A 72,089-nucleotide genomic window follows, 5' to 3' on the forward strand; every position below is an offset into this window, starting at 1 on the left:
ACTGTTTTACTGGTCTGCAAATGTACATACAGCAAGCTTGCACCAGGTCCTCAGCAGATGTAACGGGGGATGCCCATTGCCTGCAGGCAGGATGTTTTTTCAGGTGGTCTTTCTGTAAGGAAAGGCATCTCCTGTGTGCTGAGATGCTGAAAATGGCAGCATTGAGCTTGACTTTGACTTTGCCAGGTTGCCATGAGGCTGTGTTCCTGTTAGTGAGTGCTGTGGCAGGAGCAGGAGGAGGCTCTGTGGCCACTCCGGCTGCCTCCGTGGTGTGTTTCATCTCCAAAGCAGGAGACGGCAGCTGTGAGCAGAGCTATTATCACTTACTCCTAATTTATAGCCAAGGGCTGATCCCTAAATTCCTAAAAGCAAGGGGTTAAGATGATTTATTCACTGGAAACATTCACAGGCTTGCGCTGAGAGCTTTTATCATAATTACAGGTGTAAAATGTCAGTGTCCATAATTTTTCAAAGAAATTGCACAGATTACGTTTCTCTTCAAAACACGCCAAGCATTTTATGTGTGAATTTAGTACTTTAAAAATGGAGCTGACTGACAGCCCTGCAAGCCTGAATTTTCTCCGTATCCCCCCAAAAAAGCACACTTACCCAGCCTGGCCAGACCACTTGCAAGGAAGGAGTTTTTTTTTTTGCTGTGATTCCTGAACGACTCCATCTGGCTCTCCCCAAACAGCGCCCACCAGCCCCAGAGATTCTTCCATTGGGAACAGCCGTGAAGCAGATCAGGAACCCAAGTACCACCTGACAGTGAGGGAACAGCTATGGGACATCCACAAAGTGGAGCTTCATCACCAAGAAATAAAGCATCCATCACCAAAAAATAATGCATCCTTATAGACTCTCAGGGGGTCTATACGGAGTCCTTTGGAGTAGACTTATGAGACAGGATTTTCTGGAAGGGGCTTAAAAACTGCATCAGAAGAAAGGGTCATGGAACAACTGCTGAATGCAGGAAAAGGATAATGGAGAGGAGAGGAGCAGTATGTCAGGTTTCTTCCAGGTGTCATGGAATCTGGGAAATCGATGAGGTGGAGTGATGGTGAGGACTTAATTCTCCACCAGGGAATGGTGGTCTCTACTGCCAGAGCCATCCTAAAATCCACAGTGAGACTAGAGTAATGTGCATGTAGAAATTAAAAACAAACAAATAAAAAAACATCCACCCCCACAAAAAACTAGAGTGACAATTACCAGTGGGCTTTTGCCAATATTGAGCTCAATGCTTGCTAAGTGCCCCCTGACACAGTTGTAGAACCCCATATTACACCTTAATACACCTTTCTGCTCTTCAGGCCACCTCAATATCTCTAAAAATCCCTGTAGTCATCTCTTTTATTCAGTCTATTCAATAAATGGAGTAGACCTTTGCACTATCAGGAACTCTGTCCCACCAGTTTGTCTAACTCAACTCTGCAAAGACACATTTGGGAGAGCTTTGTGTCCTCCAGTTTGATCCAGTGATATGTTCACCCACGTATCTCATTAGCACAGCCTAACAGGCTGAAAATTTCCCTAAGAACCAACCTGCATTTTCCTGCTCCAACCCATCCTTCCTCTGTCCCTGTTTCTCCTTATCTCCATCCTGTGAAACTCTAAGAAGGAAACAGTCAAAAAAAGCAAAAATCAGAGTCCTTGTAAAAGAAGCCTGGAAGACTCTCTGCTAAGGCAGAGGCCAGGCTTGAACACAGAGGGGTTGGTACAGAGTTGCATTTGAAGGAGTCCTTTTCCAAGCTGTAGCAAGGATTTTATATAGCCACTGAAAATCTTAGATGCTACCAGCTCCAAAATGACATAATACTGGAGCTGTTGGCCACCAGACCATGTGGAGTTTTGGGTAATGTCTTGGGTGAGAGATGCTATGGAAGGCCAAGGAAATTGGTTTTACTGTTTGTGCTCATGTGGGAAGATTTCAGAGCTCATGGTTTACTTGGATTTTGGATATTCCTGTTCGCTGCAACACAGCAGCTCCTTTGCTGTAGTGCTGTTCACCATGCCAATTAATTTTCCCATGTTTCATCTCACCCGCTATCTGAGAAAACAGGGCAGAAATAACAAACCACTTCAAGGGATCTGATTAATTTGTCCCAGTTTGCAAAAGGCTTTGAAATCCTCAGGAGTGGGTGGTTTAAAGATGTGATGTTAAATGAGAGATGATTTTCATCACAAGTTTCCTCTGGGAAAATGGTGAAGTTCCTTATCCTCTTGTGCTACTGTTTCCTTTTGAAAGAGGGTATTTCTCTACCTCACAGGGTAAATATGAGAAGAACTTTGACATTCTGGAGTTGAGGACCAAGTCTATGCTCGCAGAAGACAGCTATTGCACTCCTGGATCTGTTGGCAAGGATTACAGCCTCATTTGAAGCAGTGCTGAAGTCATATAAAACCTCATAAAATAAAAATGTTAAAAGCCCCAAACAAAGCTCTTTATTTATTGTTTGTGTGCAATTAGAGCCCTGGCAGGGAAAAAAGCATTACTCCTCAGGAAATTACCTTCTTAAATTCAGGTTAAAACCGGACATCTTGCTGAGAGCTTGTGAATGGACAGTTTCCAAATTCCATCTTCCATACCACAGTATTTCATTCCTGACGTGTGAGAGAGCAGTCTGCTTGATGGAGCTGAGGGTGGGGAGGAGATATCCATCGATCAATATTATAACACCGGTGCATTATCTCAGTGACTGCAGAGGCCCCCGGAGTGATAAACAGTGATTTATGGATTACCAAGGGACGTTTCCATTAAAGTGCTGTTAGGTCCCGAATAGGAAACCTGTAAAAATGACATTGTGGCCATGCATAGTTGTCCTCCCTGGGTGACTTTTATGGGAACGTGCAAATATGGAGAGGGAGTTTGTGCCGTCCCACACCACTAGCGTGGTCTGAGATCAGCCAGGTCCTATCATCATTGCCACTAACACAGCTTTGTGCAAGTGGTTCCAGGGAGGGCAGCAGGTAATGCATGAGCTGGAGCAGAAGACAGTTCATTTGCCCAGAGAAGTGCTCATGAGTTCAGGTCCTTCCATGAGAACTGGGAAAGCCCTGAGGGTTTGTTAAATAACTGTGTGCACAGCCTAGTTTTAAATGGCAATTCTCTTTTTTAGGTTCTTTGAGGCTTCATGAAGGATTAATTATAATCTTTCCCATTAGTTGAGGCAGCAAGTTATCTTTGCTGGCATCTACTGCTGATTTTCTGGAATCTTATAGAAAACAGCACACTCTGGAGAGAAGTGAAAATGTTAGATGAGTTTGGATGAGGAATGTATTAGAAATCTTTGAGGAAGACAGTGCCATCCACATACACATAACAGTAAAATCATATAAGCTCTGAATCCCTGTAAGACTAAGCTAAAAGATTTTGGACCCATTAGATCCTATTATGAACATTTCAGGCTGAATCTGACCTCTTCCTAATCTTTCAACCTTTCTTTCCCACCCGTTTAAACAATTTTTCCATCCTGATGTTCTTAGTGCATGTATCACTTGTCAAATTAAGTGTTCCTCCCAGACTGATGCCATTGCACCAATTTAAAGAAGCCAGTTACTCTTACGTAATCCACTTTTGCTTTCTCATACCATTTCCATTATTTCTCCATAAAGACACTGTCTACTTTAACCAATCTTTAACTGTTTTTGATATCTCTTCACTGAAATCCTTGACGCAATGTACTGTTCTTACTAAGAACCAGGTACCAACCTCCTCAGATGGCACCAGGGCACACGGGAGCCTGGGGAGTTGATGTTGGGAAGGTCTTGGGTGGTCCATGGGTGGATGAAGGTGACAGATCCCAGCAGTCCCAGTTTGGTACTGGGGGATGGAAGTGGATGGTGCTGGGACACCACTGGTCCAGGTTAGTCCCACAGGGCTGGCCTTGGCAGTGACGGGACCAGCCAGGGATGCAGCAAACTCTTGTGTCTGCACAGCATTGCTCCATCCAGCTGACCACATCTGGGCCATCCAAGGAAGAACAGAAACACCAGCTGCACTGGCTGGATGCTGTGGCCTAGACAGCATCAGCACCACCTGGTTTTTGTGGCAAAGGCAATCTGCTGTCTATTCAGCCTGGAGGAGGACTGGATACAACTGCAGAGATGTGGTTTGTTCTGTTTTCTTCCAAGCTACTGTGTGACCTTGGGTTTGTTTTTCTACTTTACATGTGCCGCCAGCTTTCAGTCCTGTCGTGGCAGATGTGAGCAAAGATGATCCCTGAAACCTGCAGAATTTCAGGCTCTGACTCCCAGATAGCGACTGATACATTTAAATATACTAATTTAAATATACTGCAGCTACTTATGTAAATACCCTCAGGATTTACAGTAGCTATGTTATGTTGCTTTAGTTATTAGACTTTGGATTACAGCAGTAGTTAGACATTCTTGGAATAAAAATCAGTTCAGCTGCCTGGTCTTGCATAATTACAGTATTTTGTTAATAGCCTGTTATTTAGATTTATTAAAAAACAGAAATAGATTAAAAAACAAGCAAAACAAAACCCTTGTTCAATATTTTTCTTTTACAAGTGCAGCCAGTATTCCAAGGCAGATATTTCTCAGAATTTATTTAATCAAGTGACTTTCAACTGTTTCCGTTTTGGAAAGCCATGCTGTAAAATGAAAGAGGAAAAAAAAAAAAATAGAAAAGAGAGAAAAGAGAGAAAAGAGAAAGAGAGGGTGGGGGGGAGAAAGAGAGAGAGACAGAGAGAAAGAGAGAGAGAGAGAGAGAGAGAAAGAAAGAAAGAGAGAAAGAAAGAGAGAGAGAGAGAGAGAGAGAAAGAAAGAAAGAAAGAAAGAAAGAAAGAAAGAAAGAAAGAAAGAAAGAAAGAAAGAAAGAAAGAAAGAAAGAAAGAAAGAAAGAAAAGAAAGAAAGGAAAGAAAGAAAGAAATCTAAAATGTTTGGGAATCTTTATCCATCAGCATTATGAAATCCTGTTTCTATCTTCCACTAAACAAAACTACAGCTGGCTGGAAAATGTTTGGGTCTTTTCTTTGCCCTTGTATAATCTTGTTTGTTTGTTTGTTTGTTTATTAAAGACCTGTCAAAAGTTGAGAACAAAACTTTTTTCTTTTTTCATTTTTTCCTCCAAAACTTATTCTGTTTTTCCTACAAACAGAGACAACGCAGCCCAGAAACTGCCCAATTTATTTAGAGAAACCATTATATGAACCAAGTAGCATATCTAATGGGAAATTTGACCAAGTTAATATTTCTCCCAAAACATATTTAATATGTTTAGTGAGTCTATGCACCCATGGTTGAGAACTTGTGATCAAATATAATCTAGGATCCCACTGTGGAAACAGATACTCTCCAAATTATCGTTTGTAAAAGAAGAGCCCTTGGGAGCAGGAGTAGAAAATAAGGCAGCTGGTGTTCTTTAATTATACTCAAGCTGAGTGGAAAATGCCTTCCTTTCCTACAAATGCTTTTAAGACTTCCCTCACTGGGACGAAACCAAGATGTGGAAGTGCATATCATTAATACTGGAAAAGGACTCCCATCACCATTATGCCCCAGTGTAACTGATTTGTGACTAAGAGCCCAAGAAATTGGGCAGAAAATTACTCCTGTTCCAGAGAGCATCCTTGAAAAACTTCTTTAGGACAAACCTGCTTCCTTTCTCCATGCTCCAGGTCACATCAGGTCCTGCTGAGGCATGACACATCATCTGTCCATGACCACAGGGGCTTTTCGTGATGGACATGCAGCCAAGGCTGCAGAATGTCATCGCTGATCGGAGCTGATAAGGAGCAGGATGAAGAATGCAAAATCACAAGTGATGTGGAGGAAGGTATCTAGAAACTATTTCCTGGTAGTAAGGCACAAAGTGGCAGTGAATAAAAGGAAAGGGGAAGAAAATGCCTTGCATTAAATAGCATATAATTGTTCTACACAACTCAGAGTGAATGCTTGTCCCAGGGATGGAGAGCAGTATAGAGATTCAGAGCAAGATAGGACAGGTGTTCACATGAGCAAAAAGAAACCCAGTGCTCTGGAAGGGCCAAGTTCCTTTAGAAATGAGGCCAAACAACACTCTGTGTGATGGAGGGCAGGTAACAAGTCCCAGCCCTCCATCTGTTCAGACAAGATGAGAACTCCCTATTGCATTTCCCAATACTTGACCTACCTCAAGGCTCCAGATTTCTAAAAGAACCAAAAGAGGCCAAAAGTGAAGGCCATGATGAGTAACTCCTCACATCCAGGGAGCTTTCGAATGTAATGGGACTATAATCTGTTTCCATAAACACACCAATGACCTTTTTACTCTTTTCAGAACTAAGAAATTCTTTGTCCCTCCCTTGCCTGAGCCGTCCACATCCCTGGAACATTCTTGTTTAGTCTCCTGAAATGTTATTAACATCCCCAGCAACAGAGAACCATAAATCCCTGCATCCCCCTGAACTTTACTGCACTCCGAACTGTTTGGATATTCAGTATCAACAAATCATCCCGATAAATATGATTTCTTTGATGGCATTTCATCAAAATAGTTTATGACTCTGACATTTTGAGCATGGATTTACAGCAGCTGCAGCTTGTGCAAGACTGGCGGTCACCTTATTGAAATTCACCTAAGGAAAAAAAAAAAAAAAAGAAAAAAAAAACACAACCCATACAGCAGCTCCTACCATGCTAAGTTTAAATAGACTCTTCTTTTTACTTCCCACACTTTCTTGGAAAAGGCAGGAGTTTGGGGATCCGCAAGACAAACATTGGCTTTGGCTCATCCTAATCATGATGATGGTGGGATCAGGCCTCCAACTCCAAGTTCTCAAGCACATGCAGGAAGAGGTTTCCAGATTTACTTAGCTTTACCCTACTCTAACTCAACGACGGCAAGAGGAGGCTTACCACTTGCTTTAGTGGGGAAATACTCATCTAGTTTGTATATATCTGTTGTTGTACTCAGTTGCTCAACACCGGGAAAATTTCAAAACTTTTAAGATATAAGAGGAAAATTTTGCATTCGAAGACCTGTTTCTGCTAGAGAGAGGGATTTAGGGCTACTGAAAAGGGCACTGGTGGCATGTCTAGAATATATGGGTTATCTTGGTCGCTGGTGTTCAAAACCAGCTCTGAGCTGAGTAAAGGGAAAGGCTAAATGTAAACTGGGATGTGGAGATCTGGAAATCCACAAAAGAAGAGAAGAAGGTGCTTTTGTTTAAATTTTCAAGCAAGGCCCAGGAAGGAAGATAATCTATACATGAGTGCTGAGAGCAATCTCAGGAAGAGAACAGCAATTAAACTCAAAAACAAGAAGATTTGTGTAGACTGACCATGAAAAAATCTGTCTGGGAGCTAGAAGCAAGCTGCTGAAACACCACAGCAGTGAAACGGTGAAATAACCTCTCATAAGGAAAGAAAAGGGCAATAAAAGGACACCTGCCTGTTTGTGAAGGGTTGGATGTGGCCAGCATTTTCAAACAGACAGTGACTGGACTTTATGACCTGGGTAGTCTCTTTCAAGTTTTGCAGTGTTCAGTTTTAAAAGAATTGTATACGGCTCTTCATGCCCAGGTGAGAAGAAACTGAGACACAGTGATCCACATCTTCAAAGACAGAAAAACTCTTATTTCAGATACTTTTGGGTAGTTAGGTTTACATTGTGTGACCAAGGCCTTGTAGGCAATCCACAGCATCAGACAGAATTCAGGTATCGGGAACTCTCAGAAATGTGCTGAGACCCAGAAAACTATCCTCCTACTCAGAACAAACCCAGCAGAACTAAATCTAAATCTGACCATAGACCTGCTCCCATGTTCCCATGAAATACAAACACTCTCCACAGAGTCAGAGGGGTGACTTTGTCCATTAGCAGGATTCTGGCCTTGTGCATTATGTGAATACCTGAAAAATTTCCAGGCTGCATTGCCACAGAAAGGAGCTTTGCTTGGATCAGGTCCTGGTGGGGCCAGGGACTGGCTGTGCAGCACACCACCCCTTAGCATCACCTACAACCACCAGGAGCCTTTTTGGTTTCCTCTCCTCTCATAGCCCTTCACTAGGACATGAAATGTATGCTTGAGCCAAAAAGTATTTCTTTCCCCATTGTCTAATTCTTGATCCTGATCTCTGAGACTTACATCAGAGCTTGACCCTTAGGAAACACAACTTCTTGGAAAAGGTCAGTTTAGAAGACATAGTTATTTGTAAGTTGCCTTTTAGAAATGCACTTGAGTAACACATAGCAAAGGTAGTTTTCAGGATGTCCGTCAGATTTTTGACCTAGATCATGACGATAGCCTCTGTTAGAGTATCTTGGATTTAGCACAGCCTTACAGCTAGTGCTGTTTAACTTCTCTGTCTACATGAAATAAATCTCTGTCTCTTTAGGCAATAGCAGTGTGATGCTCAGAGTCCTCCACTTAGTTATTCCCAACTGGTTTGTGCAACAAATGTTTTCAAGACAGCCACATCGCAGAGAAGTGAACATGGGGATAGGGAAACTCATTCAAAGGCTTCAGTATTCAGTGTCCTAAATTTTCTTTATCCTTCAGCTATTACCTTGTAAATTTTGTTAATTTTCCCTTCACTCCCATGTGGTCTCCTTGCATGTTAGAACCATGTTTAAAAGAAGGAATGCGAGAAAAAAAAACAATCAGTGAACCCCATAGCAAAATTAAGCAGCTCACATTGTAATGAAAGAAAAAGGAGGAGACACTTTCTGTGTCCTGATGAAGCTGGTGGTTCACTTCCTAACAGGGGCTGAAACTGCTGCAGGCAGGACTTGGCCACATCCCTGAACGGAGGGGATTAGGATGCAGCTGTGCTCTCAGGCAGCCGCACTGCAGAGTTCAACCCAAGGCAAAGTCTGGTGCTTGTCTGCGTTGATCTGCCTCCAGGTTCAGTCAGGGAGGAGGCTTGGGGGTGAGGACAGGGGACGAGGCACAGAATTCCTATCAGAATGCAGGATGTGGCTGATGCTGTCACAGAACTGTGTCTCGACAGTGTCTCGACTGTGTGGATGTGACTTCTGGGCCATTAAGGCCATAAACTAGGCTAAGCCAGGTATGTGTAACATCATTAAACTAATACAGCTCACAGAGAAAATGAAAGAAAAGCAGCTGTGCAATTCAGTCATGGTAAAAGTGCCCCATTGCTGTAATAGTGGTGGTTGTTGTTTTTTTTTTTGAGAGAGAGAGACTACTTTGGCAAACAAACCCTGTTTCGTTCTGGTATGAACAAATAAGTTTGGCCAATAGCAGTGCAGACATAATGTACTTGGATGGCTGAAGGTATTCAACTTAGAATTGCATTTTTAGAATCATAGAATCACAGAATATCCCAAGTTGGAAGGGACCCACAAGGATCATTGAGTCCAGCTCCTGGCACCACATAGGTCTACCCAAAAATTTAGACCATATGACTGAGAGCATAGTCCAAATGCTTCTTAAACTCTGAACTTTTTGTTCTTATTAAAATAATTAGATCAATAATGGCATACTGGTGGTGTGAAGAACAAAACAACTGGCACGTCTCAGGGTACACAGTAAAAAAAGTTTCTCACACTTTTCACTAGAAAATCATTGTGGGGCGAAGAAGTTTTGTATGAATTTTTGTAGTGACCTAGCCCCAGTAATGCTCAACATTTTTAATGCTGATTTAGAAATACACCTGTAATCCTGGAAAAGTTACAGGGAAAGTTTCATAGCATCAAATAATGAATAGGTCTGGGCTATCACATAGGGCTTATCTGAGTTAATAAAATGCATTTTCTTTCTATGTAAAGTCACACATAGGGATAAAGAAGACAGGAGGGTTAGAACCAGGGAATGGCAGACTGAGAAAACAGCAACTCTTTAAAGGATTTAAGGGTCAGAGAGGACTGGCAGCTCAACGTGAGCTCCCATTGCAAAGATTAATGGGATCCTTAAAAGCACCAGCCATGGAGCAATGACTCAGAGCAGAGAAGGGAGCTTGGTGCTGGGGAGACAGACACTGGGATTAAGGGACAAACAAACAGAGGCAGCGCCGAAAGCAGAGTTTTGGTTGGAAAAATATCTTTAAGTGAATTTGGGATTCACCTCATAACTTCTGACACCTAAAGCTAACATGAGGTGAATCCTGCCTGAAGGGGGTTAGAGAGCCAAAGGCTGTATAGCTGAGAAGGCGTTTGGATGGCATCAGGCTGTCAGTGCTGTGTTTCCAAAGTGTTTGGGTGGTGACAGACACTGCCAACCACAGAGATGAGCCTGTCAAGGAGCAGCAGAAGCCAAAAAATGCAAAGAAGAAATCCAACACTTTTTTTTTTTTTTTTTTCTTCTCTTTTCTCAGAGAGAGTAAAGATGCTTGGATTAAACTCCAAGTGATGACACGAGAGAATGACAAAGTTTGATCAATGGCACGTTAGTGAGCCTTGTGCCAAGAGAAATGGGGCAACTTTGTGCAATGCAGGAGAGCAAACTATGTGATCCCACAGTCCCTGTCATATTTCCACACAGCCTGCAGCTGTTTGGCTGTTAAATGAACTGTCTCTTTCCTTCAATTAAAACCTGGTTGCCAGACCTGAAGGTCCATTGGATACACCTGTGCTTCTACACAAAACTCCACATATATTGTGAGCAAGGAGGAAATTACCCTTCCCTCCACAAACTGTTTGCTAAGTCAGAAGAGGGTGTGGTAATGAGAGCAATAAAACATGGGCTCTCATCTGTACACCTGCTGCAATCTCCCCTCTCTCTGCTAGTACAGGAAGCCTGATTTAAGGGCTTGATTTATGTCACCTTTCTGCACTGTGGACTGCTTGTGCACTCTCCTTGAAGCAATCTGAGCAGAATGTTATATGAAAAAGGAGAGACTGCATCGTATTTCTGCCATGCTGCTTGTCAGACAGATCCAAAAAGCAAACTCTGGTGAGTTAAGTTTCCTTTCTTTTTAATCCCAGAAGAGTTTTGGTTTTAAAGTGCTTTTCTGTAACTCTCTCAAGTGAGGGTGAGGGGCAGTGAGTTTATGGAAGCAAGGAATGGGTATACAATCTGTGCAATGACTTTTGCTAAAGCCAAGGAATGGGCTTTTGAACATTTCATTTAGTAATATAAATGTAACAAACACAGTATAGATACAGCCATGGTTTGCCTCTCTCCATTTCATATTTCTGTCTTAAAAAAAGAAGGAAAATCAGAGTTCAATTCTGATTAGAAAATCAAGACAGACTTTTATTGATCATAATGGATTCAGGTACTACCCAACACTAGATCCTGCAGTCCTTAGACCTTTGTCCTCATTTTGCCTTGCCTCTGAGGACATGTGGGCACACTGGTGCTGGACTGGTGAACGTGATAATGCCAATGACCTCTTACTTGCACCCATTTTGGAGCAGGTTCTCAGGCACTGCTAAAGGACATATGCTCCTAGTGAGCAGCTGGTTGTGTTCTCTCCCTCCTCTTGGCCATACTGTATATAGAAATGGCAGAATCCTGCTAGCTATTTTGCCAAAGCAGCATTGCTGCCTTTGGGTAGTCAGGAAGGAAAAAGTGGGTAGAAGTTTTAGAAAATCTCAACCAGAAAATCTTTCTTGTAAGCAGAAAAATTTACCTCTGTTTTTGCCCAATCTAATTTGAGATAGTGTCTTTGAGATGGTGCCAGTTTCTCAGGAAGAGAGCATAAATGGGAATATCAAATGCTACACATACTCAGGGCTCAAAATAATCATTCTGTGATCACCGCAGCACAGAATGAAGCTGATAACTCATTTGGCAAGAATATGTAGGCAATTAATGTTAACTTCACTTGACAATTGTAACCCGGTGTCTGACTGAAACACTATAATCTGTGCAAAGGAAATAGTTTTCATAGCTGCTTAATTAATGATAAACAGAGCTTTTGTTGTTACTTTTTTTTTTTTTTTCTTAAATGAAAGAAAAAGGAAAAAAAGAGGAAAAAAAAAAAAGAAATCAGTGTAGATTTTCCTCACCATATGTGCAAATGCTTTCTGGAGGGCCAGTGCTAGCAAACTTCGGTGGCAAAACACATGCCCATTGCTTCATCCTTTCATTCCAATGGCATGATCTTGTCGTGGGAGCCTGGGAAGCATCCAGCCCACCAGAAGCTGCTCCAAATGGACTGGGAGAGAACACCAGGCCGGCCTTGCGTGCCTCTGCCCGCGGTTGCAGAGAAGTGCCGACATCGCCTGGAAGCTCTTGACACAGATCATTGTTCTGGCTTTCTGCTGCTTCATCATATGTTTCCTGTATTGTGCTTCTTCATCATTATTTTTGACCAAGGACATGTGTCTGTAAAGAGCTCTAACAACACTGTCTCTTGCTCTTTTTCTAGACTTGCAAGTACATACGCCCTGATTCCTCTCCCAGTGGTGATGCAGCCTTTAGACTTGTCTCCCACCTCAGTGGGACAATATCTGAGTATTCCCCGAACCTATTTCATCACTTCCCTATCATCTGTATAGGTACTTAAGATGACAGCACATGTCATGGGGTCTCTCTATGGCAAGGGCCAGAGTCATCTTCTGTCCTACATCACACCAGCAGCTTTGACAGAATATCTCAGGGAAGGGCTCAGTGAGGAAGGAGGCATAAAGGAGGTCCACTGGGAACCTCACCTCACCTTAAAGCCATCTTTAAGAGTGCTACATCAGATACAGAAGCATTGATAATTAATGAAAATGGCCTTGAAACTCGTTTAGAGGCTATTTATTAAAGTAAAGGGTAAATAGGACTCTTTGGACCATCCATTATGTCCTGGCACCTCCTTTAACTTCAATATCCCAAAGCAGCTTTCACCACCCACGCAACACATGTTAGGTTTGAAACAATCCTTATTCTTGCTTCCCTGACTGGAAAAGTATTATTTGGCACTCAAAGTGGCCACCAGGGAAGGGAAGGGACACGATCTGGCAGATGTGTGGCACTGGGAGGCCAGGTCTGCATTGAGGTGGGTCCCCAACCAAGGCAGCCCTGCTGCAAGGCTGAACTCTGGTTCCCTTCCCATCTGTGTCAGGCAGTCTTCTCCATGGTGTATCCTTACAGCTGCTTGGGATGGACTGAGAATTTCCTTTTTGGTGCAGGTCTGGGTCAGTGGACAACTGCTCACTTGCTGGGTTGCCCTAAAGGTTGGCCAAAGACTGTATCCCCAGGATGATGGGTAGCCCAGATTTGCTGCTGGCATGATGCAGGGGGCTGTTCATGAATATAATCTGGTACAGAAAACTCTTTAAGTGCAATTAATTTCTTATTAGTGTTTATACCCCTAGGAAAACAAAACAGAACAGATGACTTTAGAAATAGAGCTATTTCTAAGTGGTCTTGGTGGCCTTATGCTTCACCAGGTGAAGAGCAATTTCTTTTGCAGACCTGAATACCATGGAACAGAAGTTGTGGGCTACCAGCTGATAATAGTGGGTGACTTTGGGCAGTGCTGAGCAGTCTTTAAAGGTCATAATTAGGGAGTGGAGAAGTTCATCCATAACTTCTCATGGAAGGAAAGCTGTGGACTCTGCAGTCTCTTCCTGGATTCATGTATAGCCTGATGACTTCTCTTTCCTATGGCTCATTTCCCTCACTGTGAAATGCAAATGATGATGTCTGCCTGTATTTGGAGATGACTAGAAATAAAGTGCTGGAGCATCCATGGGTTTAATTTGATTTCCCTTGCTATGACAGAATGAGACAACCTGTTGTGGATCCACAGGTTAAGCATGGGGTAGATCCTGATTAGTAGTTTATTCATTAAAAAAATAATAAATTTCAGTGAGAGGGGAATAAAACTTGTCAATAGAAAAGGTAAGCACTGGACTAGCTCTGCTAAGAAGGTCATGGTACCTCTATTTCAGGAAGTCATTAAGCAGACAAACACCTTTGCAAGACAGGTTAGATCTGATTCTGAGTTGGGATCTAGTTTGAGATTCTTTCCAGACTTTTTCTCCATGCAAGACTTTCTTCATCTTCTTTTGGGACATTTCCCTCCACCTTCTCCACCATGTTCAGCAGCTGTTTCTGCAGTAAACAGCATTTGTTTGTTTGCCTTGTGGAGATTTATTAGTGGAGTTACTGGGTACTAATCTGAAACCACTTACACCACGGCTGCAAATTGTGTCTTGGATCCCACAATGCAAGGGCTGTCATATTCTCTGCCACAAAAACAGAGGAAAAACCTTGTCATCTCAAGGGCCGCGAGAGATTTGTTTGCCACCTCCTTGCAGATGTGCATGGCTTTGTAGCACCCAGAGCTCAACACAAAATGGAGGAGAGCTCACAGACAGCACAAGCATACAGAGCCTCATTTCTGGGCAAAACAACAGGTACTTAATGGATAAGGAGGTGCATGTGTTGGAGGGGCATTGGGATAAATCATAAAATCTCAAGATAGAACCACAGAATGGCTTGGGTTGGAAGGAACGTTAAAGATCATCTAGTTCCAAGCTTCCTGCTATGGACAGGGATGCCTTTTTTTATTTTTATTTTTTTTTCTTTTTCCTGTGATCATTCCATAACTCCAAAAAGTGGGCTCATGTGGAGGAGTAGAAAAGACAGAGGCCATCTGTACTGTTAAAGCCAGCTCCAACAAATCCCCTAGCCCCTGTTTTTTTTTTTTTTTTTTTTTGTTGTTTTTGTCCCATGGGAGGTGGCTGCAGGGCACTCTCTCTAGGAGAGGAGAGCACAAGGGGCCTTGTGGGTTGAATCCCACCATGCTGCTCCACTGGCCAGCAGGAAAAGCTTTGCTTTCCTTTCATCTGAGCCACCGCGGCTGAGATCTGCGAGTCTGAACCCCCCTCTTTCCTCTTTTCAGACTGCAGCAGGAAAAAAAAAAACATATACTGACAACAGAAACCCTCCATTCACAAGGGTTTCTGCTGACCTCACTCATGTTTTCTCAACACCAATGCGGCTGAGTGAACAGGGGCGTGATTTGGAGCTACTGCAAGCCAGCCTGCGAGCCATGATGATTAAGTCCATTGGCTGTGGCCCAAATCTAACATGAAAACCCTTCTCCCCATGCTCACCTTCCACCATCAATTATGCCTTTATCAGGTAGGCAGTTAGGAACTTGCCTCTTGCTCTGACCACTCCAAAAATCCTCCAGGGCCCTGCGAGGGGAAGAAGAATACCCCATCTCCATTGAGACCTCGGTGCTCCCTCTTAACTCCTCGGGTTTCTTGCTGAAGTCCTGGCTGCCTTTTGTGCTGCTTCAAAAAGGAATCATTATCGTCTCTTTGCCTATATCCCTACTTGCTCCATCTCTATTCAGGCATAATGGGGTTTCTCTGAGAAGAGAGGCGATAATATCACTTCTCAGGCAGTGAGGCTTAGCTCTCACCTCGGCGGGCTGGCAAGGAGGTTTGGCAGCCCTGCAGTGCTTCCCCTGGAAGGCATCCTCTGCGAGGAGAAACACTCTGCAAAAAGCCACCAGAACACACTGAGCAGACAAACGGGGGCAAAGCTATTAAAGCTCGGAGAGCTCTGCTTACAGGTATCACTTTCCCCCCCCCCCCCAAATGCGTAAGAACAAAGAGTTCCATGGAATTTGGATTATTTAACATAGTAAACATTAAGCAACCTGTGGTTGATATAAATGCTTCCTTAATAGGCTGGTGAAATTCCTTGGGACTGGTCCAAGTTTATGTATAACCTCCAGCCCTGCTCTTACAGACTGTGTCTCCTTCCTCCCCATAGATGCTTTTTTAATGCCACAGTAGCAGACAAACATAATTTGCAGCAGAACAGATTTCTCCCTGTGTACTGCATGGGGAACCCAGATGCCTAGCCTGGGACTTGGTCTCCTGTTCTTTGGGATAGCATAACTCTCATATGCCTGGGTCCCCATCCTTTCAGCAATGAATGCTGAAATACTTTATTCAAAGTGAAATAGATTAACAGGAGATATTGTCATGAAAGCCTGGTCCAGAATAACTTAAAGGTCAATGGTTGGGTTATTCTGGTGGTGGTGGCGATTCAAACTAATTTGTGCTATAACTGCAGGCTTTGTAACTATAAAGGAATTGGGAGGGTTTTTGTGGTTAGGGCACGTGCAAAAGCCCATGTAGGTGTGCTTGGAACACGTTGTGAACAGGAGGTTTTATGAAATGGCTGAGCTGATCCAGTAGCTCACAGCAACTGAGGGTCTCCTGGCCACATGGTTCTGCTCCTTCTCTTCAGTTGAGTTTGGCTTTTTCTGAACCTCTCTTTTGGCATACTTAACAGGCAGAGAAAAAAAAAAAAAAAACAAAAAACAGAAAAGTTTCTAGTTTTCTGAGCATTTAGTGAACTGTCATAGGTGAGTGCTAGATTTCCCCTAAGAGCATAGATGGGACCAGAAAGAACTGCACTTTTTTTTTTTTTTTTTTTTTTTTTTTTTTTTTTTTTTTAAATTAAGCTATTAGAACATCTTAACTTTCCTCTGAAGCCTCACAAAAATTCATCTCAGACCTTAATCTGAGAATCCCACCTATGCTTTCTTGGGAGTTAGTGTTTTCAGGAGCTGTACAAGGATTTTAGTGTGTTAGGAGCCATACAAGGACTTAAGTGGTGGGGTGTATATCCACCAACAGAAACTTAGGTCCTTAGTGGGACTTCATGTGCCACTAACAACAGGCAGGATCTGAAAGGTGGAGGGTTTTCTGATGAAAATGGAAATTTCAGGTTTAGGCAGACCATGATTTTCAGATGATGATTTTCAGACCCTGAAGGTAATGGGTTGGAGAAGTGTTCCTGAAGGTAGCATTACAAGTGAGAATGGGAAGAAAAGACTTTGCTTAGTGCTATGGTAGTTTCTTAGGCACCAAGGGGTTTAAATGCAAATTTTACTTGGTGAATGAACACTAGAGTGAGCCATATGTGAAAGGCAATTTTAAATTTAGGATCTTCCAACAACAACTGAGCCTGATTTCATACTTTCAAATTATGAAAAAATTCTGCCCCAAATCAAAGTTTCCTCAACTTTCAATTTTGCAGAAATTTTAGCTAAAATAATTCTATTTTATCTTTTTTTATTATTATTGAGATAAACATTTTCTAAATAAAGCAGGAATTTTACACAAACTTTTTTTTTTAACCAAATAATCAGTTTCAGTTGAAAAAAAAAAAAGCTGAAATGGGAAATGTCCAATCCCATCCAACCTTTGTAGCTGGAGCTGACTGTAACCCCCTGGTCCTGAATATCCCCATGTCATTCTTTCTTTTCTCAGCTGTAATAGACTCTTGAAATCTAAGAGGTACCTGCACATCACTGCTCTTTTCCTCCCTGCCTGGAGGTATGTGCAAGCGCGGACTGAAGACAGCATGTTTTATAGCACATGTTGACTGGGGTTTGCAGAACCTTTTTGGTCTGCTAGCCATGCGCTGCGATGCATTCAGTTCCTGCTGTTTAACTCTCTCTGTCCTTCCATAAATCAATAGCCTCCCCAAGCACAGCTCACACACAGACTTTCAGCTCTGTCTCTTTCAGCTCCTTAGATGTCTTCAGGCTCCTTGGTGCAAACTGTCCAGACTTGGGTGTAATGAGCTGCTGTCTTGAAAGCTTTTTTTTTTTTTTTTTTTTTTTTAAAAAAAAAACACAACTCCCTGTTGAAAGATGCATCTCAGCACCAAATTCACATATTCTTTCTTTCAAGAATGACTGTGAATGTTAACACAGCCTGTGTGGTAGCTTCTGACGGCCTGGTGTTTGGTAAAGAAGCGCTCTTGTGGTCCCTGGGGAGGAGCATCCCCTCCTCGTGGCATGTCTCTCCAAGCTTGTTTGCTTCTTTTTTTCTCTCCTCCCACCTCTTCTGGATGTCTGCTGAGCAGTAGGGACACAAAGTGCTTGTTATGCCACATGAGCCTGGGTGTGCACCAGCCTGCCTGGCCATTCAGGCTCTCACAAAGCTCGCTCTGCCCTGGGAGTAGGAGTTTCATTCCCATGAAAAGTGGGTGCTGACTGAATCCCAGAGCCAACCTTGTTTGAATCCATGTTGCCATTACACCTCACTTCCCTCCCTTCCAGCCTGCAGCAGGAGGAAGATCAGCTCATCTTGCAACTCTGTCCTGTATTTCCTTATAAGTTACCTCCTCCTCTTTTCCTTGTGTCTTTGAACTTAAAGCCACCTCCATCAGGATAATCTGCAAATCTCATCTTAGCTGCAGAGGTGCTAGGTTGGATTCAGTTGCTGATGAGTTTGGCCTCTGGACCCCAAAATGATGAAGGTAGCTCCAGCTGGCTTGCCCCAAAGTGACTGAATAGACACTGGAATGGACAAAGAGACCTTACGTTCTTCTAGTAAAATGAATCTTTTACCTTTTAAAGTAGAATTTTGAGTGGATTGCATACCTACAAAGAGGCCTTGGCACAAATTCAAGTCATGACTTCAGAGCTAAATATGAGAGATTTAGGGACCAAGGGACACAGGCTGGCTGACACACATGTTGCTAAGGTCTAGCCCCCTCTAAGGAAGGTTGGCCACATCCATGTCGTGTGGCAGCTGGACCTGCTTCTTCTCAGCTCCACGTGTCTGAAATAGTGAGGACTCTACTGCAATACCTCAAACAGAGGCAGGCAGAGCATGAAGCTGTTCCACGAGCCTGTTTGAGGGTGCAGAGCCTCCTAGGCTAGGTTTGGAGCTGTGAACAAGGTGACCAGAGCCCAGCTGGGTGCAATCTTCCCCAGGGTGGGGTCCCAGGACTGCATTATCCCCATCACTACGTCTCAGAGGGAGCAAGTTGGGGTGGTCCGAAACTGAGCCAGGAAGCCAGGCGTGAGTGAAGCGGTGTGGACAGGGGGGGCCCAAGGCTGGGGCAGCCTCCCTGGCCTCCCTCGCTCAGCAGTGTCCGTGAATCCAAAGTTTCCACTTTGGGGAACATTCCACAGTTTTAATGTATTACTTTTTTTAAAGACTAAAACCCAAAGAGCACAGTCATTCGCCAAGAGGTGACATCTGGCTAAATAAATAACAATCATTGGCTGGTCCAACACATGTTTTGTTTCGACTGAATCTTTGTTTCTAATAAGTAAAACACAGAATATAAATGCGACTGTCGCATATTCAAACACATGCACACACATACAATTTTTTGTGTTTGGAAGGAAGGGTAAATTCCACATGAAAGAAAATAAAACAGAACTTTTATCCATGTGCTTCAATTACCGAGATCTAAATAAAAATGATGAGGTTGTCATCCCACATATTTTTAGTTATTTTGATTGCAGTGAAAATAACACTGAAAAGAACATTTCACTAAAGTACTCCTGATCATGTCTTGCCCTGCAGATGACAATTTATTTGCAGTCATGACTATGTGCCCTCTATGTATGGTACGTACAAGTTGTATCAGTCACATAAAGGAAGATGAATAAACAGAGCAGATAGTGTGAGCAGAGATGAAATGTGGTGGGGTGGCTTTCCCCACATCACGCTGTGGCCAAGGCCCTGGAAACACATTTTGGTTTAAAGTGCTCTCCAGAAGACTCCAGATCTTCTCCAGCACAGTGCATCTTCCACATGCATCACTCATGTAAGCAAAAGAAGGTTTGAAGGCAGAGGTGACTCCTGTTGCTGGAACTGCTGCTCAGACACAGAGGAGCTTGCAGGATCCTGAGTGATCCCCCTCCAGTGTGGAACAGGACCAGTAAACCTCAAAGACAAATGCAAGCTGAGAACATCTGCTCTGAGATTAAGTACAAATGGCACAGAGAAGGAAGAGGGTTGGTTCTTGCATATCAGAAGGTGCATTAGTACAGGGAGATATGGTAAAATTTTAGCATGGAAGGAGAGACAAGTAACTCAATGTGAACCAAACTTTCAGAGATATTGCAAGAGAAAAATTATAATATTCTGTAAAACAGATATCTCCACGGTGTTCTGCAGTTGTGCTTCATGATAAAGAGACATGCAGGATCAGATTTTGAAGGAGCTTTTATTTTATGCCTGGGCCTCGCAAAATTAAAACCACAGTAGGGAGTTCAGGTTCATCACAAGGCCCTTGGGCATGATCCAGGAGGCATGAGGGACCTGTCAGTAGTGGGGAAGAAACCGTGTTGAACGAGCCTCTAAAAAGACCTAGCACTGAGAGTGCAGTGGGACAAGAGTTTTTGATTCACATAAAGTGTTTGGGGTTATAGTGCCCATCACACAGGACAGGAATAACATTGAAAATAAACCCTGGGATGAGGTTTACGTATCTGAAGGGAGATAAGAGCAGTCTTTAGGATCCTTTGGGTCTGAGGAAGAAAAAAGTAACATTGAGGTAGTGATTCATCTTTTCCTAGAGACAAATGTTTAAATGCACAAGGTGTCTAGTGGTGTTTCAGGTGCTCTGAAGTATCTGACGGATTTGCATGGAACCAACATACGTGATGTGTAGGAGCTCTGACCACTTCTGGTGTGACATCTCTGTTTGGGCAACTCAATCCACTATTACGATGAAATGAACCTGAAAAATCTCTCTTTTTTCATTCAGCACATGATCCTCAGCTCCCTCATGCTCTCCTGGTGGCCAGGGCACTGAGTGCAAAATCAAGAGTGCAAAATAAAAACTGCTGTTTTCTCTTTTCTTCTGCGTTTTCAGAAGCTGCTTTAGCAAATTGGACACTGCTGCTCATGGGAGATCCAAAGGCACCCAGGAAATGGCTGAATATTGTTAACAGCTTAATAAACACTGCAACAAGCCCACAGTCAGCTTTACTCGACTTGTGCTGTCCAGGGGGAGTGAGTGCATGCACACCAGTGTGCTAAATGGGTAACCAGACACTGAGGGGAAGAATAGCCAGAGCTGCAAAGGGCAGATAAAAACTGTCTGCACTCAGTAAAAAGATCTGCCTTTGCCCAAGTGAACTGTGTTTAATTAGTCCGAGACAATGCCACGCTATTATTCCCTTCATCCTTTCCTTCCTCTACCTCAAGTGCTTGGTAAGAATCAGAAGTTTTTTTTCCCAGCCCTTTCTCCCCAGCATCTGCCTGGTTCTCCTTCGTGCTGTCTGCCCCAGTCTGTAGGGGAGAGATTTCCCTTTGGTTAGCAATGTGGTGCAATTCTGCATGGCGCTGGCACAGCTCACGTCATTGACCCCAGGACAAGGAGAGGTGCTGCATGCCACTGCTCATATCTGTTGATGCTTTGCAAGGGCATCACAGGCAGCACGAGGCACAGGTGGTGTTCTTGTGAGACCAGCACTCTGTTGGTCAGGTAGGTCTGTCATTTCTGACAGAGCACAAAGTGGAGGCAAAGAGAAAGGGAAAATCACGCAGAGACATACAAATGGGGTGAGGAACATAAGCAGAGTTCCCTGTCATTCCCCAACACAGCTTCCTGGGGAGATAAGTGCATCAGATATTGGAAGAACTGGGTGAAAGTTGGGTTTACAAGCCCAAATATGAGGCACAAATACTTGGGGATATTTAGAAAATATTGCAGGAAAAAGTAGTCTGAGGGGTGAACAGGGTCAGAGCCTGTCATCTGCCTGGCAGATCTCCTGGGATGAGGTTGGCACCTCATCTGTGGATGTTGTGGATGTTGGGACAAGATTCAGCCTGAGCCTGGCCAGTGAAGCCCGGCAAGGAACTGCTTCACCTGTGGCCGACAGGCAGGGACAGGACTGCAGAGCACCAGGGAGCAGTCAACAGAAAAGAAGGCAAGAAATCCTCTTTCACATTGCTGTGAAGATGGCAGACATGTCCAGGGTCCAGATCCCAGCCACTGCCTCTGCTGAAGTATACCATTAGTAGTTAAAATAGCAGAAGCCACAAATTTATAATGCTATAAAGTGTTCCTGTCTGGCAAGCTAAGAACTTAATCTGCCATCTCTTCCTCCCCTAGCCATCAGGTAGTAGTGTAAAACACAGAGACATTCAATAAAATACAGAGACATTCAATAAAATACGTAAATAATCTTAATAAGAGTAAGAAACTCTACCTCTGTGAACAAGGAGACAATATATATGTATATATCTGTGCTTCATAAGAAACTGTGTGCTTTTGGACTGTGTTGTTTCTGTTTAGACTGTATATTTAGACTTTTCCAAGCAGCATCCATCTGCTCCTAGCCGTGTGGAGCCAGCACTGAGCACAGTCCCTGTGCACCACGCTGTAGTACTGGTGACATCTTCATGGGGACAGCTAGAGCCATGTAGCAGCTGGTTGCCCCAGCTGGTGGGAATAGCTCATTCCCTTCCAAATTTCTGCTCTAAGTGGGCTGAAAGGGAAGATTTTACTCATCTCAGTGGATCAGAGCACCCCTTGAAGGTCAGGAAAGGGGTCATCATCGCTTCTACAAATGGGGAAACTGAGGTGTGGGGTGGTGAGGAGGGAAGGGCTGGCCCAGAGTGCAGGGACAGGAATGTTCCTGTGAATGATCCGGGCAAAGAGCTCCAAGCCTGTACCAATGAGGGCTGGGTGCAGCCTATTTCAGATACAGTCTGGATCTGCATGGGGATGGTGGAGGTTTGGAAGTATTTGGGGTCAGCCCGCAACAGAACCCCTCAGGAGGGAGTGAGGGTGGAAAGGGTGAGAGATGGGGACCCCTTTGAACCATGCAGGAGCTGAAAAGGAGAAAATGTCAGAGGGCTGGAGGGAGGGACAGGTGACAGGAGAATGAGGGGAAAACCTTTGTCTCTGAGATCAATTCTTCCAGCTTCTCCTCTTTCATTAGCAGCCTGGGCCATTTGGGGCTGTGGAGGCACAAAACCCAGCCACGACAGTGCTGCCCATTTATCCGCAGCCCGCGAGTGGACAAGAGGACTTATTCTCCAGGCCTTGAGAATTAAATCTTCCCAGGGTAGGAGGCCGAGCCCAGGGCTTTGGGGAAAAAAAACACCCTTTTCACTGCGAGTCATTAGGAAGAGATAAAGGTCTGCCTCGCTATTTGGCTTGTCCTGCCAGCGCACCTTCTCAGCCCTGGGACAACAGTAGGGCCATTTTAAAAGGCCCTCTAATTATCTATTTCCTCCCATTGCTACTGCTTGCAGAGGGAGCTACGGAAAGAAAGAAAAGATTAAAAAAAAAAAAAAAAAAGGGCTTATTTCAACAGGCCTTATCTGATAGCGCATTCAAGATGGGTTTCTCTCACTCCCCCCCTCTCCCAGCCCTCCCTCCACTTTCTTTTCTTGCCTTGCTCTCCTTCCAACGCGGAGGGACCAGGTTTTGTTGTCTGGGCCTCGAGGAACACGGCTGAGCGGGGTGGGTGGAGGAGTGGTGACAGGGTTAACAAAGGAGGCCTCACTCTGCGGATAATGACTGGCCCCACTGCCCTTTCAGGCAGGACACCCAAGCTCCCCGGTACCAGGATGTCTTTCAGGCTTGTCCTAATTCAGAGCCATTGTCCTGGGCTTTTCTAAAGGAGGATGACAGCTGACATCAGCTCTCTATCTGCAGCAGGTTTTGTCCTTTTCTTCCAGCTCAAGCCATAGATTTCCCCGGTTTGTTATGCAAAAAAACAGCAGAGGCTTTTATTGATTTGTTTTTTCTTCTTTCTGTAAAAGTGTGGTCCTGATAAATGCTGCTAGATACAGACCTTCACTGAGTGCATTTCAATCCTTTTTTTTTTTTTTTTTTTTTTTCCTGTGTCTGTGCATAGGGTACTACTAAGCTAGAGCTGAATTAGGGTGCAGATGCACAGCGTGCCAGCTACCACAGAGACTGCCTGTGAAGACATGCTGATCACACAGTACCTTTCTTTTAGAAAACCATCCCAAGCTTGCTGTAACCCCCACAAAGTCCCCAAGGCATGTTCAGATTTTTGTGCAAACCCTTCCTACACCCCATCCTTGGGCAGAGCCAGAGGCAGGGAACAGTGCTAGAGGGATGGCTGCTCTCACCCAGCCATGCTGCTCTTGTGTCTTCAGCCCATTTTTGTAATAAATGCACTCCAAGGCATGTTCCCAGCCATGATTTTCCTACAACCTCTGCATTGTCTGAATCCCCCAGCCTCAATTTTGGGTGGCATAGAAAGGCCATCAGAATGGTCATCCTAATTCTTTAGGGAGAGATAAATAAATCCCTCCACAGGAGGAGAGGAGAGTTGGTCAACAGGCTGTCAGTAAGCACAATTAAACACACCTTTTCCTGCTGCCATAACTGCTGCAAGAGTCAAGGATGTGTTTGAATCCTTTGGGCTCTGGCTAGTTTATGTGTTGGGTTCAGGCATCTCTACAATACAGCAGTTTGCATTCTCCCAGTGCCATGTACAGACTAAAAATCTTATAAGGTCAGAATGATCAATTTGCTCACTTAAACAGACCTTCATTTTCAGAAGGTCTCGATTTCACCCCAATACCCCTTCATCAGTCTTTATACCTCATGCACAGCTGAAGCCTCTTGCAAAGAGGTATCCAGATTCAATGAGCAGTCCCTAAGTAAAAGACTCTGTCCCTGCCCTGCAGCAAAGTGCTCCCACAGCAAACTGTTTTCCCTTTTCACCCAAGTTTTCCCAGCCCAGCTGCCCTATTTTGCCTCTCCTCCTACTTTTTCCTTCCAGGTTACAGAATAATTTCACATGTGTATTTTCCTCAAATGATGTTGTTTGTGTGACTTCCCTCCCCACCTTCCTTTTGATACACAGAGCACGAGCTGTCTGTGTCTCTGCCTTTGAAGGCATTTGATTTTGAAACTGAATTGCTTTCATGGTGTTTTTAGCATGATCCCTCATTTTCTCACTTTTCTGAAATATCACTACAACTGCATCAAGATTTCTACATCAGGGTGATCGCTGCTTTGCACTGAGGTAAAGCACTATCTCTCTCTTTGCTGCATCTGTAATTATATATATCCATTGGTCTCAGGAAACCTTTTTTCTTTCTCCTTTAGTAAGCAGAATCACTGCATGAACTTCTATGTAGAAGTCACTACTAAAACAGTTAATAAAAATCTAGCTGAATGTAGAGCAAACGCAAGTCCCAAACTTCCTTGAATGAGTGTCTTTCAGGGTCACCTATGTTCAACTACACTATGTGTAGTGTCCTTTAAGTTGCAGTATAGCACTAAAAAGGTGATTTCCACCGTACAGAAGACACTTAATCACAACATTCATATCCAATTCCCCTGTTTTTTTAAGGTTAGCAGGAATCTGATACCAAAACTGATTAAGTGATAGCAGAGCTCAAGCTCTCCAGTCTGATCTGAACCAGCAAATAGACACTAATTCCCAAGGTGCAAACGCAAACCAGACAGCCCAGAAATAAGTAACAAACCACAGCTGCTTAAGATGTTGCGGAGTCAAAACGCTCACGCTCTGCTCGTTTGGCTGTTTAGAAATGTGGCAGGCAGCAGATCCCCCCACACATGGGCTACAGCTACACTCGTAAACAGAATGGGTTGGGGTGCTGGTTGACGTCATGGCCAGCTAGGAGCCATCCTGTGCATTTTTTTGTGCTGCCTGTCCTGAGCTTGGGCCAGCATCTCCCCATCAACGCCTGGCTGTGTCTCGGGGGACAGCATGGGGCAGGACCAGCAGCTCATCAGGCCTGGTTCTCATGGTTAGCCTGGGTGCCCATCCCCGTTTTTTTGTTGGTTATGGTCTTATCCCCACAGCAGTCAACAGGAATATTTTAATGTTCCCCTAGGTGTAGATCAAAAGCTTACACCTTCAAGATAGATAATTTTCATTAAATGAATGAAACGAGTTATTAAGGTTCAAGGGGAGAAGCATCTTACTTTGTGAGGTGCGTCTCTTAACCTGACATCTACCTTTAGAAAATTATGAAAATTTAGAAAATTATGGCTGTATCTTTGTCTTGTTTTCCAGAACTTCTGACAGTCCTTGTACTAGATAAATTCTTATCAGAGCTCAAAGCAAGAAAGCTGTTGCAGTCCTAAATATCCCTGAACAGGGATGAAAATCCTCAGGCTTCTGTAGCTTACTATTTAGTGAACATTTTGTACTAACCTCTCACAAACTAATGTAAAAACAATGTTTTTCATGATGTCGTTTCAGACACTATTGCGCTGTGACAGAAATCAAGGAGATCTCTGCAGACCATAACCACTTGCTGAGGGGAGGTTAAAGTTGCTGAAAATCCTATTTGACCTTCTCAATGGAGTTAATGAGTCAGAAGACTTCCTGTGGATAATCCAATGAGGTGGATAAAAAGGTCCTGAACTACTTGGCATGAAGTCAATGCCAGAGAATTCCCTTACCCTCTAATCCCCACGAGCAGAACAGCACAATCCCATCTTCTCTCAGGATTTTATGGGGTTGTCATCATTATTGTTGAGCTTTCTCTGTGGCCATTGTCTTTTATGGGAAAGCACAGTATATAAATTAACAACAAAATGTCTCCGATGTCAATCAGAAGCTCAATATTACAAGATACAGGAGAACTCTGCCCATATTCTTGACATGTTTTCATTCTTTATTTTTATCTACAATATCCCTAAGGAATCTAAGCCATAGGCCAGGACCCGGTTGTACTGTGTTTAACACAAATTTAAGTTTAGTTAAGTAAACTCAATATACTTAGTAGATACTGTTCAAAACTTTTATTTGTTTCTTTGTTTATTCAGTCTGTTAGAAGTTATAAAGCAGACTCAGAAAGAAATGAAGTCTTTTGTGAGTTTCTGAGATACAACTTCCAATGCAAAACACTGTAACCTCTGCAGCCTGCAGCTGACTTTTTCTTCCAGATTTTGGGAGAATTTTACTAAAAAGCAGTCTGTCACATTTAATGATGCATTGGGGATCCAACTGTCTGCTGTGATTTGAGGTAGAGTTTACCTCAAGGCATGTTAGCTCCCTGGATAATTAGGTACCTAGTTGGATCTGGGCTCCTGGGAAAGCCAGCAAGAGAGGGACCAACCCTCTGGGAAGTGATTTCTGCTATCCTAAAACTATCAAAAAACAGTTTTTTGAATCACTCTGTGGAGAAGCCAGCTTCTTTCCGATAAATTTTCAGGGCAGTGGATGACCAGTTTAGACAATATGACTAGCTCTTGGCTGATTACAGGTAGATGACTTGAATCCTTCATTAAGTTGCTCCTAATTAATTACACTGTGCAAGTCTCTATAACCACATAAATCATCTCTTAAGACTGTAGCATTAGAAGGCCCTGTTCAAATGATAGTCACTGTCAAGACAACAAGATTTGTAGCCCATTCTAGATTTATGGCCTTTATTATTACATTGAACTTCTACAGTACCTTAACATTTATTCAGATTATAAACCTGCACTGAATCCATCTTATTCACAAACTCTTTATAATTGGCCTCATTAGTTTCAAATGTTGGGATGCAGGGTTTAACCTCAAAGTACTTCCTCAAAGGGGTGCTGTAGGGCTCCTCAAAGCAGGTATTAGCTTTCCTTTTTTATTTTATTTTATTTTTTTTTTCCAGGTGTGCAGAGTACCCATCTGTTCCCACTGTATTCAAAGGAAAAGTATGGACCAATTTGGAGGAGAAAGTCAAGATCACATTTTCATGGCTGAGGTCTGCAGCAAGGTAGCTGAAGCTGATGAAACTAACTAGAACTGGTGCAGAAAAGGGCTGCTAAGGAATTAGGGACCAGAGATCTGGTTTGATGAGCAGGATCTAGAATTTCTTGGCCTGGTTAGGTTAGCAGATAAAGGCTGAGAAAGGATCTAATTGGTGACTAAAAATACATCTGGGAGTAATACACCAAAGTGGGGAGACAGCTATTAAAGCAAAAGGCCAGCATTGGCACAGGAACAAAGGGATGGGAAACAGGCCACAGATAAATGTCAGGCTGGAAATTAGATGGTTAAGGTGCTAGTGAAGCAAGTTCCTGGAAAGCCTCTGTTTTGGTGCAGAATGAAGGACAAATAACCTACATCACTGATAAAGGAAAAAAGACTGGTCACCCTTTCCTTACATGCTTGCTGTAGACCTTCTTCTGGATGCTCTAAGAATGAGAGAGGACCCAGTTTAGGAACCTAAATGCTGACTTGAGCCCCTGCCCCCAAACTGCATGAATCTATGGCTTTCCCTGGTGAATCTGTTTTCTGTTTTCAGGTTTCCAAAAGCTCAGAGTTCATGTTCATTGTTAACAGTGAGCAGTGAAAGCTCCAATCTATGGGACTTTGTCTTCACAGGTACTCTATAAATTCAGTTAATCCAAAGACCCCACCCCACCTCCCCATCCCTAGCTGTTCATCATGTATAGAGTAAGTTAGAGAGCTTCCTCAGGAGAATATGGAAGAGAGGAGACAAGAAAATACTCTCCTATCCTTGCTGCCATTCCTCTCCTATCCTTCTTCAGCTCCTAGCCTGCTTCTCTCAAGCTTCTCCCTAATTTATTCCTGAGAGAAATATGTCTCCCTACTCCAAAGGATCTCCTAAGAAGGAAAGTCCACCCTGTCTCAAGCCAGCTGTCCCAGTTTTATAACTGTTCTTATGCTTACAAGGTGATTTTCCTTATGTCTTATCTGGATTTTCCTTGTTGCAATTTAGGCTGGTCCCTTTTCTGCCTTCAGTGAATGTGGAAAGCAGTCTGGTTTCTTCTTGTTTGCACTCAGCTCTTGTGTACTGGACTATATCCATATCCTACAGGCTTTGTTTCAAGCACCACTATCACCAACCCCAAATATTCAAATTTGTGAATTACTCTACCCCTAAATTAATGACATTTTTATTTTCACTCTTGTATACATTTATTTCCTTCTAGACTGTCTTTTTCTGGGGGGAGGTGATTTTATCTTTCTTCTTGTTTTGTTTTGTTTTGTCTTTACAGTACACTCAGGTCACATTTTCAAACTTTTCTAAGCAGCTCCAAGGGCTAAAGACTTCTTTAATAAAGCTGGAATCCTTGCACAACCACTTGCTTCCAGATGCTGGGGATTACAGTAAAACACTAAATATTGCAAGACTTACGGTACTATTGCAAGAGCTGGCAACGGTGAAGAAGTGGATCAGGACTGAGAGAAAGGGAAAAAATAATGGGAGACAATTAAGAAAAGAACTAATTTAGGGTGAATACCAAGAAAGGAATTTCAGGAAACAATACTTTCCAATAAATTCTCTAAGGCTATGAAGCAGTCTAAAGAGAGAAAGACGGGTTCAGCGTGACCAAAGCCCTGCAAATGTACTGTTGGTAACATTCCTGCTATGGGACTTTTGCATGAAATGACTTTTCTTGCCTTGTTTTGCATTAGTCTTTCCTTTCTGATTGTGAGAAGGTGTTTTTTTTTTTTTTTTTTTTTTTTTTTTTTTCCGTATGTGTAAAAAGTACCAGAGCACGATGTAATCTGCATGTTTGCTAATCATATCATTTCACACGTCAGCCTAGGGTTCAGAAAGTCCACAGAGGATTTTCGGGGTACTAAACAGACAGCATTTGTTCTGACCAGCAGAGCACATCCAGCACAACAAAACAACAGCTACTGGAAATAATTGGAGTCTGGTTCCCAATGGTTGTTTGAACATTTATTTGGAAATTTCATTCCATTCTTCAGTGATCATAGGAACAACACTGGATCAGTCAGACCAATGGCCCATCCTACCTAGTATCTTCTATCGGTTCTCCACAGCAGATGCCTAAGAAAGAATAGAAAAGCAGGACAAGCATTTAATAATGCTTTCTCTGATACTATTTGTAGCTCAGGGACTCTCTGAAGAGAATTCAGATCTCTGTATTTATGGTGAAATGCCATATCATAAATTTAACCTCCTTTAAATGTCTCCCTTTTTGACAATTTCAGCTACCGATGGTAGAAGACTCCATAGACTTCACTGTCCTAATGCTTTTTCCTCCAAGTCCTGATTCAAACTTAGGATAATGAAGAGTCAATTTTCAACCATCATAAATTTGATCCAATAATAAGCATGTACATCAGAAGTAAGCAAGAAAGCAGGTCCTATGATATCAAGAGCCCGCTAAGGTTTGAACTACAGATTGACCTCTGGTTCGTGGAATTCCCCAGTTAATAATCTATCATTTCCTCCTTCTTAACTGATGTCAAAGAGAGTCACCAAGGAGCAAGTGTCCCTTCAGGGGCCTTTAGCATGTTACTCAAGGGTGGCTTCACAATGTGCATCTCTGCCAGAATTTGTGACCATGCCAGGAACCCCCTGAAACCAGAAGACCTCCTACCAAGAGGTCTCAGAGACAGGTGTGGATGTAGCAAAGGGGTATTTTACTTCTTTCAATGCCACAGCAGTCCCAGCACAATAGAAACACGGTTCAAGTTCAGTTCTTCCTTATTAGAGATCTGATTAGGCAGCTCCCCAGCATGGGTCCCAATTTAACTCCGTTTCATGGCAAGGAATCAAGCGGGGCAGATTTCTTAAGCTAAATGAGCACTGGCCCAGAAGTTGTTCCTGCTTCACATATGGTTTTTGGAGAGCCATGGGAGAGCAGGTCATTAGAGGGTGAGCTGTCAAGTTAAATCATTCACTGATAGTACCAACCAGTAAGATACCACACAGCAATATTCTCTTTTGCATTTTGACTGAGATACCTCCATTATTGCATCATTATTATTATTATTATTATTATTATTATTATTATTATTATTATTATTATTATTATTTACCAGAATTGACTTTGTTGGCTTAGATGGAAGGCATTTGAGGATGTGGAGATGTCTGCCTGCCTTCTAGAGCGGAGAGTACAGACTGCTCTGATGCAAATTTCTCTCTTCCTCTCTCTCCAAAGGAATTCCAATTTAACCTAGGAAAGAGAGTGATTATCTACTTTTTCATTCTAGTCCATCTCAGGTGTGTGTAGGTACTTCCGTGACCATGCAAGCAATGTATTCATATCAAGCACGTCCTACTCTACATCCTTCTGAGATGAAACACTGTCTCTATCCCAGGGTTAAAACTCTTGTCATCAGTATGGGTGCCCTCTGAGTAAGAGTCTGATTTAAGTGCTGCACTGGGTGGATGCACCAAGTTTTTGCTGATTGTGCTGAATGCAAACTCTGAGTCCTCAAAAAGAACAAATACTCTTCCATTGTCCTAAATTTGTGATGCCTTGTATGTGATCATCTTCTCTGCAGCTGTTAACAGGATCCATGAATGACTTCAGTGGTCCTCAGTGGCTCTGATGGTTGGCTTGTTTGGTGCATTTGCCTGGGTTGAAAGCTTTTGTTTTAAACCCATTAGAGCAAAGACATCGGTTTCCTATAGAAGTGGCCCATAATTCTGTCCTATTTTTTATTGTTTCTGAAGAAATACCAGCTGCAGGCCCTCAGTGTTATATAACTAGATGATCAATGACATTTTCCCTTATAAGTCTGTCACAAATCCACCACAAATTTTGCTCCATTTTCCTGTGACTATGAAAAGGAATTTATAAAAAAAAATGAGGAAAGCTGAGGGACGTAGAGTTAGGAATTATCCAAACATGAGCCAAAGTGTGATCTGTCCTGCCATCCTGCATGATGTGCTCTAGGTGATCCTGCTTGGCAGGGGTGTTGGACTAAATGGTCTTCAGAGGTCCCTGCCAACTTCGGCTATTCTGTGTTTCTGTGTGAATACCCACAGACAGGGAAAATTGGAAAACCCAGCCAGACATCCATCTGACACCAAGAAAACTGTGTTACCCAGGAGACACGCTCTGCTTCCAGGAACTTCACTCAGCGCCTGTGCAGGAGCATAGCAAAGGGAACAGGACTCTGTTAGAAGTGGGTGAACCTCACGGAGTCTGACATTTTGCAAGCAACTCACATTTTAATTCTGTGGGCTTTTCAGGGCTGGTTCCTGCTCACAAAACCCTTTGTACTTGCAGTTTGAACTTTTGTTCCCTGAGGATGAGTCAATTAAACAAACACAAAAGAATGCTGGCTAAGGGCTCTGGGGACAGAAGAGACTACCACAAGTTCAGCTACAGCTGAGGATGGGTTATATGTGGGCTAAATTCAGCTCTAGAATTTCTTGGTGGAATAAAGTTTTCTAAGACTTTCTCTTTAAATTGTAAATTGGTATAAATTTATGGTAAAAGTAATGCTGCCAGGTGGTAAATTTATGGTAAAGTGGTAAATGGTAAATTTATGGTAAAAGTAATGACAACCGGGGTGAGAAGCCAGAGTTACATAAAAGAAAATAAGACCTAGTAGTACTAGCAGATAAAACATTGGAGATACTGGACTTTCCCATCTGATATCTGAAGGAGGCTTATGTATCTCCCAGAGTAGAAGCTTTTAAGATGAATTTCTTTGATCTTTTGTCAGAGATGGCCGAAGTACTTGAATCTTAAAAAAATAAAATAAAATAAAAAAATGTTGTGAACCTTCACTTCTCTTCCAGTACTATTTTGTGCAATTATCTGGTAATTCAGATTATGTAGACATAAAATATATGTGAGAGAGTTGGAGTTGTTCATCCTGGAGAAAGGGAGGCTCCAGAGAGACCTTATAGCAGCATTCCAGTACCTAAGGTAGGCCTAAAAGAAGGCTGGAGAGGGTCTTTTTATTAGGGCATGTAGTGATAGGAGAGGGCATAATGATTTTAAACTGAAAGAAGGCAAATTTATGTAAGATAACATGAATAAATTCTTTACTCAGAGGGCAGCCCTGGCCCAGGCTGCCCCGAGGAGCTGTGGGTGCCCCATCCCTGGCAGTGCCCAAGGCCAGACTGGATGGGGCTGGGGGCAGCCTGGGCTGGTTGGAGGAGGTTGGAGTGAGGTGGTCTTTAAGGTCCTTTCCAACCCAAACCATTCTACGATTCTGTGATTTTACGATATACTTTTCTCCTTTTATTCTAAAAAATACTGTTCCCAAATAAACTTTTCTTTAATGCTGCAAGACTCTCTGGAGATTTCTTTCTCCCCATGTGCTATAGGACTCTTGATGCATAGAAATATGACATAATCCTGCTTGATGTCTAGCCTGCTAAAGTTACACAATAGGAAACCCAACTTTACTCTCAGTGTGAACACCCAGAGGCTGAGGAAGTTAATACATGACATGGGTCACAATGTCACAACCTGTGGCAGTGGGCAATGTGTTGTAAAGACACAGGTCAGGAGGTGTTAGCTGTAAATCAGAGGTAAGCTGTAGTGGACCCAGTCTCACTGCAGACATCCAGGGTCTCTGGCATCACATCCTATTCTCTAGTGTATCCTCTATCACCTGTATCACCCAGGCTTTTTTCATTATTATTATTATTGTTGTTGTTATTATTATTATTATTATTTTCAATGTTAGTACTCTCAAAGTAGTCATTCTGTTTTGGTGCATATACCTTAACCAGGGCGAGAATGACTGATTTGTTTCACCACACCACAAAGAGACAAACAGGAGATTTCTGTTATTTCCAAGTGAAATATAAGGCACCAGAAGCCTTGGATCAGGAGTATATTAAAATCAGTCTAAATAAAACCTGACAGACAGCATCTCTTTGGGTGACAACAGTGGTGTCTCTCTCTTCCATCCAGACTTGACACAATTATAAAAGCAGGAGGCTGAAGATAGTGTGGTTTGGTTCTTAGGGATTTCCACAAGCCTTTATTCTTTTTAACTTGAAACTCTATTCCATCATCAGGGCTTGTGGGTTCTCCTCCTGCTGCTCCTCTTGTTCCGTGGGATGAGTCAGGGTTGAACAGTGCAAACATTCAGACCCACAATTGCCAAAGATATGCTTGGTTTGGGTTAAGAATCATGGCAGACTGAGTGCCTTTCACCACAGGATCAGAGCTGGCTCCGAGTCTTGCGCGAACCTAGTGCTGATCAGCCTGGTCCAAGTCTGGTTTTGCAATGGAGCTATTTCTGAATAGCCTGAAAGCTACAGGCTCCAGGGCTCTGCTGTGCCAGGTGCTGTACATATGAGATGATACCTACCCAAAGTACTCACAGTCTAGACAGGCCTAGGGTGAAGAGAAGAAATGCTATATCTCCACATAACAAGAACATGGAGACAGAAAGCAAAATGCAAGCAACATTTTATGGGTTTCTAATCTATCTGCTGAGACATCAAAATACAGAGACTGGGACATATTCAGAGCCTTCCTTATGTCCCTGATTTCCCTGGAGAGCTGGTGCTGCCCCCAGCCAGCAAAAAAGCAGACCTACATCCAATGTCTGTGTCTGACCTGCAACTGTGGTCCTAAGCTGTTTCTCCAGGGCAAATCTCATATATTTTTCTCAACATGACTATTCATTTCAAAATTACTGTTCCAATTAAAAACACATGCCTCAATACCCATGTAGTCTTTATAGCAAGCAATGTGAATTGCTGTCTTTAACTTCTGTGGTATCTGTGCTCCTGTTAGATGTCAGGACAGATCTGGGTACGGGCCTAAGTTGAAGGCTGCATCTGACCCATCAGCTCACTGCTCTGACTTGCTGTGTCTTTGCAAATGGTTGGATTGTCTGCACTATCAGTCCAGTGGTGCAATGAAAAGCCAAAAAAAAAAAGGAGAGAAATGGCACTTAGCCTGCTCTCAGACTCATCAGGTGTCTCCACCTGCAGTATAACGAATCTGCTGCACATTCCTCTCGACTCTTCCCCAAGCCCCTGCAGATAGAGACGTCCACGAGGCAGTCTGTCCCTCTGTGCCTGAGGAAGCGTGGTGTGGGGGCAGAAAGGACCTCTGCCTCACTCCCAGATCACTCCAAGAAACAGATGACAGAAAAATGTGTGACAAAATTGTGCCCTGGAAAATTCTGAATGTTGGGGGGAAAATGAATATTAAAAGGAAAATGAATGCAAGCCTTCCCAGATTCTGTGGTAGCAGAAGTCTGTGGGAGGATTCCAGAGGAGCTGTAAGGGTTGGTAGATTGCTTCCTTAGGCTGTGCTCAGCTGGCAAAGCTACTGTGCTTCCTCAGGCACTGCTATGTCCTATCACTGAGCTCCTCTGTGCAATGGGATCAGACAACTGTTCCTCTTTGAGGCCTATGGACTGATGATTTGGTTGGTTGCAGATCAGGCAGCAGGGTTGCTAAAGTCAGTGCTGATATCGTCTCCTACCCATCAATTTGTCCTGATGAGGAGTGATGTCAGCTACAGATACTCCACTTCCCTTCTGGAATTTCCCTCTTTGAAAAATACTCTCTCACTTTCTTGTGGTTTTGATCTGGATGCTGCAGCATCCCACTGCGTTCTGTCGTTTTACCATCTCCCCAGATGCTGACTACAATTCAAGACAGCTTTGGAAGAACATCTGCATTTCAGCATGCTTGCCCCTCTGAACCTCTAAACTATACCAAATCTATCCATTAACCTTTCTGAGGACTTGAAGTAGCTTTATCTTTTCTCACTCTAGGCACTACACTGTCTGTTGTTCTGCTATTGATGGAGGAAAAAGTTTCAGAAGTTGATTTAGGAACTTGCTGGACACCACGATCTCTGGTAGCACTGAATCTGGAGTTTTGGTTCTCCTTGTTTATAACTAAATATTTCAGCTTTTTTTTTTTTTTTTTTTTTTTTTTTTTTTTTTTTTTTTTTTCTGCATTGGTATAGGAACTTTTCACAACTCTAGAGATTGTTTCTTAAGTATTTCCTCATGGATGCCATTGTCACAGAAGACTTAAAGGGAAATCTAGGTTTTTTAAAAAAATAAACAAGCAAAAAACAACAAAGCAAAACACAACTTCTTTTACTCTTGTTTAGAGCTTTTTGTTCTCTTTCTGCAAGGTGAAGCCAGTGACTTTGATAATGGGACATTTCTGCAACAGGGATTCTTGTGAAATTTGTGAGCGAATTTGGTTCTCTTTTTCTCTCGCTCTTGCATCCATCCTTTTTCTTTTCTACCCTCTTTCTTCTGCTTCTTTCTCTCTTTGTTCATCCTATCTAATTGAAATATCTGTCATGTTTTCACACCTCATTTCAGAAACACCTAACGCTTGGGTTTCCTTTCTAAAAGCTGGGCAGCTAAGGTAAGCCATCCATTTAAATTTCATTTTAGTTATTCAGAGAAATCAGAATTTTTATGTGGTGATTTGTTCCACCCTAAAACTGATGTATAAAATCATATGGATTAAACATTCTCTGGAGTCACCATGAGAGAAAGAACCTGGACCAGTAAATGTAAGTTAGATCCACAGCTTTTGGATGGCTACAGACAGCAAGGTAAAGTCTATCCTAAGTACCTTTATAAAATAGGCCCTAAAAGCTTAAAAATAACTTCCCATAACTGATATGTCATGGCATCTATCTATCTCCAAACTGGGCTTTCAGATTTAAGAGGAAGGCACAAGAAAAAAACTCTTAAATGTGTAGGAAAACAACCAGTAAACAAGAGGCTGAATAAATTAGACCTTCAAAAGAGTAGTTTGTTGGTTTGCAGTCATATTTTGATGATTAAATTATTGTTATTATTATTATTAATATTTGTAATTGCTACTAGTTACTTCTAAGATCATAGTGATCAGGATCTCGAAGTCTGGAACAGAATCCTATTGCTTTGGCAGGGATTTTGGAGTCATGTTGTGCCATGACAATAAAGGAAGTCCCATGCTGAATTACGTATTAATTTATACATCTATAGCATGAATAGATGCAATACAATGTGGGAAGAAGCGCAAGTGGGACTAAGGTTACAGACTACAGCTGCTTAGTCTAGACCTTGGAAGACTGAGGAAAGACATGATAACTAATAAAAAATATGACAGTCAGATGCAAAGAGAGGAATAATCTGTTCTCCATGTTGACTGGAGATACATGTAGATTAAGAAGTATAGTCTTAAATCAAATGTTGGGTTTATGTTTGTTAGTGAAGGGGAAAAAAATGGGGAAAACAAACAAAGAAACAAAAAAAAAAAAAACGGAACCACTTAATGATAAGGACAGCAAAACACTGAGTTAAATTGCCTAAAGGGATTTTACCAGGGAATTTTATGCATGTGCCAGACAGACAGCAGTCAGGAACACTTGAGATACACCTGAACTTGCATCAAAGCAGGAAAATGGATTAGGTGGCCTATAGAGATCCCTTCCAGCCTCACATTCCCATGATATAATGCCTTTTTTATTTATTTTCTGTGTAAGAAGTACTACACTTCAACAGCTTTACGGCACAGCCTTGAGCCCACCCAGATGACTGGGCTCCATATTTCTCAGATGCATATTTCCCAGAGGCTGTTTGCCATCCACTTGAACTTTCAGCTGTTAAAAACACGGGAGAGGAATCTGAGATCTCTACTGACGCAGCTCTCGTGGTGCAATTGTTAATATTATCCCATCTGTGGATCATTCCTGAAGGTCTCTCCCTCTCTGCCTCTCTCACTTCTGTCTCCAGGAGGCTCGTGCCAAAGGGGATCAGGGGAGTGGTACAATTCCCATTCACAAAATCCTTCTCTTCCAGCAGTAATCACAGCCCCACCTTGCCAAGAAGGCTCTTTAGAACATTGGGAGCTTGCGTTGCATTTATTATAGACATTTGTCACAGATGGATCAGCATGTTTCTATTTAAATTCATCTGTAAATTCTGTTGATCCAGATCAATTTATTCTCCCCCACATACTTCTTGACTCACAAGGAAAGCTTTTTAATGTCAGTCATGTGATAACGAAATATGATAGAGACGGACAAATTTCTACAAACTGACGGGACTTTGAAAACCAGTCTTGGCTACTGTAAATTCACTTTCTTCCACCAAGTTCAGTGAAACATTTTACTGCTGCTGAAGTTTTGGAAAGCTCTTAATAAGTTTGCTAAATCCATGACTTTCAGTTTGTGGTCCATGTACTCCCAAGGGTCCACCAGCAACTTCTACAGGATTCAGAATAGACACCTAGGCATCCTTTCAGCACACTGTAATTTATATACAGGTCCTGTATCCACACGGGAATAAAACAAGACTACAAATGCTGGAGAAGCAGTAAAGGTGGCTGTCTGGATGGGTGATTAGATGGATCAATTGACCCATTCACTGTGCACTTCTGTCATACGCTAGGTAAAAAGTGTAAAAAAATACAATTAAGTTCTTGGGCTGTGATGACAAAAGGACTGAAGGACTGGGAGGGCAGTGAGAATATTTACATTCCTCACTCTTATGTCCCTTTGGCAATCATATGGTTTCAGCAGCTGGGCAGAAAGAAGAGAGCCTTTTGCTGGTTCCCAAATATATAGTAGGAATCATAACTTAATTCCCTAATTTTAATATCTTTTCTCTCTCTCTCTCTCTCTTTTTTTTTTTTTTTTTTTTTTTTTTTTTTTTTTTTATGACTTCTCCACAAGTCCCATTCACAAATTTGTAGAAACAAATAATTTAGACTAGCAATGAAAAACAATCACCCCTGGGGACTAAGTCAGTAGCTGTTTTGTGGCCATGGGGAATTATGCATGAGTTAAGGACTGATATTAAAAGACAGATTGAATTGATTGGGTACAAGCAATTAAACCCCTCTGTTTTATAGAAAGACCTTCAATAACCACAGCTCAGTAGATCTCCCTGGTTCGCTCTACATCTCTCCTGACAGAAGCAACTTTGCCTTCTCTAAATCCTATTAAGGCTGATGGAGGAAGCCAGGAGATGAGCTATGGCATTGTCAGCCTTCAGATCAGCAAACCACCAAATCCCCTTGTGAGTGTCTGCCCCCATAGTTTCCCATTCCACCAGTGACCTGGCCAGACCCCATATGGTGGGCACAAGGAATGGCACATCATACATGGGGACTAACCATGTGCTACCTTCCAGTCCTTTTCAATTCATATTTGCTTCATTATTTATTTATCTTTGATTGCCTTCTTGAAGCTTTTTAAACCAAGCAAAGGAGGGTTAAGTCCTGGGATGGAGGAAAGAAAATAAACTCAAGGAGAGTTTAGCAGTCACTGTTAAGGGCAATCAACTGATGAGTGTAAACAACACTCTTGACCTGGAAACCTCCATCCATTTCCCTAAGAAAACATCACTCATTTGACCATATGAGGGCACAATCTCCTTATTTTTAGGATTCCAGGCTTAATCCACAATGGATATTGTCTGAAGTTTGTCTCAGTGCCTTTACTCGTAGTAATGCATGCAACACAGTGTGTGTAACCACATCAGCTACTGCTGGTGAGCAGGAAAGCTGCTGTTGGGAACTCTGGAGAAAGAACAAGCCAGATGCAGGCAGCACAGTGTGCCCAAGCTCCGTTGGCCTGGGGAAAAGCAGGTCCCATAATCTGGCTGGGTAGTCACTTCACGTAGAGCAAAAGTGCATTGTCGTGGCTAAGGGTGCAGGGATTGTCATGGAGAAAGGTAGACAGGAGTTCTTGTCAAACCTTGCCTGGAGGGTAGGAAAACCCAGGCTTGTAAGCTCAGCTTGTTTAAAAGAATTCCTTGAACAGCGGGTTGGTGTGGACTTTTGGAAGGCATAGGTTTAATCCTTGACTTGCTCCTGTGGACCACTACAGATTCTTGGTGGGGCTCTTGAACTGTAAGGCCAGTGCCATGTCCTGTGCCATCAGCAAGGACTGCCTGCTCAGAGGTGCCCAGGAGCTAACAGAGATACCTGTGAGCCTTTTACCACTCTCCCAGGAATCTCCTGCTCATTCTTCAGCCTGTCCTTCCTTGCTCTTCTCCTGCTCTTGTTGGTTGCTCATTGGTCTTCCCTTCCTCTAGATCCTTCCTGCAAGTGGCCTTCCCTCCTGGTGCTCCCAGCATTTGGCAGGGTGATCCTCTCTGTGCCTTATCTCCCATGGCAAGAGCACTGCTTTCCACCTTCCCTCTGAGCACACTTCCGCACTGCTCCCCTTGTCTGCTCTTATCCAGTTCTCCAGTTGGCTTGTTTAACTCCATTTTGGCAGCAGTTTTCATCAAAGGCATGACATTAAATAGAACCATCCAGCTTTATCCCAAGCAGTCCCCAGGAATGGTGTAGACTCCGTTTTTCCATGATGGATTTTGAAGGGACAGAAGGGAAGAAGCAGCAGCATGACTGATTTACAAGATCAAGAATCCATTGTTGGAAGCAGGAGACACCCGTGTGGATCATCTCAGTGGGGCCATTTACCTCACTATCACTGACAGTTGCTGTCCCCAGAATGACCTTTTTATTCCCTTTTCTCCTCTCTCTCTCTTTTTTTTTTTTTTTTTTTTTTTTTTTTTTTTTTAACATGGGTCAAAAAGGAACAAGGGAATAGAAACATAAGGAATAAATCAGAAAAAAAAAAATCCTTCCCAGCTTTTCCACTGTGCCTGTGGAGTTAGGTCTGATTTTCTTTTCTTTTCTTTTTTCTTTTTTTTACTTGGGAACAGAACTATTAAATTTGAATCAATACTCTTTTTTTGGTTTGTTGTTCATCTTTCTCTGTAAAGGATGGTTTGCACATCTCTGTTAGCAGCAACACCCCTCTGGTTCATCCCGGATCCCCCTTGGGTTGGAAGCCTGTTTGTTTTTTGGTGGCACTTTGACAGTTTCACAAGGCAAGCGTAGAAAAGGTCACGAGGGACTGGAACAGTGAGTCAGGCGGGGAAAGGGGGTAGGGAGGGAGGGAAAGGAAGCCAGTGCTTTTCCGATTGAAAACCTGCCACCAATCATGCATGATTCAATGGCAAAATGAATCCCAGGCGCTTTATGTTGTTGTTGACATTTACTTAGCGAGAGGGGTTGACGGGCAGATTTAATGGGGTTGGGACGGCTCACGTTTAAGTCAAAGTGACCAAAGTGCAATATTAAAAATGATTGAAGTGGGAACCTTTTCAGATTACTCATTGGCTATCACTTCAAGAAGCCATGTGGTAAACCGAAAATATGCTGCATGAATGGCCCAGATCTTTTAAGGAATGCATCGATTTAGCAGAGACTGGATATGTTTCTAAATTTAAGCTCCAGCCTCTCTCTGACTGGGAAGAGCTGTTCCCTTGCAAGGCTGCAGTGTAAGCTAGTAAGTGCCGTGCTGCCTTCATAAATGGCAGGCCATGCAGTTAACACCTCAGCCCTGCGCAGGGAGCTTTGCCGCTGGCGTTTCCTTCGCTCCCAGTGCACGGCCGCTTCCCAGCCCTGGCAGAGAAGCCTGCTCCTGCTCTGTCCCCAGGGCAGGAGGGAAAGGGGGGGTGTTTGTTTTCTTATCTTAGACCCCCTTCAGTTTGGACGCGTTGTGCTCCTGCTTCTGTCCGTTGGCTTGATAAGACCTCCTGCTGTTCCGAGGCAGCTGCTGAGGGATGGGCTGAGAGGCTGCTTTTAGTGGCAGCAGGGGAAGCATGTTTGAGAGGGCGATGGAAGTGGGAGGCAGTGAATGTTACCCTTTTTTGCACATGTAAGATGAATTGCTGTGGAGACCTGGATGGGCGATTTTTTGTAGTGATTGAGTCAAAGGAGAGAGAAGTACCCCTGTATCCAGATAAGACCAGAAGCAGGGACAGAAAGCACCTGCATATCCTGGCTGAAGGCTCCTTTCCCACCTGGCCAAGGAAACCAGAAGGATCAGACTCACAGTGGCTGTCTGTGAGGTTCCCCTTTCTCATTAGATCTTGTGGCAGCAGGGCTTAGTGAGCCTGCAAGAAGCCAAGGAGCATTTGGATTTCATAACAACCCTCTGTTCTGTGACCTACGGAACTTTATAACTCCTCCTGTGGACACATACCCTGTAATAAAGCACAGAACTGGATACCGATCTGCAATAAAGAAGGAAGGATAGAGGGATGGGCTATTGGATATCCACCAGAGATCCCCCGCCAGCAAAGGTATTTCACAAGTGCGGAGGAGACAACTGGTCTTGTTTCCATTTCCATTTCAATTCCTGCAGCAGGACTGGCTGCATACTGCCAACAAATGCAAACAGAAGCCTCTGCATCTGTTGTTTCATCCCCTTTCTTCCCCTTGCTCTCCACACCACAGCCAGTTCTGCTGGTGCCTTGAGAAAGCCCAAGGGCATAGGCAATATGCCTCAGCATAGGGCAAGGGCTACAGAACAGCAGGTTGGTGAGTCCCATTGTGCTGGAAATGGGACAAGATAAGGCCAACAGTGCACACAAATACCAAGTGGCTCCTTTTATATTTAGAGGCAGTTTACCTTCTATTCTATTCTATTCTGTTCTGTTCTGTTCTGAATTATTATTTTTTTTCTTGTTTTACACTTTGGTTCATAAACCCATGTAGTGAAAGACACAAAATACCTATGTCAGATACTTCTCAGGATACGGTCTCTTTTTGAAACACTGGGAGCTGGGGTGAGATGGTGCTGGGGTGGGATGGTGCTGGCAGGCATTCTCCTTCTCTTGAGTCTACCTTTGGTCACCTTCTCTACCTCTGTGCTCTTCACCACCACCAAGGGAGGTGTTAGAAGCCCAGTGCCTTTCTCTGTCACTCAGCCCACTCTGGGCTGTGCAGACCTAACCCCTAATTGGTGCTCAAATGAATAATGTTTGGGCCAAATCAAATACTGAAGATTAAAGTATGATCTGGAAGCCTGAGCTCATAGGAGTGCAGCATATCGAACAGGAAAGGGGGTTAATTTAAGGGACAAAGTTGCTCATTAAAATTTGAAACTTCTAAATTAAAAAAAAAAAAAAAGAAAGAATTGAAACACTCAAGGAGTAGCTTAGAACAAATGGGTCATAAATGTGGCTGAGATAAAAATAGCACTCCAGGCCCTCATGGTGCAGGCAGTTCAGGAGAAACACTTCTGCGAACCTTCACAGTTTCCACCTTGCTGAAGCTTTGGTCCAAGTTCTTCAACAGTGTTACCATCTCATGAAGACAGTTTCCCAAAGAAGCCCCAAAACACAGAAACATCTTCAAGGAAAAAATGGTTGCAGATGAGCCAATTGGAGAAGAAAATGGCTGAGAAGCCTGCATTTACAGGAGGAAAAGTTGAGGCCTCAGCTAGGGAGCAGTAACAACAACTGAACCTGCACTTAGATATCACTAGCCTGTTTGGGGGAGCTGATTCTTGCTTCTGAGTCAGGTGTGTGCAGAGAGGGAAAGTATTTACACAGGTTCAACAAGGGTTAATTAATGTGCAAGTGCTTGGATGAGATTAGTCAGAAGTAGGAGTAACACGGTGCTGGGCAGCTGATGTATCTGTTCTTGACAGAGCAGATCTCCCTTACAGTGCAAATGCTCTTCACCAGTCCATATCATTCATTATGTGATGAGGTGTGTGCAGAAAAGTTATTGCTATACAGCAGAGGGCTTCTGTGGCCTTGACTAGGTTTAGTTTCACTGAGCTTTACTCTAAATATCAAAAGATTTAGCATCAGTCTCTGACCAGGTACAAGTAAAGGAGTGGTGTGAGCCAGAAGCAGGCTTGTCCATAGAAATACCCCTTGGTATCTGTTCTTGCAGCAGGGTTCCTACTGGAAGGGACACATCGCCATGGGATGGACTGGTCCTTCCATCTTCACTGACTCCTCAGAGCAATCAAGACTTGGTGGCAAAGCCTAATCTGCTGTCTGGAGAAGCAGTCTTTCAAGATGGAACTCAGTTGTTCAAGCAAATGCATCTGCAGCTGTTTCTTACTGGCATCCCACTGACTTTCCAGAGGCCAAGGGTTTTGCTTAGCTTTTCTATCTTTTCCAGCAACTCTGTATGTGTTTAGAGTTACCTATAACGTGCCAAACAGGATTAGATATCTGATTTTAGGTAACTGAACCTTATCCTCAACTATTTGTGCTCGTGAGCAACATCAGAGACAACATGAGAGGCCACATCTTGGGAACCAGGGCCGTAAAGACTAGAGTGCTCTCACCACCCCTATCACTTCCCAGGAAATACATTTATTGTGACCATTATTATCAATTTTTAATTCTTAGACTATGCTCCAGCACACATTTATCAATGCTCCCAGCACTGATAACAAATACCAGTGTTCTTTCTTGCTAGGCCCACAGCAAAGACCATACTCTGAATGTCTATGGCCTAGATAAGGAAAATGAAGAAAATAACATCTTTATTTTGCAGATGGTTAACCAGGTACAGAGGAATGTGTTGACTTTTCCTGGGATACCTGAAGCAGAGAAGGAAAATGAGCATAGTGCTCATAAAATCTTCCAGGTCTGCTGACCAGCTCTTTAAATTGTTTGGCCTCTACAAGTGCTTGACCAGGGTGGAATTGCTCTTAGTTTCAAGTTTATTTACATTATCTGCATGGCAAAGAAGTCCAGTCACTACCTCAGGACCACATGGAAGTCAGCAATGCTGTGTAAACACACAGAGAAAGGATAAATTTGTGCCAGAGACCTGGTACTCAGGAACAGGTTGTGAATCAGACTTTTTCAGCTGGGGGCTAGCATCTCTGACATCTCCTCCTGTTGGTGGGTAACTAATGTCTCTCACCACATGCACTTGTGGAATAACATGTTTTGGCACCTCTGTCCTTTTTATTCCCTTAATATGTTACTGCCTTTTTCTCTGCTTTAATTATGAATGTATTTATTTTCCCCACCTGGGACTCGTAGAGAGTAGTAGAGGCAGCCTTACTGCTGGGTTCGTTGGTTTGTCTTGGTCATCTGCTTGGGCTGGCTGGCTCTTCCTTTATCCATGGTCTTCTTGTACAGAATTAAGGCACTGGCTGCTAGACACCTTAGAAATGTTTCAAGCAAATAGAAAAAGAGGTATTACAATAATCAAGATGAAATTGCAAAACACACAAGTACAGACTGGAGGAACAGTCTAACAGAGGCTAGCAGTCCTCAGAGCAAGTCTTTGGGAGAAGGTGAAGAGATGTGAGAGATGTCAAGAAAAGATGGCCTGGCAAATGTATATGCATGAAATAGAAAAACATGAAGTGGAAGGCTATTAGTAGCAAAGGCATCTGGATAAAATTACAGTTTAACAGTGCACGAGAGAAAGAGAGAGAGAAAAAATTTTATTAGATCCACCAACAAGTCTCGCTCTGTTTTAAGGAAGTACACAAATCAAGGGGTTATTTTTGTTCTCCGAATGAGCTCGTTTCCCAAATGAAAGAATGAAAGACAAAGTAAAAAAAAAAAAAAAAAAAGTGGTAGGGAAAGTCTTTCTTTCTACTCAAGTCCCGTGGAAAAATCCCCCTGATCCCAACTTTATGAAGCCCATAAAAAAACTTGGAAATCTATCATGGCAGATGCCGGTGGGACTGGTGTTTGAGGCTTATGCTTATTGGGGCTGATAGACAGAGGGAAAGCGAGGGGTTGTAAGGCAGTTGGAAAAGTGCTCTGCTTTGGAAGTGTTCTCATCAGCCTATTACTGCGCTTAAAGGTCAGCAGGGTGGAGGCATGGTAAAGGGAAAAACACAGCAGCGGAGCGCCTTGCCCGCTGGCTGCAGCTGGGAAGCTCCTGGTGACATCTTGGAGTAGTTTCCTCTGCTGGAGCAGAGGGCTGCAGCATACGTTTTTTTGGAAGCAGCAGAAAACAAGGGTTTCCCTCCTGAATTTTTTTAATCAGGGGTGCCTAAATCTGTAAAATAGCTAAATTTGATAGGAAGTCAAGGCCAAATTTCCTCTGGCTGCTCTTTAAATCCAAGCCTGAAATACTAGAACCGGGGAAAGAGAGCTCACCCTCATTCTTTCCTCCTCTATAGCAGGCAATGTGACTTTGCTCTCAATTTCAGAGATAGAATGCTCTATTTTGGTACATCGTGGCAACATCAAAGTAGAGTTTCAACATTTATTCCATACCTATAGTTGGCACTGTACTGCTTCTGCCTACAAATATCCTTTACAGATATGGAGACTAAACCAGAGAGAACCAGACAGTCACACTGAGCACTGTGTATAAGGCATTCTGCTCTGGGACTTGATTTCCCTAATATAAGCGGGGTCTTCTGTTCCCTACCCCCCCAAGCAGCAATTACCAGAGAAATCTGAAATGGAATGTGAGGGTGGTTGACAAGAGGGGAGAGTCTGATGCAGGGTCCCTGCAACGTTCAAAGGAAAATACCCAAGAAGTGGGTAGTCAGTGACATCCAAGGGAAGAAGTACAGACATTTTTGTATCCTTCTTAAGGGATTTTTTTAGGACATGACAATTCTCCAGCTGCAGTTTTAATTTAGTCCAAGCAAACTGGGGTAGATAGAGCAGTGTCTTGTCTGCAATTACCCACTGTATCAGTGGTGGAGACATACCTAGATCCATTTAAACAACTATGCAGCATCTGCAGAGATGAACAAGTTCACTGTGACAGTCTTGAATTTCATTCTCCAGATCTGAATTCTTGATTTATCTGTCACATAATGAAGGTGGGTGCTTGATCCCAGAATCACAGGATATTTGAGGTTGAAAGAACCTCCAGAGGCCGTCTGGATCAGACCCACTGTCCTGGTGCTGGGGTTGTTCCTCCCCATGTGCAGGATTTTGCACTTCTTGTTGAACTTCATGAGGTTTCTCAGACATCACGTTAAATCCATAGATATGTGTATGTACAAGCTTGTGTGTGCATGTGTGATTGTATAATAGTTAAATATTTCCTTGGGAGTGATTTCCAAGAAATAGATGAACTCATTTTTACCTAATAACCAGTTCTGTCACTTCTTCCAACCATTCTGGTATTCTCAAAGATGAGTATGGTATGAGCCTCCATCTCCACTTCCAGAAGACCTGTTGATGAAAAGAAATTAATGGTTTGGCTAATCACGGCTTGTCTTACAGAGAGTAAGCCAGATTATACTGAGACTCTTTGATATCTTCATACTGCACTCCGAATTTTCCACTTGGAAAATAAATAAATAAATAAAAATTGGACAGTGAAAGAAATTTTATACTTATTGAAAGATCACTGCTGCTCTGTCAGGAAATAATTGCATGTGTCTTCATCCCTTTGCTGAGAATTGGAAAATATAGGTTGTGGTATGTTAGGGTGCATACAAAATCCAGTATACTCTGTGAGAGCTTGTCGTTCCCATGACATCTCACCAAAATCTTTACAACCCAACGCACACTATTGTAGGTTAGTTACTGGAGGGTTCCTGATCTAAATGCCTGGAGCCACATAATCAGATGCATCTTGGCCCTGGACAGAATGAAATTCCAGTGCAAAGTGAGCCAAGTGAGGCAAAATCCTGTGTTTTGTCTCCTTGGCAACATCTGGTACTGTCATACAGCTAGACTTGTACTCTGCTTACCTGCACACCTTCTCAGAGAATTCTAAATTGGTTAAGAAATTTCAGTCTTTATCCTCAAAATGATGCAGAAGCTGGGCTAACAGTAATCAAGGAGTGTTTAAAACTCTGGGGCAAAGACTGGAGCTGTCTGTCTCAAATGCAGTTCTCTGTTATCGGGAGTTGTGCAGATCTGAGACTGTGGAAGAAATTCCTATAGAAACTAAGGACCACTGTGAAACTTTCCATCCTCTGCTTCAACTCTAATGTAAACATCAAGTGACACAAACATAACGCAAGCAAATGTAAACCCTCACACTGCTTCATAGATCTTTACCTTCAGAAGAGGGAATAGGATATAGGAAAGCCTCTTACAACTGAATTTCTCATGACAATCTTTGCAGCCTTCTGACTGCGTTAGCTGGAGCAGACTGTACAGTGGGAGCCTTGGTGAGGCAGAGAAGTTAACTGTACATCTATTACAAGGCCTTGTTGAGTGCACACATGCTCTGCAACCAAATCTGGGAAAATTCTTTCATCAGTGCCAAAACACACATCTGCAACAGGGAGATTTAGCAGGGTGCTCCCTGCTAAATAGCGAGGATCTGTTCTAAGTCAAAGGCACACTGCAGATTTTTTACCATAGGTAGAACAATATATTTTCCTCCCAGCCTTGTTCTCAGAAACTGTTTTGGCTTAACTATTTTGGCTGAAGTATCCAGGGAAATCCAGTCTACGGCATATATTGTGCATTACATCCCTTTGCTTCATTTTTGACCGTGCTGTAAGTGGCTGAAAACAAGGATTTGAGGTGAAAAGTTTCAGGCAACCATAAGTTTAGGCATTCCTAACTATTCTGCCTTTAGTGGCAAAACCATAGTAAAACTGGAATTGGATCTGCACTTTGTAGGTTGGGCTCTTTTCCAGCACCTATCATGGGAACCCTGGGAGATGGCAGTTTGTTTTTACTTACACCCAGCCAGGGCTATAAAAGTTTTCTCCATTTGGGAATTCTGAGCTTCTCCAGCTGGTGGCATCTGCTGCTTGGTGGCTGGTACCTCCTGATCTGCTGCACTGCTATTTTTCATTCAAAGCAATTTGTAGGAGCTGCCATGAATGAGATGGATTTCAAGATAAGGAAAAAAGGCTCGAAAGAACAGATGCTGTGTTCAGACCTCCTCTGCTAAATACAAATGACACTGCCTTTCCATATAGTACGCTGCTAGAGGAAATACGGAATGGTGCAGACTGGGAGGAGAGACCTGCAGAAGCCATCTAATTCAACCTGTTCCTAGGAGCAGTTAGAGCAGGTAGCCCAGATGGCAGAAGTGTGAAACCTGTAGTGAAAGTGCCATAGATATTTCTGGATATTTCTCCATATGTCTTTTTATGGTTTTCAGAGTCTGGTGGCCATGAAAGCCACGAAGTGGTCTCTTGAATATAGATACCAGAGTACTTCAACAATAACTGAGATTGCTGTTAGATGTTTGAAGTTAACAGTCTAGTTGACACCACCTTAGCACCTTAAAGGGTCTTAAAACCAAGCCAGTCCTAAGCAAGAAACAAATATACTCTATGTTTTAGAGCTTTACTGGAAATATTTACCTTTTGGGTGAGTACCAAAATTACAGGATCAGGAAGGAGAGTTGGCAGCTGTGACATTATGCTCCAGCAAAGATCTCCAATTAATAAGCAATTATGGTTTGAAAAAGGAAAGTTGCTGCTAGATCACAAAAGAAATATAATGGAGAATCATGAGAATCCACCTCCCACGTGAATCTGAGGGAAGGACAGCAGGCACTTCTCATTGAGCTTCATGAGATTCTTGTCCACCCTGTCGAGGTTCCTCTGGATAGCAGCATGACCCTCTGGTGAGTCAGTCACTCCCCCTAGTTTCTTGTCATCTGTGAATTTACTGAGGGTGCACTCTACCCCATAATCCAGATCATTAATGAAGGTGTTAAACTGGCCTGGGCTCTGTATTTAAAACTCAACTAGTTTTTGATCCACCTCACTGTTTGCTCATCCAGCCCCACGCATCACAGAATCATGGAACCATAGAATCATAGAATCACAGAATCATAGAAACATAGAATCATAGAATTGATAGAACCATAAAATAATAGAATTGTAGAACCATTGAATAGCTTGGGTTGGGAAGTACCTTAAAGACCATCTAGATCCAACACCCCTGCCGTGGGCAGGGATGTCACCCTGCTGATCACATTGACCGGGGCATCATCCAACGTAGTCTTGAACACTTACAGGGTACATCGACAGCTTCTCTGTGAGGATCTTAGGGGGGACAGTGTCAGGGGCCTTACTGAAGTCGAGGAAGAGAATATCCTATGCTCCCTTTAGAGCTTTCCTTCTGAGGAAAAAACAGGAGGGGTGGGATGGGGGGTGGGTGGGAATGGGGTCAGGATGTTTGCTTAGAATTCTAAAATCCTGGGTGCCTTATAACCATTTATTTATTTATTTATTTATTTATGGCTGTTTTTCAGTCTGAGCACTGCTTCTTCTTGAAACAGGATTTTAGAGGTTAGGGAGTATAAAACATTCCCCTTTGCCTTACAAATGTATTGCTTGCTATTCCCATAGAAAACCAGCTTACATCAGCCAACTAAGAGGTTTTCTGAAGATATAGCTTGACAATGCTGTGAAACAGGTTTGTTTTTATCTTATGATGGATGCTATCACTGTCATAGAGGAGTGTTTTAACTTGGAATGTTCTCTGCCACAGCCACTTAGTGTCACCCTTTCCTGACTTCATTAACTATTTTGCCAGCCCTTGGGTAAGGACCCCATTGCCTTCCTGTGCTGATCCTAAGAGTACACCTACTAGTGTCAGCAGCTCTGTTGAAGGAAGTAACAGAAATTTGTGCAAGACAAAAAAGCAAAAAACAACAAAAAAAGCAACAAAAAACCATGAATGGATTGTTCCCAAAGAAGGCTGCACAGTGTTGCATTCCTGACGGCTCTAGCACAATTTGATATCTTAATAGGCAAGCTGCATAAAGAAATACAGACTTTATCAGATGTGCAGGTGGCACTGGCTGGGGCTGGATAGGAAAGAGCCTGCCAGCAGACTGGAAGAGAATCCAAAGCAAACTGCAAACTGGAGAAACAGCCTGGAAAAATAACACGCTAGTCCATGGGCACAAACACAAAGGCCCATGCTTAGGTGAGGTTAACCAGCCTAAAAAAGAGGGCTAGCTAGGGCCAGCATGAGGGAAAGGATCTGGGGTTTACAGTGAGTCACACTCTGAGTATGAGTCAGCAATGTTCTGCTGTCATAGTGTCCTGGGATGTATAAACAAAGTAATATTCTGTAAGACACGTAAGCAATTCTTCCACTGTGATTCTGGTGGACATATTAGCTGACATAATTGTGTCCTGACTGGGGCAGTGTCCTTTCGAAAAGAGACAGAAAGAAAAATGAAAGGAAAGCTGTACAGGGAATAAAACATGGTCCATAGTGACCAAGGAGAAGAAGGGGTAGCTTAGTCCAGGAAAGGGAAAGGCAGTCTGAATTTTGGCATTTCCTTTTGTTTGGATGGTTGACTCTGCAATCTTGCCAATCCCCTCTTAGCATAGCTTTGTTTCATTTCTGATGTCAGTGTTGCTCCAGTTTAACAAAGTAACTCCAAGAAATACAGAAACTCCATCCTCTGACATCACATTGGCATTCCTATATCTCATCATGGTTGGAGCCACAAACCTGTAGTGGGAATCACAAAAATATGCCTGGTAAGGTCCCTGAGAGGTCATTTGGCTTAGCTTCCTTTCTGGAGGGAGGATCATCTGTGCACAAGAAGCCTCACAGGTGTTTGGATAATCTATTTTTAAAAACCACTGGTACTTGGAGTTCAGCACTGACTTTCATACATTAGCAGACTCTCCACCCCCTTCATTTTTTTTTTTCTCCCTCTCTCTCTTTTCCCTCCTGTAAAATCAACAATCTGATTTTTTTTTAAGCTTCTTAAATACTTTGGTTTTTATACCTCAACTTAAAATGAGGGATTCATTCAGTTGCCTATGTGCAAGTTACTAGCTGCATTTGAGATGCTGTTGGGTAGTCCAACTGACAGCCTCCAAACGCAGCTTTAGAAAGGCACAAGTCTCTCGAATCATGTCTGAAACCTGCCAACCTTATGCACCCACAAATGGTACAAGCTGCTTGCATGTAGACAACAAAAACATCCTTTATGGAACTGTTTTCTAAGTGTCCTTTTTGAAGGTGCAAAGGTCACTCAGCTTCCTTCTCAATCCTGCGTAAAGAGAAGCATGGTAATTTGATGAAATTACTTCAAAACCTACATGCAAGATGTCAATGGCCACGAGCCGGGCTTTCTCCAGAATCTTGAAACTATGGGGAATTCCCAGACATTTCCCCAAAGTTACACAAGTATGACTTTGTAAGGAACACTTTTTGTTTCTGGTGAAGCCAGGATGTTTCCATTTGGGGCTCCTAAATCTACAAGTCATTTAGATCCTCAGAAGTTGCCACTGTATATAGAAAGCATCTGATTTCTGTCCCCACTGGTCATGTTCCAGGTTGACTCATCTGACACAAGGCAGATGATATTTGTGCTTCCAAAATGTATTAGTTAGCCTGGTGAAGTTTTATTTTCCCAGGAACAAGTGGAAAGAAAACTTTATTTGTCCTAAGGCAAAAAGAAAAAAAAATAATAAATTTCTTCTTACTAATCCATTATACTCTCATTGAAAAGCCAGAAGCAAAAACATGTGAATGTGTATCATCATCTGCATTATTATAAAATGATTTCTGACCAAATCTATTCCCTGTTTATTTTCCCAGGTCCTCTGAAATGTGTGCTAGCATCCTTGTTCCAGACTTGCGCTGGTCTAGATTTTGTCACGGTAAGGTGCATTGCAAGGTGGTTAGAAAAGAAAAAGGACAGTAACTTTGTTCAGCAGAGGTATTGTGTGTGGTCAGAGCATGCAGAACTTTAGCAAAAGTGAAAAAGGTTTCCAAAATTTTAAGGTTACCCTCCACTGTGACACAAAACAGAGATGAACATCCCATCTGAATCCATCTCAGCTTGCTGAATGTGATCAGATATTTGGAGCAACAATGCAATAAAAACTTATATTGTATATGAGACTGCTTTAATGATAATATTTACATATGAGTGATTTACTTAAAAGTCCTTTATAGTCAAAAAGTAGGAAGTCCTTCTAGTCTGTGACTCACATTACTTGCCTGCAAATCTATTTAGGATGAGCTGTCTGAGTCAGTGAAGGTATAAATGTCTCTCCATTGATGCAAAAAGGAGGTTAGAGTAACTTAATGCAGTTGTGGACATCTACACTTAAACACTTTAAACTACTGATACGTAGTTTTAGTCTTTATTTAAAACTAGCTTAGAGAGCCATTAAATGTTAAGAGTTTATACCTAACCTATACCAATGGTTAAAAATGCACCTGATATTGTCTGTTAAAAATCTCTATATTTAACTTTCAAATATTTATTCCTTTGCCTTTGGGAGGGAAGAAAAGATAAGCATAAGCTACAAATTTACATTAGCCTGAAAACCATGAAAGGAGAAGATAGGGGATAGCAGCGAGACAATTTGTATTGGGAACATCTGAAGATAGTGTTGGGTGGTGCTAAGAGCAGCTCACAGGCAGACACAATGGTGAAAATAACCATTTTAATAACTTTTTTCTTTCTTTCTTTCTTTTTTTTTTTTTTTTTTTTAGTTGTCACTGTTATGTGTGTCAGCACCTGGAAAATATGAAAAGGCTCTCATTAAAGAAACAATTAAAATTAAAATAATCAATTTCTTTTCTTTATATACTTGTAAAAGACTTTTAAATTACATTTAAGCTCTCAGTCTCTGTAGAGCTGAACTGAATTTTCAAATCTCTGGCTTTGCTAAAATGTTTGCTGCATAACAAAGGCAATTATTTCCTTAAACAACAGTATTAACTGTTTCCCCCAGTTTACATTATACAGAAAAGTTTTTTTTCTTTTTTTTTTTAATCTCCAAGTAATGGGAAAGTGTGTGTGTGTGTGTATGCATGTGTGTGTGGGGAGAAAATAAAAGTATCAGTTAGGAAAAGAGAAAAGACAAGGGAATTAAAAGTTACACTGCTCATGCAGATAGTCTGTGCCTTGCTCTACACGTGGCTATGTGCCAGTGTAATCAATCATTTCAGTCTGGGATGTGATTTTTCCCTTGCCTGAGCCAATCCTTCATAACTGATGTTTAACTGGGATCTTTTTGCTGGTTTTACCAGTCTTACTGGTAATCTGCAGAGAGAAACACATTCTCAACCAGCGACATCAGAAGAGACCAGCAGGATGCCCCTGCCTAGTGGCTTCGTGCTCCCTCCCCAGGAGGAGTGCACCTCTGTGCTTTGCTGTTCTCCCATTACTGCATCTCAACAGATGAAAGTGGATCCTGCCTCTGAGACAGCCACGTATTTCTTCAGTTCATGACCAAGCAGTGACTTAGCACCTACTGCAACCTGTGTATTCCATATCTGTATTTATACAGATATCAGATAATACAGATATTTATACAGCATATCTATTGCATAGCTGTATTTCATTACACAGGCTAGCATAGTGTTACCTGTACTTTGAATTCCATGAGGAACAAAATAAAATGTGAAGGCAAATTGGTATTGGTGGCAATGACCTCTGGGCAAGTGAGGATTTCTGGGCTGCTCAGGTATCCTTAGCCTCTTCTATTCTCTCCAGCTCCATAGGTGAGTTTGTCCCAGGTTTACAGGCAGTTGGATGGGAAAAGCACCCTCTCAAGATGTCTTTCTCCCTCCACTTAGTTGAGAGGCTTCTCTAGAAGATGAGCTTTAGTTAGACACAAAATGTGGTAAAGGGGTGGTGTTGGCCTTAGTCTCCTGCATCACTCAGAGTGTGACCACTGAAATGCCAAAGAGTGATGCCCTTTAGTCAGCAGTAGCAAGGACACATCTCCCAAACTGTTCCCTGTGACCTGTGTTGTGTCCTCATCACAGGGGAAGGGGCAGGCTGGAAGGGTCCCATGAAACAACTGAAATGGGGGCTGCCACCCTGACACAGCTCTAATTGTCCGTAGCCCCTGCTGGGTCTCTGGTGCTTCCATATAGCTTATATTTGGGGAGAGGGAAGAAAGAATCTAAGCAATTTGACATTGCCCAGAGTCCTTTAAACACAACCACAAAGGACCTTGGGGCAGCTGGACAGCATCCAGCCCTTTTTCTTGGATTTCCAGCCCCTCCAGCCTGCAGAAAATCCCTTGAGGGAGCTCTGCAGGAGAGGAGGGTCCTGATAAGAGGGTGATGGAGAAGCAAGGGGGAACCAGGAACTCTTGTGCACTTGGCTGCATGGCAGAGGAGAGCCAAGGACGGTCCTGCCTCTCCAGTTCAAGGGGATGCAGAGCTTCATCCAAAGGGAGCATGCAGCCCCCCTCATCTCTTAGTGGGTGGCTGGGATTTTCAGGATCATGGATGATTATTCTATTTGTTTTGCCCCTGTCAAAAAAGGAAACAGGTCAGCTTCTGCCAAGTAATTTTACACCTAAGTATTTCCTTCTGTTTGTCTTAAAAACAGCTTAGTATGGATGTTACCTCCGGGTCGTGGGGTCACTGGGGGATTGGCAGAGGCTTTTTTGGGTTTCTCAGAGCACAGCGTACTCCTGGAGGCCTGTTCCTAATTGTCTGGTGGAGGCGAGGGAACACAGAGTCGATCCAAAACATGCTCCTCAGAGTGGGCCTTTGTCCCTCAGACAAGGTATGTGACTAACCAAGTGTACTTGGGTGTCTTGCTGCAGAGATGTGGAGAGAAGCCGTGTAAGCATGCGTGCACACACGCAGCAGGTCATTTTTCACCTCTCAGAACACAAGCTCTGGTGTACGGAATCGCACACAAGGGGGTAATGAAACCATCCGGCCCAACAATGCTGCCTTTCACTGTGCTGCAAGATAAAGGATCGCTTCTTCCTGCCTGTCTTTTTAAAGGGGATTTTGTGCTGCTGAGAGGTGCTGGATGGATGGATAGTGAGAAGCACATTTAATTTGTTCATAGCACAAGCACCACACAGGTCCCCAAAACCTTGTTCTGTTGGTAGAGCTCATTCTGGGTCCTGCTCACCACTACCTTAGCTTCTATCTTCATGGCCAGGTTCCTGTGCTACCTCTAATTTAATCTGAGTATGGCCAAGACCTCATTTGTGTCTACTATCAGGCGTGATTGCAGTTGATAGGCATATGAGCAAGGCTGCAATTTCACATTAATTAGACACACAGGATGTGAGAGGCAAGTGTTGGAAGAAAGTGGGTCTCGCCTGATGCAGCTGGTTTACTTTATACTACTGACCAAGCAGCCCTGTTAGCCACAAATGTGTTCATGGATCAGCCCTTGCAGAGGAAGGCACTACTGACATCACTGACATTTACTTAAGAATGAGACCTTCCACCTTGCAGAATGACTGGTCTCCACGAATTCTGTGCGGATTTAGTATTTTCTCTGTGGATTAAAACTGAATATGAGTAAATAAGGAAAAAAAAAATACTTACTGAGTATAATAATACTCATTAAAGTCCAAGGAAAAAATTACAGGTTAGATCTTGCTGCCCAAAGTGCTTCGAGAATTACTGGGCTAAGCCATGACTGTGGCTTCTCAGTCTCACCTACTTATTGTGAATGCTTCTGATTCTGACCAATATTTGAGTGTTCCACAATAAAACATACAACCAAGTGTGCTCACAAGAAGTAATCCCCACTGTGTACAATTGCTGTCTAAAGAGAAAAAAAAATAATAAAGAAGACTCAGAAATAAATCCATAGAAAGGAAAAATGATGCTACGAAGGTGACTGATTCAAGAAGCTACTTCTGTAAGTGCCAAACCAGCATTTCATCCAGCAGAGCTATATGTGTAGCACATATTTTTCTGTTCTCTTTCCCCTTTCTGCTGATGAAAGATGACAAGTTTTCAACTTGTTTTTATAATCACATTCCTCCTCAAAATGCTCTGCAGGCCTGGAGGAGTGGCAGAAGATGTCACCTGAAGCTTTGAAGGACAGCAAGATTAATGTAACAAACCATCATTGCTGTTCACGGCTGTTATCAGGCTGCTAGCAATAGTTGCAAACAGCCAAGTGTAAAGAAACACTGAAACCCTTCAGAAGAAAGTAGTTTTGTAGAGACCCTGGCTCCAGGCACAGAGTAGGGAGGGCTCATTCAGCTCTTGTGTTGCTCACAGATATTTTACAAAATATGGAGCCTTTGAGATTCTTTATCTATGCTGCTCACTTTATCGCAAATCAAAGAGGCCACAAGAGTACAGAACAGTACAGGGAAGTCCTGTTCAGGGAGGTGACAGATGGTGAAATTTACCTAGTGCAGTATTGAAATGGTTTTTCCTTGTCTTCTTCCCATTACTTTCCATTGCATGCATGGTACAAGACATCTACTCTTTACAGATATCTTTTTTTTTTTTTTTTTTTTTTTAACTTTTATTTTCATTTCCATTTTCATTTTATTTGAGCATGAGACATCCATGAGGAGTGTCTTCTTCTTACAAACCTCTAGAAAAAAACAAACAGGAAGAGTCTTCAGAAATGCTACTGGAGCCCCAACTCTTCTGAGAAAAACAAAACAAAACAAAACAAACAAACAAACAAAAACAAAACCAACCAAACAAAAAAAAAACATTTTTTAAGGGGACAGAGGAAGAATGCATTGCCTCTCAAGAAGTGGGTTGAGACCTACAAGGCTGTGATTCCTAGGCTCTGCACTGCCAACAGGAGTTTTCTGTTATTCTGTTTTATTTTGTTAGCTCATGAATGGCTGGAGCTTCTTGGAGAGAAGGGATCTGAGTGAAGGAAGCAGCCAAAAGAGTTGCTTCACTAGCAAGAATGATTTCCTAGATGCCAAAGCTGAAAACATGCACAACAACCTTCTTGTGACTAGCCTAAATATATTTGAACTGCCCTATGAGTGGGGACTGAAAAGTTTAGTACTCTTCAATTTGGCTAAAACCATAGTGCGATGGGTATAATTAAGCTTTGGAAAAAGTAAATCAGTCATCTGAATTCAGAATTGTTCACCAAATCCCATAGTACAAGAGCTAGAAGGCAGCCAGAAAACTAGCAGATAGCTAAAATAGATGAAAATATGTCTTTGCACCGGGGGTAGTGAATATCTGGAACTGGCTGCTGTTGGAGGCAGATGGGATCACCAAAGGATCAGACAAATTGATGGACACAGGAATAAGTGTCCATCATGCAGGTCTTTGGAGTTCTGCTCCAGCAGAACCCCTACTCATTTGGGCCCAGCATGAGGACACTCATGCTGAAGATATGAACACATGTCCCAAGAGACTGGTCAGTTCCCATTGTGGGTAGACACTGAGTTGCTTTCGATAAGACTAAGCAAAGAGCCAGAGGCCATACATGAAATCCTGAACAGGGAGCATGACTAAAAACCCATGTTCTCGCTTTCCAACCTTGTTCTTGAGTTACATTTATGCACCCCTTTGAATACTAACACCAAAAAAAGATTAATCACCCCTTGGAGAGGCCAGACTCCCTCCAACATCGTAGAAGGAGTCTAACAGATGAAGCCAGAAACTGCTCCCTGTAAATCTGAAATAAACCCAAAAAATCTGTGGACTGAAACACACCAGAAAGCAGCCTCTGGCTCGGAAAGCAAATTCTTCAGCAGCGGCTGTTGCATCACTATAGGAAAAGGGGGAAAACAAACGGCTTGGTGCCTATAAACAAGGGCCATTGTTAAATGTACTTGAGGATTTTCGTGGAGACAGCATCAAATTTCAGGCTTCCTGCTACTAAGTAAATGCTCTCTGATATGTGGAGGCTGCTGTCTCTGAGTTTGCAAAAAGAAGAATTGTTAGTATGCTAAAAATGTAACAATTATCTTCCTTCCCCACAGTATCTGAACTTCATTTCGCCTTGAAACAGGGTCTGAGATAGTGAACAAACCCAAAAGAAACACAGATGCAAGCTCTGTGGCATGAAGAATCCCTTGTTACAGGCTAAAGGATCAGATTCATTCGGCTAGACTCCAGTTCACCTGTGCTATTTTGACCTAAAACAGGGTGTAAGTTGAGGGTGGGGTGGGGTATAAATGGGGCTGTGAATTCCCCATTGGTTGTGCGCAGGTCCAGGTCCAGGTGTTGAGAACGAAACCCAGCAAACTCTCCTGGATCTGTGCTCAGAGCTGTTGATCCACTGCTGGGGCTGACTGCACCAAAGCAGCTCTTGGTTCCAGAAGAGCAGAGTGTTTCCAGCTCTTGTTAAAACCAAATGGGATCTACCTGCCTTGTCCCCTGACTTCTCCCATTCTAGACCTGCGTTTTCCCCTTTTGGCATGTTAATTGTCCGTAAGAAGTTCCAACAGAAGTAGTTTCTGGACCAATGAACAGGGCTGAAGAGGGAACATCAGAGCAGGGACATGGGAAAGTATGATGCTGTCTAGCTTCCTTATAAATTCCATTGCTTTCAGGGAAGTTGCCATGCATGCCCATTATTTTAATTTAATCGTGTGAAAGGTGTCTTGAATCAGGAGCAGCAAAACTTTCATGTCTCATTGGATAACTTGGAGCTGGCTGGTTTCTGCTCCTTGCAGGCATACTGAACACTCTCCACAGAAAACTCTCTGCAGGCAGCTGAAATGATGTGATAACTACCTGCCGACCTGTAGGTAGCTTGTGACCCATCATTACAGTGCAGATTTGCCCTGCTTTCTTCTTTAGGTAAAACTTGCTTTGGGTATGCCTGAGGCAAAAGAATAAGCCGATGGATATTTGAAGTTGTTTCCAGCCTTCCTGTAGTTTCATATAGCTCTGGCTTACGAGTTGATTCATATAGATTTGAAATATAAAGTGAATTCATGTAGTTTGAAAAGTCTGTAAATGCCCACAGGAGCATATGTGGCAGAAGCCACCTCCATCTGTAATGCGATGGGTTGAAATTCATGTCTCTATTTTCAGGCAATCCACTGCTGCCTATCCCCAAATCTGCACCTTTTCCTTACGAAATTAAAAATAGGACTTTCCTGGGGTAAGATGCTTTCTTAGGCTAAGACATTGGTATGGAAAGTGGGAAAGGCATAGGATTATTTAGAGTAGCCTTGGAACAAAGAGATGTTTGAATTGTATCCTCTGTACAGAGTGGTAAAATTTCCCAACACTGTATAAAGCTGGCATGGACTCCAGCATCTTTTCTCCCATCATTTCATAGCTGGGTTCAACAGTCTGGTCATAGTTTACCGTCAGCTCTAACCTGCTGCCTGGTGGTATAGAGGTGTTCAGTATTTAAGATTTAAAGGGGTCATCATGAAACCATGGAATAAATGAGATTGGAAAGGCCCCCTGGAGGTGTCTGTTCCAATTCCCAGACAGAAGCAAGTCCCTCTGTTTCAGTGTCAATTTGGATAGGGTGCAGTCTGTCCCATCATCTGTGCAATGAGGTAACATGGAAAAAATAAGAACCACAACGTGCTTCTGCCAAATTGCAGGGATCTCTTACAAGGTTCTAAGCTAAGAACTAAACCAATGTGGCCAGAAATGGGGACATGGTTTATTCACATTGCTATTTTCTATGAAACAATGTTAATGCCTCAAAGACATACTAGAACCACCAAATAAAATGCTTTTTGTTTTTCTTTTCTTGCCTCGTCATGTTGGACCTTGCATTTGTCTTGCAGCCTAAACACACTGAGGAGGCAAGGCAGGCTCACAGGAAGGCATTTGCCAAAAAGGCCATTTGGGCTGCAGCGCACCCTGACCACCCAAAGCGCTCTGAGAGTAGGAGGAACCAGAGCAGTTTCTCCTTCCATGGAGGAGCAGACTTTGGGATGGGCAGCTCTTTTAACCGCGCTTTGCAAAACTCTGCTGTACCAACCTGAATATGACTGCAACCTCCCCACATTCATACTGGGGGCTTTTGGGAGGTGCAGCAGGACAATAAGCTCTGCTTTGGGGAGGAGCACTTTTGAAGCCCAAGGGAATCTCAGATCACATATCTCCTTTGGCCAGCCCTGCTGCAACATTACTGCAGATAAAAGTGCTTCAGTTGGCGGGCGATGCAGATCTCCCCTTCCCTTCGCTGTTCCTTGAACCCCTTCCTTGGAAACCCAGCCTGACCTTGCTTAGCTGGAAGAAGCTTAACACAAGCATCTGAGCGCTTAAAGCAAGACAAAAGCAGTTCCTGTAAAATCTGTCAGGACTGATCGAAACCATATTGTCCGCTTAAACTTGAAAGGCCTTAATCTCCAAGGGACAGTGCGACTGAGGGTTGCAGGATTCTTAGAGTAGTTATCTGCCTTCACAGCCTGCATCTGGGTGGATTTAACCTCGATCCTGCCTGTTGAAGCAGCCACTGGATGTGTGCAGACCATCTCTGGATCAGGGGGAGGGGAAGCTTATGTTCCTGGTTGTCTTGAAAGGAGCCATCAATCATCCCTTCAAGAAAACACCCCCTGAATCTAAACAGCATCCATAGCAGCTGCTTGAGCCCTCATCCATTATTCCCTCTACACACAGAGATCCTGTTGTATTTTAAAAAAGGGAGAAAAAAAAAAAAAAGGAAAAAAGGAAGAAAAAGAAAAATCCTACCAAAACGTGAAGTTCTGAAAGTTCACTCAAAAGACACGTTCAGGGTTATAAGATGTCTGTGGCTCATGGCCAGCTTTGGGGTAACCTACGGGCTGCTCCCCCAACGGGACTTGGATTACACTAACCATCCTGTTCCTTCCAGACGGTACCATTACCTCTCCATGCCTATTGATCATCCCGTCAGCTTTCCTGCCAGAGGAACACAGCCCTATGCATTGGCCATGCTACACCACTGCCACCTCCCCCAGCCCTTTGCATCCCTCCTTCTCCACCAGCTGCCCCTTGCAACATCATGCCCCGGCTCCAAGCCTCTCTCTTGCAGGCACTGAGTTCATCCCTCTTTCATTACATGGTTTGTTTTTCCTTTTTTTCTTCTTCTTTTTTCCCCTTTTCACTCCCAAGCTGCTGACACATAGATTTATAGCCAAATGTCAAAGCTTTCTGGGTCTTGGACTAGTTCTACTTGCTCTGGGAAACTTCTGGAAAAAGAATTCATGTGCTGGAAGGGCTTAAATGCATCTGTGGCAGATTCAGCTCCTTGCTGTTAGCACCCTTCAGAAGAACTGAATGCAGGCCAGGTTTTGTTTATTTTTTTTCTCTAACCCCCCTGCCCCCTCACTTTTTTGTTCTCCAGTGGGAAGGGAAAAAAAAAAAAAAAAAAAAAAGAAAACTCTGGTGGAACCTCTGTCTCCTTACATTCCCATTTCTTTCCCTTTCAGCATCTTATGATGATTGCTTCTAACTCCACTACCTCCTTCTACTGCCTCCCACAACACCTCCTCAGCATCCCCATAAAACAGGCTCAGTGGCTGTTGGAATTTCCTTCCCATCATGACGATGGCCATAGCAGTTAGCAGGTCCTAATTCACGCTCTCATGCATGGAGACTTGGCTATTGCTGCTCAGATCTCACCAGTCTCAGGGTGGAAATTCCTTCAGAAGCTGAAGAGCTTGCTGCTGCCAGCCAGCAGGGTAATGATCCAGAACTGGAGTCACCACGTTCATGGCTAGTTTAACAACTTATTTTGTTTCCAGCACCACACACTCCTTGCCTAACTCTCAGAGGTATCTAGTTTTAGACCCAAAGCCCCATTTTACCCTGAAAAGGTCAACACCCTATTCTTCATTAAGTTCTCATTTTAGACCGTAGGTCTAGCTCTGAAATGAGGGCAAAGTGGGGACAACTTGAGTTAGAAAGACCACCAAGGCACAGCAGAGAACATAAACTGTCCTTCCACAAAGGTGTGAAGCCAACAGCAGACCCAGATACCTTTCACCCAGGGCTGTTCTTCTGACAAGGACAATGACAAAGCAGAGTCCTGGTCTCCCTCCTGATCTGTGGATCCACACCATGGACACATGAGTGTGTGGCTCTGGGATTTGCAGATTGATTTACATGGTGTTTTTGGCTCTCTGGCAGCTGCAGGTGTATCAGCCAGAATGCCTGAGAGATCTCCTTCACAGAGCTCAGTTTGACACTAGTTTGTCCCAGAGGACCCTCCTGGCTCATGTACCCATCCAGCCACCTTCCTTGTTATGTGTGGTGAGGGTGTGAAAAAAAGAAAAAAAAAAAGAAAAAAAAAAAAAAGGAAGTTTCCATTTTAAAATGTGTTTCAGAATTCTGCACTACACTGATGCTTCGGCAACTGTCTGGGGACACGGATACCCAATGCACATATAGATACCTGTATGAGGCACACCTTAACATAAGAGTCTATGACAGGCTGGAAAGCCTGTGATGGGCCATGGCCAAGACTGGGAAACCCAGAAGTGGGACCACATGGGGGGACAAGCAATGTCACTGCTGTCTTCTCTGCATGTTTACTACTGCATCATCAGAGTAGAAAGGGCTCCTTGCACACTGGCTCAGTTACCTTGGAATTTTCCTCCCCCTCTTCTTTCACCTCTGCTTTTTGACAGCCCTGGTCATAGTGGAATGAAAACATGGAAAGAGATGATCCTTTCTCCACAGTACTCATAATGCACACTGTTAATGATCATAAGCTGAAAGTTCAAGGAAACAATGCCCACTCTTAGCCAGGATGACAAAGGTTGTCTTAGCAGACCAGTAGCTTTGTTATTGCTATTATTACATGAGTCAGTGATGTGCCCTTGCTGCCAAGAAGGCTAACAATATTCTTGGCTGCATTCAGCAAAGTATCGCCATCAGGTCAAGGGAGGTGGTGCTTCCCCTCTTGCTCAGCACTGTGAGGCCACACCTGGAGCCTTGTGTTCAGTTCTGGGCTCCTTAGGGCCAGAGATTCCTGGGCATATTGACAAGAGCCCGGCATCACCCCACAAACTGATGCAGGCCCTGGGGCACCTCTGCTGCGAGGAGAGGCAGAGAGAGCTGGGACTGCTCGGCCTGGGGATGAGGAGAGCAGGGGGGATCCTGTCCATGTCCAGGCCCAGCCCAGAGTCCTGGATGCTCCCCCTGCCCCTCAGGCAGCACTGCTTGGCCCAGGGGTGTTGGAGCCCTGGCAGAGGCTGCCCAGAGCTTGGGGGGCTCCTCCTGGGGCAGCTTCAGCAGCCGCCGGGACGTGGGGCTGGGCACCCTGCTGGGGTGGCCCTGATGAGGCAGGGGGAGACCTGCAGGGCATGGGGGACCCTGCCTGCCTCAGTTCTAGCATGCAGCCAGTACTCTGTATAAGGCTGCAGGCCTCACTACTGTTGTTTTTCAAGGATATTTTTACTAGGTGCAATCCCTCAGCAGTGTTTTGGCACTGCAGGGAAGATAGCACACTCCTGGGCCACAAAACCTGTGTTAGCTTCCCTGCAACCAACAGTAACTGTTTCTTAAATCCTGAGATTTTCCGATGCTGGTGAATATCAGCACACAAGTAAATCATTGCGTACTGAGGAACACGGAGTCCTTGGTCACTGTCTCTTCCCCTTTGGCCTTGGAGAAGCTGCTCTGTGAGGGCCTTTGGTAGCCATTCATGCTACTAAATTTTTCAGCTTCAGTCTTCCACCAGGCCCCTAAAGTAAAACCAAAAGTCCTGCAAATATCTGAGCAGCATCGCAGAGGTTGATTTGTAACCTGGATCACACCAGCTGGGATTTATCTCCTACAAATGTAGACGCCGACAGTGTGGATTTCCCTACCTGTCATCTAGACTTCCTGGACGGTCTGTGGCAGAAACAGGAACTCGCAGGCTGCGACTCATCTGACTTATTTTAGGTATCTACATCAGAATGAGGTGAATCATGCCTGAAAGTTCTTTTTTTTGTTTCCCCCATTAACTATAAAAAAAAGCCCAGTCTAGACTAGATTTGAGCTGCTGGCAAGACATTCATGAGGAAAAGCCAGAAGGACAGGTCAAAACTTCAGTCCGGACAGAAAGAGACGTATTGGAAGACAGAGGTGGATTTGTGAGTCATCAGCACAGACGGTGTGTTTGTGGATGAGGTTCCCTGAAAGATGGGACACGGGGAGGTAAAAAGACCATGTGTGACCCTGCAACAGTCTCACAGGTAGTGAATAGGGAGATCAGGGGAATCCTGCGAAGGTGACTGAAAAGTGGGAGGAGAACCAAGTGGGAAAGTGTAATAGAAATCAAGAGGAACAAGACCTCAAAGAGAAGAATATGCCCAGAGACAATATGGATTGTGTTGGCAGGTCCCAAGCCATCTGTGCATGCAAGGAAGGCTTGAAGCTTGACTGGGAAGAGATCAGTAAAAACTTTGATAGGAGCAGTTTCAGTGAAGTGCAGTAGATGGATTCTGGATTGCCAAAGATCTCCAGAAGAGATAGGGAGAGCCTAGTCAGCCCAGTGACAGTCTCTGTTTTCACCATGATTTGACCTTGATGTGGAATGCACAGACAGGTATTTCCAGGAACATGCAGAGTTAAGGGTTCAGGAGCAGTGTCACCTTTTGAACGCAATATAGAACTTGCTGCTGAAAGCTGATCTCTAAAAGGAAGAGCACAAAGTGATTTTCCTTACAGAGCGATTATTCCATAAAAGTGAATTTCTCTACACATCTGCTGCTGCCTGCTCTCAGAGACAGGTTGACAGGCCCTACCTCTGACCTGATGCACTCCAGCAGTTCCCCTGGTTCTCACTGCTTTTAATTAAAGTGTAAATTTATAGACGAAGCAACAGGACAGTGCTGAACGCTGGACTTAGGTTTTGCTCCCTGTCACAGGGGTTTTATCCATTAATCTTTACTGTGAAACCCAAAACAAAACAAAACGCTTGTTTTCTCCCCTCTCTCTCTCTTTTTTTTTTTTTTTTTTTTTTTTTTTTGTCCTCCCAGAACCTTTGTCATAATATAAATTTGCAGAAGTCAGAGTATTTCTTCCAGGAATCTTCAAAAAAAAAAAATGAAAATGCCAACCATATCCTCAGCTGCATTAAAAGGAGTGTGGCCAGCAGTTCAAGGGAGGTGCTTCTCCCCTTCTGCCCCACTCTCGTGAGCCCCCCCTGCAATGCTGTGCTCAGCTCTGGGCCCAGCACAGGGACATGGAGGTGTTGGAGCAGGGCCAGAGGAGGCCTTGAGGATGCTCAGGGGTTGGAGCAGCTCTGCTGTGGGGTCAGGCTGAGAGCTGGGGGTGTTGGGCCTGGGGAGGAGAAGGCCCCAGGGAGAGCTCCCAGCGGCCTGCCAGGGCCTGCAGGGGAAGCAGGAGAGCTGGGGAGGGACCCTTTGTCAGGGGGGCAGTGATAAAGCAAGGAGTAATGGCTTTAAACTGAACGTGGGTAGCTTTAGGTTAGATATAAGGAAGAAATTCTTTGCTATGAGGGCAGTGAGGCCCTGGCCCAGGCTGCTCCGAGGAGCTGTGGCTGCCCCATCCCTGACAGTGCCCAAGGCCAGGCTGGATGGGGCTGGGGACAGCAGTCCCTGCCCACTGCAGAGGGTTGGAATGAGATGATCTTTAAGGGTCCTGTTCAACCCAAAGTGTTCTAGGATTCTATGTTTATATAGAGAAGAAATAAAAAAAAAAAAAAAGGAAAAAAAAAAAAAAGCACCCCAAGCAAACAAAACACCAAAACCACATAACAATTGCAAATATTAATGAACTAAATAACAAACAAGAATACCAGTTACAATACAAAAAGGGACAGCCATGACTTCTGCAGAACCACACACAGAGCAGTCCAGATCTCAGCAAGATGCTTTACTATTATAAAACTCATGTTCAGTGTCCTTTGCCAGGATCTGCTCATTCTATGACTTGTAGGAGCCTGAGCATGGTTTGAATGAACCAGAGCCCAACAGTAATGCTGGTGACCAGTCTGGTGGCACATCCAACCCCAGTATTACCTGCACAGAGTGAGAGGGAGCTCTGGGAACATGAATGCAGAGGAATGTATCCTCACGAGACAAGAAGTCTAGTCTCTATGCACGGTGCACTAACTCCTCGGTAGGCTCAGGGTGACTCCTTTGCTCTGTGTGATCACTAGCAGGCTGACAGATCAACACAACCCCTCTTTCCTAACCCACAGCAACAGCAGCGAGTGTACTGAGACGGGATTTTAAGCACACTTCCACCGTGCCTTCATCGGGCTCCCATCTGATCTGTGTCTGACTGCAAACAGCCTCCCAGGAGGCAGTCTCCGATCTGCCAGATGCAGAAGCCGCTCACATGGCCCAAGGAGCGTCTGAGCGTGGCGCAGTGTGAACTGATCACCCTCCCCACGCAGCCCAGCAGCAGCCCGCCTGCCGCCCCAGGAGGGATGCTGCAGGAGCGGGCTGGGACTTGGGCTGCATGTGCACTGCTGTGTGCACTTGGTTGGGGCTGCATTATTGTTTATTTCTTTGTTTATTTTAAAGGGGGGTTATAATCAAGTCGTCTTGGCTGACCTTGGCCTCTGTCACCCACTTTCCTCCAGGTCTGAATCCTCCTTTTGCTCTGCTGACATCCAGATGCTAATTTGTTCTCCCCCTGACCCTGCTCCTTCCCCTCCTGATTTGAAATTAGCTTACTAAAACATGTTTTCTTTTAAGAATCCACAGCCTAATCCAGAACAAACAAAACACATTTTCGCAAACCACCAACTGCATGAACTTCTGCCCTGGCCTTGACCGCACTCTCTCCGCCCCTCGCCTCCCGGCCCCCCCACTCCCGCCATCACCATCCGAGTGAGGTTTCCAGGACATTTTTATTCACTGACGAATACAGTTGCAACAGCTCAGAAACTGTGGAATTTTTTGGCAGCCGCCAGAGATGTTATTTTATTTACTTTCTTTCTGCATGCATGGATTTAGAGCGGTGGGTTTGGAGATGTGCGTGAAGAAGATGAATTTGCACACGTTGGCTTTCTTCAGCAGACCATGCTGTAGGTGGAGAAAAGCCCTGAAAAGGAGAGCTCTTCATTCTTATTAATCTTAGGGGAGGAGCTCTTAACGCTTATTAACCTTAAGGTTTTAGAGAACAGATGGTTTGGGACCTGAAGAATTGAAACAAGACTGAGATGAGGCTGTTTGAACAAAAAAGTTAATTATTCCAACAGCACACAGGTCAACAGTTGCCCTTTTTTTTCAGCGTTTCCTATGAATGGCTGGTTTGTTTTCTTGTTTATCTTTCTGGTTAAAAGCTTCCCCCACTCCCTCCAGAACACACAAGTTCAGTCCCAGAGAAGACGAAGGTTGAATACCAGCGCTCTGCACCTCGATCCCCTTTTAGAAAACTCATTGTGACTTGCAAAACAGGGAGAGAGTAGGGCACAGCCCCCCCTTTTAATCAGGCTATTATTTTTGTTTGTCTTGCTTGTGAGGCCCAGACAGTTCTTGCAGAGGGGTGTCAGCTCCTACACCTCTGGCCAGGTAACCAGCGAGCATCGAGGCTAACACTTTGCACCCCCAAAATGTAACGTGCCCTGGCTGCACACTGCTAAAGGACTTGGCTCCGTTTTGAAAGCATGCTCACACTTGTGTGTGTTGCCACAGCTCAGGTCCAGACTTTTTTTCTTGATATGTTTTCTTCAGTCCTCCACAGCGTCCTGTGCTGTGAACTGCCATTGCAGCCCATCGGCCTGTGATGCTGTGTGGATGGGATTTGTTTGCAGTGTGGGTGACTGGGTCCCTGGATGTGCTGCACTGTAATGAACAAAAATCTTTCCTTCACAATAGATCTTAAGGGCTGTGTCTGGAATGGATCTGCTCTTGAGTCACAGCTGCAAGGGGTAAAGCCAGAAAGAGCCAGAGGAGAATCTGATATAAGAGCTTAAATTATCAGTTTGAACATCATTCCTGAGTTACGGGATCTCTTGGAGGTGGCACCTGAATAACTGATATTTGCTCTTTTTTTTTGGTGGTGGGGAAGTTGTATCTCCTGGCCCCAGCTGCAGCAGTGAATTGTTTCACTTCCAGGATGAAGTGTGGATTTCCAGCGGCACTGGCTGAAATCAGCCGGTCCCACTGGAGACGAGCTGCCCAACCACAACAACAGATAGGTTCGGAGGAGGCTTCCACGTTGTTTTTCTGTGGGAGCTGTGGCAAAGGGAGTGTGGGTTCAGCTGTGCCATGGGAAAGGGACATCTAAGCTGGTTTTACGAGGGGAGGAAGGAAAAAGGAATGATGAGAGAGATGTGCCGGATTGAATTCCTTTCTGAATCTTTTACCACATTGTTAAAAATAAGCATCTCCAAGGACACACTTGTATGACCTAGCAGTCTTGGTGCATCTGCTCTTTGGCAGTAACCAATGTCTCTGTTAATGATTAATACAAGTCAGGAATCATAGATTATTAAATTCCTTCTTTTGATTTCTCTACACCTCTTTACAGGGATACACCAGAAGTAACTGCAGAGTATTTCAACTCATCATAAACTACAACTTCAAAACAATTAACCCAAACTCCAGAAGTTTCTCTTTAACTAAGAGTATGTAGGACACCTGCCTGCAGCACACTATCCAAACCCAAATCACGGAGCCCAACACAGAGTAAACAGATGAAATTACTCAGCCTTGGACGGAATCAACAAAGCAGATTAAAAGGTTAAAAGAGTCACTTCTCACCTTTTAATCCATACATCGATGAAAAGCAAAAGCAAAAAATACAGCCAGGTTGTTGGGGAAAGCAAATATTGTTTAGCTGAACGTTTTCATGTGTTAGAAATCTAATTTTCTGATGTATATAAAAAAAAATAATAAATCAAGGGTATGTTTTCTGCCTGTCCTAATTGTCAACCCCCTATTCAGAATTGTACATGCAGCTTCAAGAAACCAGATTTTGGGGAGAGGGTGTGTTTGTGCATGCTGACGAGGCACTCTGCTTGCCCTGATTGCTCCTAGCTGACCCTGCTCCATTAGTTTCAAACCCCATGCCTGCGCCAGGTTACTTTTCTGAGCTGAATAGCTGTTTCAGATCATTTTTCTCCAGCAGTCTTAACTTTCATTTTCCTAGTGGAAGATTTTGTGTATTCATTTCCTGACCATGCTACTGATCTCTCCAGAACACTTTCGTTATTTTTTTTCCTCTCCACATCCTTGTCCCACTTTCGAATTTCATTACCAAGATTCCTTCCCCTTTCATTTCAACGATGATATCAAATAGTAATGGGACAAATTAATTGAATCAATAATCAGGATAAATGTAACCACTACTATTTATATGCATATATGTATACATATATACATAAAAGCAGCCAGCCTGTGTGTTTGAGTGACACAGGAGACTGAGGCATTGATAAGAGGTTGTGGGGTATGCCAAGTAAATGATGGCACTTTTGTGTAGGGAAGATGATGATAGAGTACATAGATAGATGAAGAGTAGTTCAAGCCTCTGTAACATAAATCCCAATCCCTGCACAGGTTCTCTGTGCAGATTAATATGTCTGTGTAAGAAAAGTATGACTGGAGATGCTCTGGCTACTTTGTACACTTGAGAAGGGAGCAATCAGCTACTGGGAGGGTTTGTGGAACCCAGGTCACAGGTGAGCATCCCTTACTGGAGGTCTCCCCAGCACCAATGCTATTCCTTCTTGCCAAAGCAAGGACTTAGGAGGGAGAAGCCAGGCTCACACTGCAGGCTCGGCAGTCAGGGGAAGCCCTTTGGAGAGATCCCCTGGAACATGATTTGTTCTGGCTCTTTGGCAAGCCCTCGGGAAGCGTGAGGCTGGTCCAAGTCAGTCTTGTCTGGCTGGCGGTGGGCACCTCTGGGAGGAAATGTTCTGCATATGGCACAGCTCAGCCAGCTCTGGAGCAGCACATTGCCAGCATGCCAAGTCGAGCACTCTTGGACAATCAGGATGGTAGCTCATCTGGAGCATCTGAAGCGGACTTAGCCTGAAGGTTAACTGGGTCAAAGCGTCTGGTTTCAATGAATAAAACATTTTTATTTTTTTTTTTAAAGCAATATTACAAAACAAGACACATCACTTAAATCCTGCATGATTAGATGTGGTCTCTGAGGCTGTGGAAGGAAATGAGCTATTGCATGAAGATCCACACGTTTTGCTGTCACAAAGGTCCTGTGTCCTTCTGACCTAGGGCCCAACCATGTTGCGACACCCTAAATTACATTTGTTACCTCTCTTTTTCCTTGTTTATTCTCAGCTACTGAGTCAGTCAATCAAGTGTCCATTGCTTAGCAGCTGGTGCATGAAAATGGCTTCTTGGGAAAGTTCAAAGTTGAGTGGTATTTGGGGAATGATAGCATTTTCGTCATTGAACTGTTGTCAAGGATGTGAAAGATGGTGAGTCTCAGATATTTCTTCCCAGCAACAACCTCAGGAAGCTGAAAACATTTTTGCAGGTCATGGGACAGTGCAGAGCCTCTTACCCAACTGTCCCATCATCTGGGGATCTTACGTGGTGTCCCCCTATGTCTGATTCATCCCCCTCTTTCTTCCTTTGCCTATGACATTTTCACCAGTAACTGGGGTTCATATCCTCTGAGACACAGCACCAGCCAAAACCAATGTGCTTGTGTAACCCCAGATCAGGATTTGTAGGTCTGAGCTGGTCAGGAAGATCCGTGGTGCTGGTTGCTGGTAGCACTGGTCCTGCTAAGGAGGGTCTGACCATGGGGTGGACAATGGCTTTGTCCCTGGAAGAAGAGCCTTTAGGTGACCTGGACCTGGGTGACACCTCAGGTCCAGACTTTCCACTGGCGTTGTGGTCCTGTCAGAGCTGGCTACACGTGCACGGAGGGAAGGCAGGAGGGGGGAGCTTTCTTCTGTCCCAGAGATTCCCACCACCGATCTGCCTTGCAGATCGCAGCACTGCCATCCCATCTCCTGTCAGAAGCCTTCCAGCCTTTTCCTGGGTAGAGATTGCTTCGATTTCTGCCGTTTCCAAAATCGCAACCAGATGGGCCCCCCCTCTCCGGCCGCTCAGCCCGGAGGAGCTCTGACTCAGTCTCCTACGTTGGTATCCAGAAATTCTGCTCTCTGCAGGACTTTTCCCAGAGCCTCCAGGAGAGGCGGCGCGAGGCCGGGTGAGCGCCGGTCACAACAGGACCTCAACCCGCATCCATAAGTAGGGGGACTAATTGTGCTTGCCAATCTCTGTGCCAAGCCACGCTGCTGATCCTGCTTTCCAGTGGGGTGAGGCCAGCAGTCCAGGGGACCTCCAGAGGTCTCTTTTAATGGAAATTACTTTATGCTTCTATGAAATGCATATTCTTGGAAAACCCGGAGAGTGTTACTTGGTAGTGATCAGATTTGTCATGCTGAGAATGGGTCATTGCTTACTTATTTGTTTTAATGTTTTTGTTTTTATTCTTTTCTATTCTATTTTTTTCTGTTCTATTATTTTCATTTTCTTTCTCTCTCTCTCTCTCTCTCTCTCTTTCTTTCTTTCTTTCTTTCTTTCTTTCTTTCTTTCTTTCTTTCTTTCTTTCTTTCTTTCTTTCTTTCTTTCATACTGTACTGATCTATTAGAGAGTGTTTTGACTTGGATGCACTTACATCAAAATAATTCCTTGTAATTTTTTCCTGCTTCTGAAAACTGGGAAGCCCTGGCTTCTTGACCTTGACAGCTCATGGAACACTCTACAGGCTGCTCATCCTTTCAGTATGTGGCCTTTTACCAGTAAAGCCTTGACGTATTTCCAGTAATTTGGCCCCAAATGCCGATCCAAGTCAGCAGACCAAACCTGAGGTGTCCACCAAATTCCTTTGGCACCCGCATCCAGGCTGCAAACCTTCCCATTGCTCTGTGTGGCTGTCTTGCTGACTGAACCCAGCAAAGGGTTGCTGATAAAAGATTTTATCTCTGCAGATGGTGGTGGAGATTTGGTACAGGTTCGCAGACAGAGCCCTCCTGCCTTCCACATGCAGAGGAGGGTCCTCAACACGTGATGGCCACAACCAGGCCTGGAGGGGTCTGTGTTGTCTCCTACCAGCACGGGAATCCCTTCCTGAGGTCCTCCGCTAGAGGGAAAGCCTGCTGCAAGCAGCCAGCCTCGCAGCTGAGGATGCAGGGATCGTCATGGCTCTGCAGAGGCAGCAGCACAGCTCGTCCCCTTGCTCTGCTTGGAACCACAAGCAGCCTCTGCACCGGGGTAAACCAGAAAGCTTCCCCAGGCATATCTGAAGCATGCAAGCTCAGACAGCTTTACTTTGATTGTTATTCTCTTACTTTTTCAGTGTTCTCTCCTTTTCTTCCTCTGCTGGGACAAATCCCCTCCTAACTGCACTCCCTGACCGAGGAAAGTCCAGGTGCTCAGAGCTACACAAGCATCAAGGAGTTTCTGAGAGCTGCATCCCTGTGCAGGGATGGAGAGAGCGATCACCTGCATGAACACAACGAGCCCACCGGAGGGC

The 72,089-nt window shown here is 43.7% G+C and overlaps 1 long non-coding RNA gene across 2 annotated transcripts; it reads left to right on the plus strand.

Annotated features, from left to right (window-relative positions):
• Positions 1–10,580: 10,580 nt before the first annotated feature.
• On the plus strand, positions 10,581–21,902 carry LOC311436480. 2 transcript variants are annotated; one of them, XR_014692889.1, is made up of 3 exons: positions 10,581–10,866; positions 13,038–13,187; positions 20,877–21,902. It is a non-coding gene; the product is annotated as an uncharacterized lncRNA (long non-coding RNA). The 2 variants fall into 2 exon arrangements; XR_014692890.1 differs by lacking the exon at positions 20,877–21,902 and adding an exon at positions 13,322–13,598 and having other exon boundaries at positions 10,613–10,866.
• The last annotated feature ends 50,187 nt before the right edge of the window (positions 21,903–72,089 follow it).

Source organism: Aythya ferina, assembly GCF_964211825.1.
Source record: "Aythya ferina genome assembly, chromosome: 4".
In the NCBI taxonomy this organism is placed as follows: domain Eukaryota; kingdom Metazoa; phylum Chordata; class Aves; order Anseriformes; family Anatidae; genus Aythya; species Aythya ferina.